Here is a 72089-nt window from a genome sequence, read left to right on the forward strand (position 1 = left end):
CTGAAATTTCAGTGGAATTAAAAACTTCAGAAGCCATTTTAAACCTCAAATGCACTAAAAGTTGTAAATGTCCTGCATTGTAGGGTGATCAAATTAAGATCCTATACCTGTATGTGGGAATTTAATTTCCACTGTGTGATACGCCTCAGGATTTCACTAACAAACATAATAATTTTAATAATTCAAATAATGATAACAAAGACTAAAAAGGTCCTTCCAACAATATTGTTCAATGAAAAAATATTGTTTTATAGCTGCCTATACCAATTCCATACAGGTTAGCTACAGGTTTCTTTGAAACATTGTCTTTTCAATCAATCAATCGCTTTATTGTCTCAATTGGAAATGTGTAGTGCAGTCAGGGAAAAAACAACTTTAAAACAACCACAATCATAAAACAAAGTGTAGGCTACTGTTTGAACCATCCTGCACACCACAAACAGACAGATTCAGACTGTGGATGGTTGTATTATACCTCACTAATACTCAAATCAAATCTCTGATGCCTGCTATGTGGATATGAATGTGAATGGCTTCGCTGCATACCACAGCATACCAATAACCATAACCTCTGTGGCAGGCACTCCAGACATGGGTTCAAATACTATTCAAAATCATTTTTAAATACTTGATCTGGGCTTGATTGAGCTTGCCTGGTGCAATGGAAGTATGGAACCAATAGAATTGTCACAAAAGAGCAATACCTTACCCACCTACTACTCCAGGCAGAATAAACAAATGTATTTGAAAGATGTCAAATAGTATGTGAATCCAGTTCTGCTGGGCTGGCGTTCAGTCTTAGCTGAGACCCTCGAGAATGTTTGATTGGCCTCATAAGCAGATGCCTTACACAGTAAATTGACAATCGAATACAGACACATACAAGAATAGAGGGATGGGAGGATAAAGGTTTTTATAAACTGGGTGGTTCCAGCCCTGAATGCTGATTGGCTGAAAGCTGTGGTATATCAGACCGTATACCATGTGTATGACAAAACATTTGTTTTAACTGCTCTAATTACGTTGGTAACCAGTTTATAATAGCAATAAGGCACCTCGGGGGTTTGTGGTATATGGCCAATATACCACGGCTAAGGGCTGTGTCCAGGCACTCCACGTTGCGTCGCGCCTAGGAACAGCTCTTATAATGGTCATGTACCACACCCCCTCGTGCCTTAATGCTTAAATGACTGGTAATGGATCCTGAATCAACCTCTTCTCCTATAATTACACCAGTCTTCATTAAAATACACTTTTTCCCCCTTCTCACACCACACAGTCATACGCACACACATACACGCACGCACACCACACAGTAGCAGGCACGCACGCACACACGCAAATCACACTTGCTCAGCTATCTTTATGGCCTCATTCTGTTCAGTAGAGTAGCAATGAAGTTTAGAAGTTTAGTTGAGATGGTACTCCATCTCTTCCTTGTGACAGACGGACAGTGAGGGGGAGGAAAATGATTGAACATTAAATTGTGTTTTAGAAAGAAAATAACAAGGATTAGCAGTAAATCCTGACTGAGCCTCATGCCATCATCCTGGTACTGTCCCAAGTGGCACCCGAGTCCCTATATAGTGCACTACGTTTGACCAGGGCCCATAGGGATTAGTGTGCCATATGGGGACCCCTGAAATGCAGAACGAAGTCACAAAGTCATCTGCACTGTTTTTCCTTTTTCTTTCCTGGCAGCTAGACACTTAATCCAACAAAGACTAGTGCAGATAATCCTTCTAAATGCATCGGATTAACAATCAGTGAAATTACCCAATAGATTTATTGAATCTCAGTGAGATTAAGACACACAGCAACTCCACCTGTTTTTTAAAGCACGCCTGGGCCATTCCTGGTCCTTACTCGCTAATAACAGAATTATGTACACTGGTCTATGAGAAACACAGACACACACACACACACACACAGAGACACAGAGGAACAGAAACACACACACAAACACATTCAGTCACACCCTGCGGATCAATAGCTGAGACAAATCAAGCCTCATCCCAACTCCCATCTCTCACTGCATTTAATGAACTACTTAGCAGTACATTGTGTGATGGTGTGATGAATGCAAAATGAATGGTAAGATAAACAAAAGGGCAGCATGGTCGAAAAACCAATCTCTGTACGGGAGGTCTGGCTGCTATAAGAGACTACCACCAGTCTCTGTACGGGAGGTCTGGCTGCTATAAGAGACTACCACCAGTCTCTGTACGGGAGGTCTGGCTGCTATAAGAGACTACCACCAGTCCCTGTATGGGGGGGGGGTCCTGCTGCTATAAGAGACTACCACCAGTCTCTGTACGGGAGGTCTGGCTGCTATAAGAGACTACCACCAGTCTCTGTACGGGAGGTCCTGCTGCTATAAGAGACTACCACCAGTCTCTGTACGGGAGGTCCTGCTGCTATAAGAGACTACCACCAGTCTCTGTACGGGAGGTCTGGCTGCTATAAGAGACTACCACCAGTCTCTGTACGGGAGGTCTGGCTGCTATAAGAGACTACCACCAGTCTCTGTACGGGAGGTCTGGCTGCTATAAGAGACTACCACCAGTCTCTGTACGGGAGGTCTGGCTGCTATAAGAGACTACCACCAGTCTCTGTACGGGAGGTCTGGCTGCTATAAGAGACTACCACCAGTCCCTGTATGGGGGGGGGGGTCCTGCTGCTATAAGAGACTACCACCAGTCCCTGTATGGGGGGGGGTCCTGCTGCTATAAGAGACTACCACCAGTCTCTGTACGGGGGGGTCCTGCTGCTATAAGTCCCTGTATGGGGGGGTCCTGCTGCTATAAGAGACTACCACCAGTCCCTGTATGGGGGGGGTCCTGCTGCTATAAGAGACTACCACCAGTCCCTGTATGGGGGGGTCCTGCTGCTATAAGAGACTACCACCAGTCCCTGTATGGGGGGGGGGGGGGTCCTGCTGCTATAAGAGACTACCACCAGTCTCTGTACGGGAGGTCTGGCTGCTATAAGAGACTACCACCAGTCTCTGTATGGGGGGGTCCTGCTGCTATAAGAGACTACCACCAGTCCCTGTATGGGGGGGGTCCTGCTGCTATAAGAGACTACCACCAGTCCCTGTATGGGGGGGGTCCTGCTGCTATAAGAGACTACCACCAGTCCCTGTATGGGGGGGGTCCTGCTGCTATAAGAGACTACCACCAGTTTCTGTATGGGAGGTCTGGCTGCTATAAGAGACTACCACCAGTCTCTGTACGGGAGGTCTGGCTGCTATAAGAGACTACCACCAGTCTCTGTACGGGAGGTCTGGCTGCTATAAGAGACTACCACCAGTCTCTGTACGGGAGGTCTGGCTGCTATAAGAGACTACCACCAGTCTCTGTACGGGAGGTCTGGCTGCTATAAGAGACTACCACCAGTCTCTGTACGGGAGGTCCTGCTGCTATAAGAGACTACCACCAGTCTCTGTACGGGAGGTCCTGCTGCTATAAGAGACTACCACCAGTCTCTGTACGGGAGGTCTGGCTGCTATAAGAGACTACCACCAGTCTCTGTACGGGAGGTCCTGCTGCTATAAGAGACTACCACCAGTCTCTGTACGGGAGGTCTGGCTGCTATAAGAGACTACCACCAGTCTCTGTACGGGAGGTCCTGCTGCTATAAGAGACTACCACCAGTCTCTGTACGGGAGGTCTGGCTGCTATAAGAGACTACCACCAGTCTCTGTACGGGAGGTCTGGCTGCTATAAGAGACTACCACCAGTCCCTGTATGGCGGGGTCCTGCTGCTATAAGAGACTACCACCAGTCCCTGTATGGGGGGGGTCCTGCTGCTATAAGAGACTACCACCAGTCCCTGTATGGGGGGGTCCTGCTGCTATAAGAGACTATCACCAGTCCCTGTATGGGGGGGGGGTCCTGCTGCTATAAGAGACTACCACCAGTCCCTGTATGGGGGGGTCCTGCTGCTATAAGAGACTACCACCAGTCCCTGTATGGGGGGTCCTGCTGCTATAAGAGACTACCACCAGTCCCTGTATGGGGGGGTCCTGCTGCTATAAGAGACTACCACCCGTCCCTGTATGGGGGGGTCCTGCTGCTATAAGAGACTACCACCAGTCCCTGTATGGGGGGGGTCCTGCTGCTATAAGAGACTACCACCAGTCCCTGTATGGGGGGGGGTCCTGCTGCTATAAGAGACTACCACCAGTCCCTGTATGGGGGGGTCCTGCTGCTATAAGAGACTACCACCAGTCCCTGTATGGGGGGGTCCTGCTGCTATAAGTCCCTGTATGGGGGGGAGGGTCCGGCTGCTATATAAGCTTACCACTCCTGGATCTCACTTTACTCAAGCAGCAAGCAGCAGATCTTATTTGACTCCACACACACAAACACTCTTTCTTTGCAACGCACACACACACACACACAATAAGAGCCTCTGATTCCTGGACTCTAGCATTAAAGCAGCAGCCAGTTTAATCTCAGTTTAATCAAGGCCTCAGTGTTTGTAGACAGCTTTAACAAGATCATGAGGCTTCAGTGTTTGTAGACAGCTTTAACAAGATGAGTCACTGACTGGGCTAGGAATGAAAGTCCAGGAACTTAGAGGAGGGAGGGATGAAACAGAAAAGTGAACTGATCCTGATTAATGACGACAAGAGGCAAAGCAAAAGAGGGGGAAAAAAGAAAAACAAGGACATACTGTAGCTGGCAGGGAGGTAGGATAGGATTGGGGGCTGTGCCCAGATATCCAGTATGGTGGTGGTAGACATTTGCCCCCCTCCATGTAGACACTACTCTTAACAGCAGGTTACATAGCGCCATCTGCCTGATCAGACAGGGAGCTAGCCCATTAATGTCCACCCTCCAACTCCACAGACAGATACCCCGTCCTTTTTTTTCTCTCTCTCCATCTCTCGACAGCTCACCACCCCAGGTGACATTTTGGGCACCTGCTGTCCGACCTCTGTCTAAACATAATCAAGGAAGAATTAGAAACTCAATGATCCTAATAATTTAACTTTAATAGGAGATTTAAATCACCCTGAAGTCCTGATAAAGCTGAGGAGGAGCTGTGGAAAGGAGCACTATGTTACACACACACACACACACACACACACACACACACACAAGGCCAGTGTTCATTTTTCTGTGTGGATTCAGGAGTTAAATTAATTCTGTAAGAGTGAAATGAACACTCAGTGGTGTAAAATAACCCCATTGCTGGTGTTAATAACCACAGGTATTGTTATTGAGAGTAAAACTGTCCCATCAAAACCACACCTGTCATTATCATATTTCCCAGCATGCTATGCAGGTAGATTACTTTTTAGGATTGTTTTTAATATCTGTGTTTTTGCATGTGCGTTGATTAATTGGTTAATCTTATGTTACACAAAGATACATAACATACTTTTTAATCCAACCAGTTAGATTATTGCCCCCATTATTGAAATGGATGTTCTGGTTTAAATGATTCAGGTAGTGTTTTTTATGATGTTTCCTAACCCTGACAGTCATTCTGAATGCAGGTTGCGCATGAATAAAAATGCAAACTGTTGGATATCCTAACGCTGGTTGGATTCAAATAGGAATTACACCACTTTGCAAGCCAGGATAATGTGACTTGCAGGCGTGATGTGGTATGTAAACCTGGAGTTTCCTAACACCACTGTGTTGGAGTAAAACTAGGCCAATAAGTAAGGTCTTAGGATACATGTAATGTATTGTCAGAGTTTCATTTGAATGATAGAATTAGTCCAGAAACTCACTTGGTGAAAGCCACAGGCTTAAAATGAAAGACTTCAATAACCATGTCTCTGTCACTAACAAATACAGGTCATGGGTGTTGACTCTAGAATTTACTCAAAAATAAAACGCACCCTGGGAAATATGCAAATTAGGATTTAGACCATAAAGTGTTAAAACAACTAGGGATGCACCGATATGACATTTTTGCCCGATACCGATATCCAATATTTTCCGTGCCAAAAAAAAACCTTACCGATATCCGATATTTCAAATTTTTGCGGCCTTTTAAGCATTCTAGTACAGTTAAATAGTTAACACACACACACATGGACTCAGCGGTCTAAGGCACTGCATCTCAGTGCAAGAGACGTCGCTTCAGTCCCTGGTTCGAATCCAGGCTGTATCACCGCCGTGATTGGGAGCCCCGTAGAGCGGCGCACAATTGGCCCAGCGTCGTCCGGGTTTGGCTGGGGTAGGGTGTCATTGTAAATAACAATTTGTTCTCAACTGACTTGCCTAGTTAAATAAAGGTTACACACATACCACACACCACACTGACCAAAAAGTTATTTTGTTGGCATTTACGTATGTCCCCATTACCAGTAAAACATGATCAGAACCTATTTCTTCCACATACTTGCAGTGCTGTTTCGTTGTTCCTTTGTTCAGTCGTTTCAGTCTGAACCAGGATTTCATCATACATGTCCAGCAGTGAAGTTTCAGCTCTGTCTGTCCGTGGCTTCTCTTCCTCGGTGCGCACTGTCACTGTGTCCATGTCCATCTTGTCCAGCTGTGTACGTAACATTTCACGTAAACCTTGTTTCTTATCTGCATCGAAGTAGTGGTCCGTGTACTTAGCACCGAGCATGGTGGCGACACAGTAAACAGGCTCAAAGAGAATACCACCGAATCGCTTGTTCACAGCCTCGGGTACTTTTGTAAGTTAACCCCACGGTCTGTGGGCAGTTTTGTTGAGCGGGCGTTTCAATGCCATGACAGAGTGTATCACGTCTGCTGCAGACGCAGTTGATGAGCTTATTTCTCCAGTCAGTTGTTTAAATGGAGCTAGGAGTGTGTTCATGTTTCCAAGTTTCAAACATGTTCTCAAATGCCATTGAAATGGCAGCAGCGGTATGAGAACCAGCACATTCTTGAGCATGCAATACGGCTTTCCTCCGTATGAAATCCTTGTCGACCCACTGTGCTGTCAGACTCAGCATGCTCATGGGACTGACGTCGCTGGTCCAAATGTCAGCCGTGACGCCCATAGCAAGCAGCATAATGTTAATGGATTTCGCTTTTGAGTTGTCTCGCTGAAATGTTCTTACTCTTTCAAACGACTGCTGGACTCGAACTTGTTTAGTTGTTGGAAGTGTGCGCTTAGTATTTTTCTACTTTTGTTCTGTGTAGCGCTGTATTTTTCGGAGCGTTTTTTACGTCATCTACTTACGTTATATAGGTATGCATGTCAGCTTTGACATCGGTTTTGCACATCGGCGTTAAACTAGACATCGGGCCGATACCGATGTTGACATTTTCAGCTAATGTCGTCTGATTCCGATATGCTCACCAATATATCGTTCATCCCTAAAATCAACACCGCAAAGATATTTACTGTAACACTACAGGTGTTAGTTTCTTACACTGAGAAAGTGTAATAGTGTCAGCATTAAGAAAAGTGAGTCCAGTTTACTCTAAGTCAAGTGTTATGTTTTACTCTGTAGGTGTTGCGTATTACTCTACAACAGAGCTATGCAAACACCACAATCAAGTTCATTTGAACACTATAAGAGTTGAATGGGGAAGACTGTAACATAGTTACATCTTTAACACTTTCAAAAGTGTCATTGTAACACCAGTTCAGTGGGACTCATATGTTCATTGAAAATAGTGTACATTTTACACTGTCAGAGTTAAATGTACACCATTGAGTTTGCTGTGCAGACAGCACATACACAGAGCACACACACAGAGCACACAGCACTATGTCACACAGACATGAAATGTTCTGCTGAAGTTTTTTAATTGTTAGTGAAATTAGAAAAGCCAAAAAGTCAGACAGGCTAAATGCATGTTTCTATTCCAAATAATGTTTCAGCCTTTGTTTATACAGGTTAGTCTCAAGAGAGACTTGTATGAGTTCAGAGTGAATAAAACATTTTACGGAGTGTTTCTTGGTAGTCTTAAACAAATCTACTTTGAAACAAAAGTATACATCTCACACACATGGTTATGGGCTTAAAAGAATATATAACATTTTGTGTTTGCATCCCAATATTACACTTTAAATACATCACACAAGACTGAAATATAACAAAAACCATTTGACATAAATTCACTGGATTTTCAGTGGATAATTTTGAAATAATGTTTATTAGTTATGAAATTCTGAAAATGATTTATAGCATTCAATAAGGCCACCAGAGGGCGATTTGGTCATTTGACTGCAGGAAAGGGGCTACATATTTAAGATGCAACACTTACAGCGTAAGCATTCTGTTTCTGCTTTCTAGGCTGATATGGAACAATAAACATTCCAGCTGGCCGTATGCATTCATACATAAAAGACACAGGCAAACCGACACATCCCCTATGCTAAATGTTCTGTGTTATTTGGGTCTTGTGAGTGTGAGTACAGATGCTGCTGGCTCAAATAGAGGTTATGTACCAAGATGCTAATGTGCATAAAAACAGCTGGTTACACAGGAGACAGTAATAACCATTGAGATCAAATCTATCGCTGTCTCTCTACAGTAATAACAGAATCTTTAAGCACTGTCACTTCCAGAGACATATTTTCTTCACATTTAAAATGACCACTAAACCTCTATGATGCCCCCAATGGTTATTCAAAAGTAATATCAATGACCGAACTGTTGAAACGAAGAACGGACTAGAAAGGACTCAAATATTCAGCCGAGGAAGACGGTAGAAGAGTGTGGTATTCAAACACAGCCGTTTCGTATTTTGGCCTTCGCTGGAAATTAGTAAAGGTAGCCAATAAAACAACACTGGGGAAAAACACGAGGAAAAGCGCTAGTCAAGGCTGCATTTCTTTATGAAACAAAGTTTGCTTGACATGATCGCAGTGTGAGGGTACGCGCTGCCGGTAACTGTGGGGTCACTATCAAATTGCTCCATTATAAGGGGTGGACCAACCATCCTCACAACGAACAATAATTGGAACACAATCCTATCATCAAAAAATGCATGGGTCCCTATTCTGCTATTTAGCACAATGTTTCATATTGTTCTGGCTCTCTGCCGTACAGTAAGGAGATGGTAAGTAACACAGGCGCTCTGCCATAGGTTGGTGTGAATAACAACAGACAAGGAAGTGAACTACTTACTACTCTGCTAATCTCTCAAACCACCTGTCAGAATAAAATACCAGTAAGAGAACACACACACACACACACACACACACACACACACACACTTAGTGAGCTTCTACAGATAACGGGCTGTTCATTAACCAGACTACTAGTAACCACATTACTCTTACTTCTACATTAAAAACATACGCTCACATCATTCACTGTATCCCACACAGGTCCACAAAAAGTGTGGCCCTCAAGGCAAGTCTTAGCAGCCAAATCCTGAAATAGGAATGATGTTTTCTCTCACCCCACAATGAACTACTGCAGAACTGCTCAAAGTCAATGATTCACCATATTTGTTTCAATGACCCACAATCCACCAATCAATCCAGCAAGAGTCAGCACTTTACACCCACCAACACTAGAGGGCAGCAAACTCATAAATCACACTGCCTGCATGTTGTAAGTTAGTAGCGTGAAAAAAACTTTCCATAGATGATGAAAAACCCCAGCTTTTGCTGATTTCACACCCTCTGAACTGTTGAAAGTTCATTTATAAAGCACCTTATCAGAAATAACATACACAGAAAAAACATGGTTTTGCTTGTTTCACAGGTTCCTACATTAAACCAGTGTAACTCAATTTTAAAAGCACCTTACCAGCATTAACAAGCACAGAAAAACTGTTTACATGTCATGAGGTTGTAGTGTGAAACAACTGTTCACCATAGGCATGGCTTGTTTCATAAACATCAGCATTAAAGCAGTGCAAACACAGCAAAATGCCGTGCTAATAGCCATAGTTTGACAAACTCCCGCATCAAACCAATGTAAGTTAATAACAAAGCACCGTACCTGCGTTAACTATGGCATCGACCTCGAGGATGGTGATGTCACCCTTGTAGAGAGATACTTTGTCTCTCAGAAGGTCCTTTCCCTCCTCTTCCTCTGTCACTAGAAACAACAAGAGCAGGGGATTGTTCATTAGCCACACCTTACAGGTACACAAGAGCAGGGGATTGTTCATTAGCTACACCGTACTGGTACTCTTAAAAATAGGACCAGAAATAAAGACAGATGACTTGTTTTTTTAGCTTAGTTCTTCTTGTCACTGTCCATCTGGAATGAGCCATATCGTTGTTGCCCTATAGGCTAGTGCATCATTGAGGGTTTAAAAGAGTAAACTTACAGACACAAACACATAGCCTGCCAGCAAGCCAGACAAACACAGCCAGACAGACAAACACACTAACAGACAAACAGTGCATTCGGAAAGTATTCAGACCCTTTCCCTTATTTTGTGATGTTACAGCCTTATTCTAAAATGGATTAAATACATTTACATTTTACATATTTAGCAGACGCTCTTATCCAGAGCGACTTACAGTAGTGAATGCATACATTTAATTTCATTTTTTTTTTCTTCTGTGCTGGCCCCCCGTGGGAATCGAACCCACAACCCTGGCGTTGCAAACACCATGCTCTACCAACTGAGCTAATGTTTCTTACAATCTACACACAACACCCCATAATGACAAAGCGAAAACAGGTTTTAAAAAATGTTTGCAAATGTATTAAAAAAACAGATACCTTATTTACATAAATATTCAGACCCTTTTCCATGACACTCGAAATTGAGCTCAGGTGCATCCTGTTTCCATTCATCATCCTTGAGATGTTTCTACAACTTGATTGGAGTCCACCTGTGGTAAATTCAATTGATTGGACATGATTTGGAAAGGCTCACACCTGTCTATGTAAGGTCCCACAGTTGACAGTGCATATCAGAGTAAAAACCAAGCCATGAGGTCAAAGGAATTGTCCGTAGAGCTCCAAGACAGGATTGTGTTGAGGTACAGATCTGGGGAAGGGTACCAAAACATTTCTGCAGCATTGAAGGTCCCCAAGAACACAGTGGCCTCCATCATTCTTAAATGGAAGAAGTTTGGAACCACCAAGACTCTTCCTAGAGCTGGCCTCCCGGCCAAACTGAGCTATCGGATGAGAAGAGTCTTGGTCCGGGAGGTGACCAAGAACCCGATGATCACTCTGACAGAGCTCCAGAGTTCCTCTGTGGAGATGGGAGAACCTTCCAGAAGGACAAGCATCTCTGCAGCACCCCACCAATCAGGCCCTTATGGTAGAGTGGCCAGATTGAAGCCACTCCTCAGTAAAAGGCACCTAAAGGACTCTCAGACCATGAGACACAAGATCCTCTGGTCTGATGAAACCAAGATTGAACTCTTTGGCCTGAATGCCAAGTGTCACATCTGGAGGTAACCTGGCACCATCCCTACGGTGAAGCATGGTGGTGGCAGCATCATGCTGTGGGGATGTTTTTCAGCGGCAGGGACTAGGAGATTAGTCAGGATCGAGCGAAAGATGAACGGAGCAAAGTAGAGAGAGATCCTTGATGAAAACCTGCTCCAGAGCGCTCAGGACCTCAGAATTCCAACAGGACAATGACCCTAAGCACACAGCCAAGACAAAGGAGGAGTGGCTTCGGGACAAGTCTCTGAATGTCCTTGAGTGGCCCAGCCAGACTTGAACCCGATCTAACATCTCTGGAGACCTGAAAATAGCTGTGCAGCGACACTCCCTATCCAACCTGACAGAACTTGACAGGATCTGCAGAGAGGAACGGGAGAAACTCCCCAAATACAGGTATGCCAAGCTTGTAGTGTCATACCCAAGAAGACTCAAGGCTGTAATCGCTGCCAAAGGTGCTTCAACAAAGTACTGAGTAAAGGGTCTGAATACTTATGTAAATGTGATATTTCAGTTTTTTTATTTTTAATACATTTGCTAAAATGTGGAGAAAAAAAACAGTTTTTGCTTCATCATTATGGGCTATTGTGTGTAGATTGATGAGGGAAAAAACAATTAAATCAATTTTAGAAAAAGACTGTAAAGTAACAAAATATGGAAATGTCAATTTGTCTGAATACTTTCCGAATGCACCGTACATAGACAGACAGATACACACAACTGGGGTAGGGGTATGTACTGAATATATGAAAAAGTCACCAACTTCAAACAGATTCATATGTGTACTGCAGTCACAAATTCACAAAAGTGTTCTGCTCACAGGAGGCTGGTGAGGGGAGGACGGCTCATAATAATGGCTGGAATAGAGTGAATGGAATGGCATCAAATACCATTCCATTCATTTAAGCCATTACTATGAGCCAACAGCCACCTGTGGTTCTTCTAAATATGCCCACCGACATTTCGGATCGAATCTACAAAACCCCCAAAAACAGCTTCAAAATAATACTTCCACATTTTTACCACTGTGGCACACACACACACACACAACTAAATCAATTCATCTGGCATCAGGGAATTCAGTGTCAGGCATCAGATCATGATAATCACATCAGGACTTTGTTCCAAATGGCACACTACTGCAAATAGAGTGCACTACGTTTGACCAGGATCTTATGCATCTAATGGAAATAAAGACTGGGCATTTAACATTGATTCCTACAATACAGTCAGTACCACATGCCTGCAGGTTGTGTGTGTGTGTGTGTGTGTGTGTGTATAACATGTATCTATACAGGTACTGGCTGGCCTACCCACCTAGACTTTGATTGTTTTTTGTTATATTATCCTATTTATTTATTCATTCATTTTACTACAGTACATTTTTTATTTTATGCCCTTTTGAGATTATTCTTGTAATGAAAAGCACCTTACAAATGTAATATATTATTATTAACATTATGTGGCCAAACTAGTCTGTGTCAAAGTGTAGTCTAGTCAAGAGTTAAATTGTACAATCTGATATAAAAAGCTTATTCATCACAGTCATTGACAACTCAACGATAACATTTTATTTTCCAAGACAATGCTAACTTTATAAGCGAGTTGGGCAAACTGAAAAGATTACAGGCTTGGATTGATTCCTCTGTCCTTGTCTCTTCCCTTGAAGGGCAGCTGTCTTTTACCATGAATTAAACATCACAGGGTTGATGGATGGGAGGGGTTGAGGGTAGCTGAAGGACGGGACTAAAAACAAATAAAAGATTACCATTGTAAAATATGCTGTGTACATAAAATGTATATAGTATATATATAAGGCAGAGTTGCAAAGAAAAAGCCGTATCTCAGACTGGCCAACAAAAAGAAAAGATTAAGATGGGCAAAAGAACACAGACACTGGACAGAGGAACTCTGCCTAGAAGGCCAGCATCCCGGAGTCGCCTCTTCACTGTTGACGTTGAGAATGGTGTTTTGTGGATACTATTTAATGAAGATGGCAGTTGAGGACATGTGAGGCGTCTGTTTCTCAAACTACACACCAATGTACTTGTCCTCTTGCTCAGTTGTGCACCGGGGCCTCCCACTCCTCTTTCTATTCTGGTTAGAGACACTTTGCGCTGTTCTGTGAAGGGAGTAGTACACAGCGATGTACGAGATCTTCAGTTTCTTGGCAATTTCTCGCATGAAATAGCCTTTCCTTTCTCAGAACAAAAATAGACTGACGAGTTTCAGAAGAAAGTGCTTTGTTTCTGGCCATTTTGAGCCTGTAATCGAACCCACAAATGCTGATGCTCCAGATATGCAACTAGTCTAAAGAAGGCCAGTTTTATTGCTTCTTTAATCAGGACAACAGTTTTCAGCTGTGCTAACATAATTGCAAAAGGGTTTTCTAATGATTAATTAGCCTTTTAAAATGATAAACTTGGATTAGCTAACACAATGTACATTGGAACACAGGAGTGATGGTTGCTGATAATGGGCCTCTGTACGCCTATGTAGATATTCCATTAAAAATCTGCTGTTTCCAGCTACAATAGTCATTTACAACATTAACAATGTTTACACTGTATTTCTGATAAATTTGATGTGATTTTAATGGACAAAAAATGTGCTTTTCTTTCAAAAACAAGGACATTTCTAAGTGACCCCAAACTTTTGAACGGTAGTGTATATATTTTTTTAGATATACAGTACCGGTCACAAGTTTGGACACACCTACTCATTCCAAGGTTTTTCTTTATTTTTACTATTATATACATAGTAGACTAATAGTGAAGACTTTAAAACTATGAAATAACCCATATGGAATCACGTAGTAACCAAAAAAAGTGTTAAACAAATCAAAATATATTTCAGATTTGAGATTCTTCAAAATAGCCACCCTTTGCATTGATGACATCTTTGCACACTCTTGGAATTGTCTCAACCAGCTTCATGAGGTAGTCTCCTGGAATGCATTTCAATTAGCAGGTGTGCCTTGTTAAAAGTTAATTTGTGGAATTTCTTTCTTAATGCGTTTGAGCCAATCAGTTGTGTTGGGACAAGGTAGGGGTGGTATACAGAAGACAGCCCTATTTAGTAAAAGACCAAGTCTATATTATGGCAAGAACAGCTCAAATAAGCAAAGAGAAATGACAGTCCATCATTACTTTAAGACATGAAGGTCAGTCAATAAAGAACATTTCAAGAACTTTGAAAGTTTCTTCAAGTGCACTCGCAAAAACCATCAAGCGCTATGATGAAACTGGCTCTCATGAGGACCGCCACAGGAAAGAAAGACCCAGAGTTACCTCTGCTGCAGAGGACAAGTTCATTAGAGTTACCAGCCTCAGAAATTGCAGCCCAAATAAATGCTTCACGGAGTTCAAGTAACAGACACATCTCAACATCAACTGTTCAGAGGAGACTGCATGAATCAGGCCTTCATGGTCGAATTGCTGCAACAAAACAAACACTACTAAAAGGACACCAATATGAAGAAGAGAGTTGCTTGGGCCAAGAAACATGAGCAATGGAGTTTAGACCGGTGGAAATCTGTCCTTTGGTCTGATGAGTCCAAATTTTAGATTTTTGGTTTGCCAAGAGTGTGCAAAGCTGTCATCAAGGCAAATAGTGGCTACTTAGAAGATATATTTTGATATGTTTAACACTTTTTTGGTTACTACATGATTACATATGTGTTATTTCATAGTTTTTATGTCTTCATTATTATTCTACAATGTAGAAAATAGTAAAATAAAGGAAAACCCTTGAATGAGTAGTTGTGTCCAAACTTTAGACTGGCACTGTATATCTTTTGTATACATTTACAAAAAAGATATATTTGAGGTTGGAAATGATGCAGACAACAACAACAAAAACTAACAGCAGTGTGACACAGAGGCTAAGAGATATTTACATGTTAGTCATTTAGCAGACCCTGTTACTATTAATGGGAGTGCATTACACAGAGCGGCAAAGTCGCTTTGCTGGTTGTCATAAGCGTAAGATGGTGGCCTTGAAGGGTTATGTCAATCTTATGACAGTGTTATTAAGCTGTTATGTCATGAGGTGGCAAGTAAAAGCAATACTATAAAGGCTAGAGTTGAAGATTGAAATTGGGAAGTTGTTCCCTTTGAATGTCTCTTCAGGTGAACTAGCTTATTCATTGTTCAGATTCATTGCTTAGCCTGATTATTAGTCAGCAGTCTCCACATCAATAGGCTCAGGCTCTGGTGGGGATCTCTGGACCTGTTCCAATACTTTAGAAATACATCCTTCCTTCCTTGTTTCCTTGAGGTAAGCACAGATTTTTTTAGTGATTGGATAGGTGTAAGGTCACTTTCACCAATACTCTACCAATTCAGACCTGTGATTACTTCAAGAAAGTAAGGAAGGAAGGAAGGAAGGAAGGGAGGAAGGATTTCTGAAGAATTCAAACAAGGCCTCTGAGTGTATCTCTCACCTTCTGTGCTCTGAGACTGTTTCCAGGTGTTGATTTGGTCCAGAGGTACATATTCAGACCGACGGTACTCCTTACGCCTCTCCTCCAATGACATACTCAACACTCTGTCTGAAGGGAAGAATAAATAGACCATTTTAGAACAAACTACTCCATTTTAGAACATAAGTCAATTTTAGAACAAACTACTCCATTTTAGAACATAAGTCAATATTAGAACAAACTACTCCATTTTAGAACATAAGTCAATATTAGAACAAACTACTCCATTTTAGAACATAAGTCAATATTAGAACAAACTACTCCATTTTAGAACATAAGTCAATATTAGAACAAACTACTCCATTTTAGAACATAAGTCAATATTAGAACAAACTACTCCATTTTAGAACATAAGTCAATATTAGAACAAACTACTCCATTTTAGAACATAAGTCAATATTAGAACAAACTACTCCATTTTAGAACATAAGTCAATATTAGAACAAACTACTCCATTTTAGAACATAAGTCAATATTAGAACAAACTACTCCATTTTAGAACATAAGTCAATATTAAAACAAACTACTCCATTTTAGAACATAAGTCAATATTAGAACAAACTACTCCATTTTAGAACATAAGTCAATATTAGAACAAACTACTCCATATTTGAACATAATAGTCCATAATAGTCCAAAATGTCAATTTAAGTAACAAAGTAACAAACAAACAAAAATTGTCACACAAACAAATGAGTGAGCGTGGAACAGACAAAATAGTACATTTTCAAGTTCAAAAACGTATGAAACAAGACATATGTAAATAGGTGACATGTTGTTCAGGTGAAGCTGAGCTAAGAATATCATAGTAGGACAGAGCCAGTCTGGACATCCAGGCTCAGAATATTGTTACAGCACCAGAGAGAAGAGTTTAGAGACTGAGGCAAGATGAGGTGAGGTGAGCTAGGTTCCCAGATTTCTGCTGGGCAAATAGTATTTTTGTCTGATAAGAGCATTGTTACATGTTGCCAGCACTTCATGTATTTTCCAGTATTTATGGCAGTATTCTACCTGCCAGTGATGTATACATAAAAAAAAAAGTGAATTCCTTAATTTAATGCAGGAAGTTGTGTTTGTAAAACAACGTTTTCAAGTAAGACTTGAAATAAGTGTCATGATTTTCAGGTGAGGCTGAGCTAAGAATATTACAGTCACTATATAAGCCACTCCATAAGTCACTCCACCCCCTCCCCCCGTATGGTTAAAACTGTTAAACATGTTCCTCCATTCCCCAGACTGATGTAGTTTTACTCTACATGAATGACTAAAGGAGGGGAAAAGTTTTAGCTGGTCATTAAACACAATAGTGTGCTTTGGTGTACAGCCCTACAAGGGTCTGTCGCTCTCACAAACAAACTTTCACCTGGCTACTTATAACTTATACATACAATGTGATGAGAACTGAGGAGAGAGGGGGAACACTGAAAAATCTGGTCTGCATTACTATTCATTACTATCAAAAAGGGAGTTATTTCAGCTCTTTGATTACGTCAGAGATTGTTCCTACCTGCCATCTCTGTTTATACTGTGTGTGGAGGTGAACAGCCAGTGAAGAGTGCATATGATAGGGCAAACTTACAAAACAGAGCAGGAGAGAACTTTGACTACAGTTGGTGGGTGGCGGGTAGCCTAGCGGTTAACAGCGCTTGAATAGTAACCAAAGGTCGCGGAGTCGAAATCCTCGAGCCGACAATGTGAAAAATCTGCAGAAGTGCCCTTTTATTTTTTAAATGGAACCTTTATTTAACTAGGCAAGTTAGTTAAGAACACATTCTTATTTTCAATGACTTGGACGACGATGGGCCAATTGTGCGCTGCCCTATGGGACTCCCAATCACGGCAGGATGTGATACAGCCTAGATTCAAACCAGGGACTGTAGTGACGCCTCTTGCACTGAGATGCAGTGCTTTAGACCACTGCACCACTCGGGAGCCCCCCCTTGAGCAAGGCACTAAACCCTACTTGCTCCTGCCAGTCGCTTTGAATAAGAGCGCTTGCTAATTGACTAAAATGTAAACGGAAAATGCCTTATAGTAGCATATTGTAAGCTAGAATGAGAGCATCTGTGACTAGGCCTAACACTTTATAATGCTGCGACTAGGCCTAACACTTTATAATGCTGCGACTAGGCCTAACACTTTATAATGGTGTGACTAGGCCTAACACTTTATAATGCTGCGACTAGGCCTAACACTTTATAATGGTGTGACTAGGCCTAACACTTTATAATGCTGCGACTAGGCCTAACACTTTCTAATGGTGTTACTAGGCCTAACACTTTATAATGGTGGGACTGGGCCTAACACTTTATAATGCTGTGACTAGGCCTAACACTTTATAATGCTGTGACTAGGCCTACCACTTTATAATGCTGTGACTAGGCCTACCACTTTATAATGCTGTGACTAGGCCTAACACTTTATAATGCTGTGACTAGGCCTACCACTTTATAATGCTGTGACTAGGCCTAACACTTTATAATGCTGTGACTAGGCCTACCACTTTATAATGCTGTGACTAGGCCTAACACTTTCTAATGGTACAGAATTCTTAGAGATGCCGATTGTTTTGTAATAGCCTACTGGGCAGTGGGTTGTGTGTGGGCTACATCTTGCCTGGTTCACATTAGAGTAATACATATATACACTGCAGTGTGTTAATACCTGAGGAAAGTGTTTAAGAATGGTTAGAAGAAAATAGACAAATAAAACACACTTAAGCCCATGATAAAATCCTGACAACATCGTAACTAGAACAGTTATTATTACCTCTCTATATCCATGTAGCATAATATGTGTTATTCATAATAAGAAAATAGTATCATAGGCAAAACATTGGGCTCATATTACACATAAGCTAACTGTTAACAATCGCCCCTTCATGCCATGATAGACTTAGCTACCTACCTATTTATCTATCAGTCGGCTCTGTCTTGAGAGCCATTGTCATTCATTCTAACAGGTGAACTTGCAGAAATACACGGCCTACTGGACAAGCCTCGAGTAGCTGCTGTATTGCCTTGCTAAAGTCCGCAAACGCACCGTGTGTATATATGTGTGTAAACTAAACGTGGGTTACTGTTATGACAGCAGCGGTGTGGTAATTGTGCGTTTGTCTTATATGGTTCGGTACCAGGCACAGGCGCATCCTGCTTAGCGCAACATCTGTAGGCTTCGCGGGCTCGCATATGTCGGGATGCTGGTGTATGTAGCCAGCCCTATAATAAGTGCCTTATAATCAACAGCCGGTGCTCACCGATATCCTGGACTGTCAGATAGATAGTCTATGGCAGACGGTCAAGCTGTAACGGCATGGGAGATATGGAGAGAGATGATTGTACAGATTCATTGTAATGGTCCCCAACCCCAAAATAAGTCTTCTTACCTTTCTCTGTCTTCCAGTCCTTTTTCTTTCTGCTCATGGTGCCGTGGTGATAGGACTTGGAGTTCGTGTTTTTTGACTGTGGCAACCCCAGACTCGAAGCGTATGGTAGGACCGGTGAACTGAAAGAGAAAGTAAAACAACCCCGGAGCTAGCAGCTTAACCCACGACGTCTCTCTCACCTGTGAAACTGTCAAGATTTCTATGGACCCCAGTAATGCAGGCTCGATGCAACCTAGCGTGATGAGCCCCGTAAATTACGTTGTTGGAATCACGGCCAAGCGATTGGCTGTCGGAGACAAGGAAGTAGATGTGCGATAGGAGCGACTGATGTGGCAGTCAGAGTGATTGGCCACAATAGTGGAATTTGCTGTTCGCCTTCAAAATAAAGTCCCCCATTGAAACTGATCCAAACGGATACAAATAGTGGAATAATGCCATATTTGGAATAGATAATACTAAACAAGTTTGGACTGTTGTTATATAACTTACAAATAAATACAATAATTCATTAATTTGACAATGAACTGTCAATGAAAAAAACAGTTCTATGTATTAGACTGCACAATTGCAATGGGGACATACATATATGCACCGTACAACCTTACCAACTCTTTCCTTACTTAATTTTGATTTGTAAGCTTTGGGTGACACTGAGTAGTAGGCCGATGCCCCATTTCATGAGTGCAAACTTCATAGGTAAGGCTGTACAGTGCATATATGTAGGCCCCAAATGCAATTATCTAATACATCCACAGCAGTGGAGGCTGCTGAGGGGAGGACAGCTCATAATAATGGCTGGAACGGAGCAAATGGAATGACATCAAACACGTGTTTGATGTATTTGATACTATTGCATTGATTCTGCTCCAGCCATTGCCATGAGCCCATCCTCCCCAATTGAAGTGTTTTTTTACTGTTTTTTTGTCAAATTAATTAATTATTGTAATTATTTATACAACATTCCAACCTTGTTTAGCATTATCTAGTCCAAATATAACATTATTCCACAATTTGTATCCGTTCCAATCAGTTTCAATGAGGAACTATTATTTTGAATGCAAACCGCAAATCCCATTATTGTGTCTAATGCTTATTGTGGCTAGCTTCACACAGGTAAGCGCCATGAGGCAGGTTAGATTGATTCGTCCTACTCCACCACTTGATGTGGGAGGTCGTCGGGTAGCAACGCCAGGCTGTACCTCTGTCAATCTGGACAGCAGGCTTGATGGTGATGGTGAGGATGGGGCAGGGTCATAGCATAGATATGGAAAGAGGCCTCATCATTGTATCTGTGCCATCTGTACATTAAAAACTGTAATATCTTATGTTGCACTGAGTTGTGGCTGAACGATGACATGAATAACATACAGCTGGCAGGGTTTACGCTGCATCGGCAAGATAGAACAGCCGCCTCTGGTAAGTCAAGTGGTGGTGGTCTGTATATATTTGTAAACAACAGCTGGTGCATGAAATCTAATGGTAAGGAAGTCTCGAGGTTTTGCTCGTGGTAAACTGTAGACCACACTATCTACCAAGAGAGTTTTCATCTATATTCTTCGTAGCTGTCTATTTACCACCACAAACCAATGCTGGCACTAAGACCGCACTCAATGAGCTGTATACGGCCATAAGCAAACAGGAAAATGCTCATCCAGATGTAGCGCTCCTAGTGGCCGGGGACTTTAATGCAGGGAAACTTAAATCAGTTTCACCTAATTTCTATCAGCATGTTAAATGTGCAACCAGAGGAAGAAAAACCCTAGACCACCTTTACTCCACACACAGAGACGCATACAAAGCTCTCCCTCGCCCCCCATTTGGCAAATCTGACCATACTTCTACCCTCCTGATTCCTGCTTACAAGCAAAAACTAAAGCAGGAAGCACCAGTGTCAATAAAGAAGTGGTCAGATGAAGCAGATGCTAAGCTACAGGACTGATTTGCTAGCACAGACTGGAATATGTTCCAGGATTCCTCCGATAGCATTGAAGAGTACACCACATCAGTCACTGGCTTCATCAATAAGTGCATCGATGACGTCGTCCCAACAGTGACTGTACGTACATACCCCAACCAGAAGCCATGGATTACAGGCAAGATCCACACTGAGCTAAAGGGTAGAGCTTCCGCATTCAAGGAGCTGGACTCTAACCCAGAAGCTTATAATAAATCTCTCTATGCCCCCCAACGAACCATCAAACAGGCATAGCGTCAATACAGGACTAAGATTGAATCGTACTACAGCGGCTCCGACGCTCGTTGGATGTGGCAGGGCTTGCAAACTACTACAGACTACAAAGGGAAGCACAGCCCAGAGCTGCCCATTGACACGTGCCTACCAGATTAGCTAAATTACTAACTTGCGCGCTTCGAGGCAAGCAACACTAAAGCATGCATGAGAGCATCAGCTGTTCCGGATGACTGTGTGATCACGCTCTCCATAGCCGATGTGAGTAAGATCTTTAAACAGGTCAACATTTACAAGGCCGCAGGGCCACATGGATTACCAGGACGTGTACTCCGAGCATGCGCTGACAAACTGGCAAGTGTCTTCAATGACATTTTCAACCTGTCCCTGGCTGAGTCTGTAATACAAACGTGTTTCAAGCAGATCCCCATAGTCCCTGTGCCCAAGAACACTAAGGTAATCTGCCTAAATGACTACCGACCCATGGCACTCACGTCTATAGCCATGAAGTGCTTTGAAAGGCTGGTCATGGCTCACATCAACACCATTATCCCAGAAACCCTAGACCCACTTCAATTTGCATACTGCCTCAACAGATCCACAGATGATGCAATCTCTATTGTACTCCACACTGCCCTTTCCCACCTGGACAAAAGGAACACCTATGTGAGAATGCTATTCATTGACTACAGCTCAGCGTTCAACACCACTAAGCTAAGGACCCTGGGACTAAACACCTCCCTCCTCAACTGGATCCTGGTGGGCCGCCCCCAGGTGGTAACAACACATCTGCCACGCTGATCCTGAACACGGTTGCCCTTCGGGTGCATGCTCAGTCCCCTCCTGTACTCCCTGTTCACTCATGACTGCATGGTCAGGCACGACTCCAACACCATCATTAAGTTTGCAGACGACACAACAGTGGAAGGCTTGATCACCGACAACGATGAGACAGCCTATAGGGAGGAGGTCAGAGACCTGGAAGTGTGGTCTCTCAACGTGATCAAGACAGAGGAGATGATTGTGGACTACAGGAAAAGGAGGACCGAGCACCCCACCATTCTCGTCGACGGGGCTGTAGTGGAGCAGGTTGAGAGCTTCAAGTTCCTTGGCGTCCACATCACCAACAAACTATCATGATCCAATCACACCAAGACAGTCGTGAAGAGGGCACGACAAAGCCTATTCCCCCTCAGGAGACTAAAACGATTTGGCATGGGTCCTCAGATCCTCAAAAAGTTCTACAGCTGCACCATCGAGAGCATTCTGACTGGTTGCATCACCTCCTGGTATGGCAGCTGCTCGGCCTCCTCGGCCACACTACAGAGGGTATTGTGTATGGCCCAGTACATCACTGGGGCCAAGCTTCCTGCCATCCAGGACCTCTATACCAGGCGGTGTCAGAGGAAGGCCCTAAAAATTGTCAATGACTCCAGCCACCCTAGTCATAGACTGTTCTCTTTGCTACCGCACGGCAAGCAGTACTGGAGCGCCAAGTCTAGGTCCAAGAAGCTTCTTAATAGCTTCTACCCCCAAGCCATAAGACTCCTGAACAGCTAATCAAATGGATTCCCAGACTATTTGCATTGTGTGTGACGCCCCCCCCTTTCATGCTGCTGCTACTAATCTCTCTGTTTATTATCTATGCATTGTCACTTTAACTCTACCTATATGCACATATTACCTCAATTACTTCGACTAACCTGTGCCCCCGCACACATTTTTTACTTATCTATTTTTTACTTAACACTTATTTTTCTTAAAACTGCATTGTTGGTTAAGGGCTTGTAAGTAAGCATTTCACTGTAAGGTCTATACCTGTTGTATTCGGCACATGTAACAATGGCGGTGTTCTATTCTGGTTAGAGCCTGTTTGCGCTGTTCTGTGAAGGGAGTAGTACACAGCGTTGTACGAGATCTTCAGTTTCTTAGCATTTATCACATGGAATAGCCTTCATTTCTCAGAACAAGAATAGACAGACTAGTTTCAGAAGAAAGTGCTTTGTTTCTGCCCATTTTGAACCTGTAATCGAACCCACAAATGCTGATGCTTCAGATACTCAACTAGTCTAAAGAAGGCCAGTTTTATTGCTTTTTTAATCAGGACAACAGTTTTCAGCTGTGCTAACATAATTGCAAAAAGGTTTTCTAATGATCAGCCTTTTAAAATGATAAACTTGGATTAGTTAACACAACGTGCCGTTGGAACACAGGAGTGATGGTTGCTGATAATGGGCCTCTGTACGCCTATGTAGATATTCCATTAAAAAATCTGCCATTTTCAGCTACAATAGTCATTTACAACATTAACAATGTCAACACTGTATTTCGGATCAATTTGATGTTATTTTAATGGATGAAAAATATGTTTTTCTTTCACAAACAAGGACATTTCTAAGTGACCCCAAACTTTTGAACGGTAGTGTATATTGTGGAAGGACCACCAGAGGGCAGGCTGGGATCACGGATAGTAGCCCAACAAGGCATGTGAGACCAGGTAACCAGAGTCAATTAAGCACAGCTGACGGTACTAATGAGATATTCTCTTTCCCCTACAAGAGAGAGGATGGAACCAGCAAGAAGGGGGGAAGATAAACTATCTCTGGAGAATGGCTACGGAGAGAGAGGTGCTATCCAAGAAGATCCATTAAGACAGTGACGAATATGTGATTGTTGTTATAGTTTGAAGATAATCGTAATGTGATCCTGTGTCATCTAAAGAAGATGTATGTTGTTCCTTTGGAGATTCTCGTTGACTGTGTTGGAGTGTTTGTATTGTCAGAAATCCCTCAATAGAGAACTGTGTTGAATCAAGAAAACCTACTCTGGACTCGTTTATTCCACCTTTCCACTTTAGAGTGACACCAAATGACTTGGTCCGCTCACAATATATATGTATACCAATCGTATTATAGAATAATAGTGAAGACATCAAAACTAAGAAATAAAACATATGGAATCATGTAGTTACCAATATTTTTTTCAACAAATCAAAATGTAGTTTTGATTTCAGATTCTTCAATATAGCCACCCTTTGCCTTGATGACTGCTTTGCACACTCTTGGCATTCTCTCAACCAGCTTCATGATCTCGTCCCGTTATCTCTGTGCATTCAAATGGCCATTGATAAAATACCATAACCCCACCGCCACCATGGGGCACTCTGCTCACAATGTTGACATCAGCAAAACTCTCACCCACACAACACCATACACGTGGTCTGCGGTTGTGAGAATGGTTGGACGTACTACCAAATTCTCTAAGATGACGCTGGAGGCGGCTTATGGAAGAGAAATTAACGTTAAAATATCTGGCAACAGCTCTGGTGGACATTCCTGCAGTCAGCATGCCAATTGCATGCTCCATCATCACTTTAGACATCTGTGGCAGTGTTGTGACAAAACTCACATTTTAGATTGCCCTTTTATTTTCCCCAGCGCAAGGTGCATCTGTGTAATGATCATGCTGTTGAATCAGCTTCTTGATATGCCACACCTGTCAGGTGGATGGATTATCTTTGGCAAAGGAGAAATGCTCACTAACAAGGATGTAAACAAATTTGTGCACAAAGTTTCAGAGGAATAAGCTTTTTGTGCCTATGGAACATTTCTGGGATCTTTTATTTCAGCTCATGAAACATGGGACCAACACTTTACATGTTGAGTTTATATTTTTGTTCTGTGTAGTTAATTCACATAAAGATGTATCCCAGTAAGCAAAATTACGTTGAGATTTGGATCTGGTACGCTCTGGCCAAAACTTGTTTGGGGGCGAAGCTCATTAAAATAATACCCAGCATGCTTTGCAAGTGTTTGTTTTTACATTAAAATGTTGGTCACTTACCAGACGCTCTTATCCACGCCGACTGACAGTCAGTGCATTGAACTAAGGTAGATAAACAACAACATCATATACTGATAAGATACTTATCTCTCCTCCCTAACAACGGGAGTCATTGTCCACAAAGCGGCATAGCGGGCTGTCTAGCTCCCACCTATCCTTTCTTTGGATTGGTGGATACATCTCATTACTTTAATACTATTTGAACATTTGATGAGGGTTGTTGACGTCAACCGCCTGTTTTCAAGAAAGAGATGCTATGCTACTAGCCTCGTACTATGAATATACATAGCCATCTTGAGACAAGTCAAATCAAATCAAATCAAATTGTATTTGTCACATGCCCCGAATACAACAGGTGTAGACCTTACAGTGAAATGCTTACTTACAAGACCTTAACCAACAATGCAGTTTTAAGAAAATAACAACAACAAAAAAGTAAGAGATAAGAATAACAAATGATTAACTAAAGAGCAGCAGTAAAAAACTATATACAGGGGGAACCGATACAGAGTCAATGTGCGGGTGCACCGGTGTCGAGGTAATTGAGGTAATATGTACATGTGGGTAGAGTTATTAAAGTGACTATGCGTAGATAATAACAGAGAGTAGCAGCAGCGTAGAAGAGGTGGTGGGTGGGGGGGGTAGAAGCTATTTAGGAGCCTCATGGGAATACACTTGGCCCTCGGGAACCGCTTGCCGTGCGGTGTCAGAGAGAACAGTCTATTACTAGGGTGGCTGGAGTCTTTGACCATTTTTAGGGCCTTTCTCTGACACCGCCAGGTATAGAGATCCTGGATGGCAGGAAGCTTGGTCCCGGTGATGTACTGGGCCGTACACACTACCCTCTGTAGTGCCTGCGGTTGGAGGCCGAGCAGCTGCAATACCAGGCAGTAATGCAACCCGTCAGGATGCTCTCGATGGTGCAGCTGTAAAACCTTTTGAGTTTCTGAGGACCAATGCCAAATCTTCTCCTGAGGGGTAATAGGTTTTGTAGTGCCCTCTTCACGACTGTCTTGGTGTGTTTGGACCATGTTAGTTTGTTGGTGATGTGGACGCCAAGGAACTTGAAGCTCTCAACCTGCTCCACTACAGCCCCGTCGATGAGAATGGGGGCGTGCTCGGTCCTCCTTTTCCTGTAGTCCACAATCATCTCCTTTGTCTTGATCACATTGAGGGAGAGGTTGTTGTCCTTGCACCACACGGTCAGGTCTCTGATCTCCTCCCTATAGGCTGTCTCATCATTGTCGGTGATCAGGCCTACCACTGTTGTGTCATCGGCAAACTTAATGATGGTGTTGGAGCCATGCCAGGCCGTGCAGTCATGAGTGAACAGGGAGTACAGGAGGGGACTGAGTACGCACCCCTGAGGGGCCCCCGTGTTGAGGATCAGCATGGCGGATGTGTTGCTACCTACCCTTACCACCTGGGGGCGGCCCGTCAGGAAGTCTAGGATCCAGTTACAGAGGGAGGTGTTTAGTCCCAGAGTCCTTAGCTTACTGATGAGCTTTGAGGGCACTATGGTGATGTACGCTGAGCTGTAGTCAATGAATAGCATTCTCAGATAGGTGTTCCTTTTGTCCAGGTGTGAAAGGGCAGTGTGGCTTGCAATAAAGATTGCTTCATCTGTGGATCTGTTTGGGCGGTATGCAAATTGGAGTGGGTCTAGGGTTTCTGGGATAATGGTGTTGATGTGAGCCATGACCAGCCTTTCAAAGCATTTCATTGCTACAGACGTGAGTGCTACAGGTCGGTAGTCATTTAGGCATGTTACCTTAGTGTTCTTGGGCACAGGGACTATGATGGTCTGCTTGAAACATGTTGGTATTACAGCCTCAGACAGGGAGAGGTTGAAAATGTTAGTGAAGACACTTGCCAGATGGTACACGTCCTGATAATCCATCTGGCCCTGTTTAAAGGTCTTACTCACATCAGCTGCGGAGAGCGTGATCACACAGTCGTCCGGCTCAGCTGATGCTCTCATGCATGTTTCAGTGTTACTTGCCTCGATGCGAGCATAAAAGTTATTTAGCTAGTCTGGTAGGCTCGTGTCACTGGGCAGCTCTCGACTGTGCTTCCCTTTGTAGTCTGTAATAGTTTGCAGGCCCTGCCACATCCGATGAGTGTCAGAGCCGGTGTAGTACGATTCAATCTTAGCCCTGTATTGACACTTTGCCTGTTTGATGGTTCGTCGGAGGGCATAGCGGGATTTCTTAGAAGCTTCCGGGGTAGAGTCCAGCTCCTTGAAAGCATCAGCTCTATCCTTTTGCTGAGTGTGAATGTTGCCTGTAATCCATGGCTTCTGGTTAGGGTATGTGCGTACAGTCACTGTGGGGACGAAGTCCTCGATGCACTTGTAAATGCACTCATAAAGCCAGTGACTGATGTGGTGTACTCCTCAATGCCATTGGAAGAATCCCGGAACATATTCCAGTCTGTGCAAGCAAAACTGTCCTGTAGTTTAGCATCTGCTTCATCTGACCACTTTTTTATAGACCGAGTCACTGGTGCTTCCTGCTTTAATTTTTGCTTGTTAGCAGGAATCAGGAGGATAGAATTATGGTCAGATTTGCCAAATGGGGGGCAAGGGAGAGCTTTGTACGCGTCTCTGTGTGTGGAGTAAACGTGGTCTAGAATTGTTTTCCCTCTGGTGCATATTTAACATGCTGATAGAAATGAGGTAAAACTGATTTAAGTTTCCCTGCATTAAAGTCCCCGGCCACTAGGAACGCCGCCTCTGGATGACGTTTTCCTGTTTGCTTATAGCTGTATACAGCTCATTGAGTGTGGTTTTAGTGCCAGCATCGGTCTGTGGTGGTATGTAGACAGCTACTAAAAATATAGATGAAAACTCTCTAGGTAGATAGTGTGGTCTACAGCTTATGATGAGATAGATATCGTGCACCAGCTGTTGTATACAGAAATGCATAGGCCCCCGCCCCGTGTCTTACCAGAGGCGGCCGTTCTGTCGTGCCAATAGAGTGTATAACCCACCAGCTGTATGTTCTTAATGTCGTCGTTCAGCCACGACTCGGTGAAACATAAGATATTACAGTTTTTAATGTCCCATTGGTAGGATAAACCTGCTTTAATTTCGTCCCATTTATTTTCCAGCGATTGAACGTTAGCTAGCAGGATGGAAGGCATGGGAGATAAGCCACTCGTCACCTGATCCTCACAAGGCACCTTGATCTCTTTCCGCGAAATCTGCGTTTCCTTCTCCAGCGAATAACGGGGATCTAGGCTTGGTCGGGTGTCTGTATTATATCCCTCCTGTCCGACTCATTAAAGAAGAACTTTTCATCCAGTTAGAGGTGAGAAAATGCAGTTCTGATGTCCAGAAGCTCTTTTCGGTCATAAGAGACGGTAGCAGCAACATTATGTACAAAACAAGTTATTGTTGGTTAAGAGCCGATAAGACGGCAGCCTTCCTCTCCGGCGCCATCATTCAAAGAATTACTCCGATATAAAGTGTTTTTTTCTCAAAGTTGCAGGGATGTCATGTGTCCTAGTTATATCAGTACACCCGTAACAACTTAAGCATCGTAAAACTTCTATTCAATTAAATAAACCTCACGAAGCAAATAAGCCATACATTTTAGTTTTTGCTTAAATTAGACACTCATTGACCGCCATACAAAAAGTCCTTACTTGGTGGGCGAAAAAAATGAAAAACGTCACCTGCTGGAGGGAGCTATATTTTGGGCTTCTCTCTTAACCTGTTCCTCTCTGGCTAAATCTGCCAGGTTATCTGATGGAAGCAGCTAACATATAGCGTGTGATCATGTGTGTCACGTCCTGACCAGCAGAGGGAGCAATTGTATTAGTTTTGGTCAGGACGTGGCAGGGTTTTTGTGTGTTAAGTGTTGTGTTGGTGATTGGACTCCCAATTGAAGGCAGGTGTGTTGAGTTGCCTTTGATTGGGAGTCCTATATAGTAGTGTGTGTTTTTCTTTGGGGTTGTGGGTAGTTGTTCTTGCATTGCGTTTTGTGTGCCTGCAAGACTGTTCCTGTCGTGTGTATTGTTTTTTGTCCGGTGGATGCTTTACTCTTTTTTGAATTAAAATACGAGTATCCAAATTCCCGCTGCGCCTTGGTCTTCTCTCCACTACGACACTTGTGACAATGTGCAACTATTTCAACGATTTTAATTGGCTGATGCACATTTTGAGAAGGAGACAAAGTTTAAACGTAAACTTTTTCTAATGTTCGGAAACATGTCCCCGTTCAGTTTTAGTCTTTGTCTCCATTACACAGACCCTTCAGTGACGACAAAGGAAATTACTGAAACAAAACCCACAAATAAAACAACTGCAGATACATTTACACACCATGATTTTATTAGAGGTAGTGAGGTATTGGAAGTCAGGAAATAAATACAGGGGTGTTGATAAAGAATCTGCTTACAGTCATTCAGTGATAATTTAAAATATATATATTTTATATAACTTTCCAAGTTACAATATGTGCAATACATTAAAGTGCATTACAAAAAAAGAATTGGAAACGGAAACTTTTCAGAAAGCCACTTCTAAGTTTTGTTCTGATTGTATGGTTGTCCTTGAGTAAACGTTGTGTTCTGGTCGTTCTTAAGGAGGGCTCGGCTCAGCTGTTATAGGGTAAAGTTGCTCCTAGACACTGATCTTGGGTCAGTTTTACATTTCCCCCACTAATGGTTAAGGTCATGATCGGGGGAGGGGAAGTTGATCCTAGACCTGTAACTAGGGGTAACTTCGCCACAGAGCCAACTCAGCTAGTTAGCGCTTGGAAAGCTGGTCAGCCAACCAGTCCAGTCCCTCCAACAGACCTGAACCCTGGGTCGCACAGGTAGCCTGGACAAACCACTGAGGAGAGAGAACAAACAGTCAGTCATTAAAACAGTCAGTCATTAACAGGTAGCCTGGACAAACCACTGAGGAGAGATGACAAACAATCAGGGTGTATTATTTACCAAATCTGGGCAGGGATTCAGATCAGATGAACTCATGGACACCATTTTTACATTTGAAGTCGGAAGTTCACATTCACCTCAGCCAAATACATTTAAACTCAGTTTTCACAATTCCTGACATTTAATCCTAGTAAAAATTCCCTGTCTAAGGTCAGTTAGGATCACCACTTTATTTTAAGAATGTGAAATGTCAGAATAATATTAGAGAGAATGATTTATTTCAGCTTTTATTTCTTTCATCACATTCCCAGTGGGTCAGAAGTTCAAATAGTATTTGGTAGCATTGCCTTTAAATTGTTTAACTTAGGTCAAACGTTTTGGGTAGCCTTCCACAAGCTTCCCAGAATAAGTTGGGTGAATTTTGGCCCATTCCTCCTGACAGAGCTGGTGTAACTGAGTCAGGTTTGTAGGCCTCCTTGCTCACACATGCTTTTTCAGGTCTGCCCACAAATTTTCTATAAGATTGAGGTCAGGGCTTTGTGATAGGTACTCCAATACCTTGACTTTGTTGTCCTTAAGCCATTTTGCCACAACTTTGGAAGTATGCTTGGGGTCATTTTCCATTTGGAAGACCCATTTGTGACCAAGCTTTAACTTCCTGACTGATGTCTTGAGTTCCTTCCTGACTGATGTCCGGGTTGGCACCCCCATCTTGGGTTCGTGCCGCAGGGGAAATCTTTGTGGGCTATACTCAGCCTTGTCTCAGGATGGTTGGTGTTTGAAGATATCCCTCTAGTGGTGTGGGGGCTGTGCTTTGGCAAAGTGGGTAGAGTTATATCCTGCCTGTTTGTCCCTGTCCGGGGGTATCGTCGGACGGGGCCACAGTGTCTCCCGACCCCTCCTGTCTCAGCCTCCAGTATTTATGCTGCAGTAGTTTATGTGTCGGGGGGCCAGGGTCAGTCTGTTATATCTGGAGTATTTCTCCTGTCTTATCCGGTGTCCTGTGTGAATGTAAGTATGCTCTCTCTAATTCTCTCTCTTTCTCTCTCTTTTTTCTCTCTCTTTCTTCCTTTCTCTCTCTCGGAGAGCCTGAGCCCTTGGACCATGCCTCAGGACTACCTGGCCTGATGACTCCTTGCTGTCCCCAGTCCACCTGGTCATACTGCTGCTCCAGTTTCAACTGTTCTGCCCTCAGCTATGGAACCCTGACCTGTTCACCGGACGTGCTACCTGTCCCAGACCTGATGTTTTCAACTCTCTAGAGATAGCAGGAGCGGTAGAGATACTCTGAATGATTGGCTATGAAAAGCCTACTGACATTTACTCCTGAGGTGCTGACCTGTTGCACCCTCGACAACCACTGTGATTATTATTATTTGACCCTGCTGGTCATCTATGAACATTTGAACATCTTGGCTATGTTCTGTTATAATCTCCACCAGGCACAGCCAGAAGAGGACTGGCCACCCCTCATAGCCTTGTTCCTCTCTAGGTTTCTTCCTAGGTTCTGGTCTTTCTAGGGAGTTCTTCTACATCTGCACCGTGCTTCTACATCTGCATTGCTTGCTGTTTGGGGTTTTGGGCTGGGTTTCAGTACAGCACTTTGTGACATCAGCTGATGTAAGAAGGGCTTTACAAATAAATTTGATTGATTGAGATGTTGCTTCAATATATCCACATAATTTTCCTGCCTCATGATGCCATGTATTTTGTGAGGTGCACCAGTCCCTCCTGCAGCAAAGCACCCCACAACATGATGCTGCCACCCCGTGCTTCACAGTTGGGATGGTGTTCTTTGGCTTGCAAGCCTTCCCCTTTTTCCTCCAAACATAACGATGGTCATTATGACCAAAAAGTTATATTTTTGTTTCATCAGACCAGAGGACATTTCTCCAAAATGCATGATCTTTTTCCTCATGTGCAGTTGCAAACCGTAGTCTGGCTTTTTTATGGTGGATTTGGAGCAGTGGCTTCTTCCTTGCTGAGCGGCCTTCAGGTTATGTCGATATAGGACTCATTTTACTGTGGATATAGATACTTTTGTACCTGTTTCTTCCAGCATCTTCACAAGGTCCTTTGCTGTTGTTCTGGGATTGATTTGCACTTTTCACACCAAAGTACGTTCATCTCTAGGAGACAGAACGCGTCTCCTTCCTGAGCGTTATGACGCTGCGTGGTCCCATGGTGTTTATACTTGCGTACTATTGTTTGTACAGATGAACATGGTACATCAGGCGTTTGGGAATTGCACCCAATGACGAACCAGACTTGTTGAGGTCTACAATTTTTTTGAGGTCTTAGCTGATTTCTTTTGATTTTCCCATGATGTCAAGAAAAGAGGCACTGAGTTTGAAGGTAGGCCTTGAAATACATCCACAGGTACACCTCAAATGAAGTCAATTAGCCTATCAGAAGCTTCTAAAGCCATGACATCATTTTCTGGAATTTTCCAAGCTGTTTAAAGGCACAGACAACTTAGTGTATGTAACTTCTGACCCACTGGAATTGTGATACAGTGAATTATAAGTGAAATAATCTGTCTGTAAACAATTGTTGGAAAAATTACTTGAGTCATGCACAAAGTAGATGTCTAACCGACTTGCCAAAACTATAGTTTGTCAACAAGAAATTTGTGGAGTGGTTGAAAAATGAGTTTTACTGACTCCAACCTAAGTGTATGTAAACTTCCGACTTCAACTGTATGTCTCTGCATGCAGTTTGAAGAAAGTTGCTCATTAGCATTAGCGCAATTGCTAACTAGTGTTAGCGCAATGACTGAAAGTCTAAGGTAACTGCTAGCATGGTAACAGATAGCATGCTAGTAGATACCATAGACGTCCAGTCATTGCGCTAACGCTGGTTAGAATTGGCTCGCGAAACCTTAGAGATTATAGATGGTCATTCTTACAGGAGTAGTCAGTTGAAGTTTCCTCAGTCCCAGTTTATTTGTGATGTCACTGACAGACATGGCGTTGGGAAGGTCCTGTTTGTTGGCGAACACCAGCAGAACTACATCTCTCAACTGGTCCTCTTCAAGCTGTGGGTCAACAACAAAGAACACAGGGAATCAGAACAGCCACAGTACTGACTGAGTTATTACACTTTTCTCTGTAATGTTGCATCGTGTGTGGAGGATCAATAACACAGAACACAGGGAATCAGAACAGTCACATTAAACAGGTAAACACTCTCTCCTATCTCTATTAGAACAGTCATATTACTGTATTATTACATTCCTCGTAGGGAATCAGAAAGATACAATTATACCGTTACTACGCTCCTCTCCGGTGGCCAAGAGCAAACTTAAGAGTTGCTATAGGATAGTGTGGACAGATTAATTGAAGGACAGGTGACTTACCATGTTCTGTAGTTCCTCTGAAGCATCATTTATCCTCTCAGGATCGTTGCTGTCTACCACAAATATAAGACCCTGGATGAAGACATTGGAACACAGACACATGCTTTTAAGGAATGAGGAAAATTGGAATTGGAATTTGAGTTCATTTTCTGAATTGACTAGATTTAAAATGGATCCCATAGTTAAGGCTATTAGGGTAAGAATAGCTGAGTGTTTAATTGAGGCTGTTAGGTTTAGTTGAGGTTTATTTGGGTTCGGGCTTAGTTGAGACTGTTAGGGTTAGTTGAGGCTGTTAAGGTTAGTTGAGGCTGTTGGGGTTAGGCTTAGCTGAGGCTGTTGGGGTTAGGTGAGGCTGTTAGGGTTAGGCTTAGTTAAAACCTGTTTGGGCTAGGGGGCAGTATTGAGAATTTTGGAAAAAATATGTGCCCATTTTTAACTGCCTCCTACACCAACTCAGAAGCTAGAATATGCATATTATTGTTCAGGTTTGGATAGAAAACACCCTAAAGATTCTAAAACTGTTTGAATGGTGTCTGTGAGTATAACAGAACTCCTATGGCAGGCAAAAACCTGACAAGGTTTCATGCAGGAAGTACCCTGTCTGACAAGGAGTCGTGCGTCTTGCATCTGTTTATTGAAAAGTAAGGATCTTAGCTGTAACGTGACAATTCCCAGGGCTCCGATAGACTCTCAGAACCCGGGAAATACCTGAAGGTTGACGAGGCAGCCTCAGGCTGAAACACATTATCGCCTTTGGTAAGTGGCGGATCAGAGGACCTTTGAATGAGGTGCGTGCACGATTCGCTCCTGAGGAGAAATTTAATTCGGCTGTTTAGGCTCATAGCATATTCCCGGTCGGAATATTATCGCTTTTCTACGAGATAAATGGCATAAAAATTGGTTTTAAACAGCGGTTGACATGCTTCGAAGTACGGTAATGGAATATTTAGACATTTTTTGTCACGCCAATGCGCCATGCGCGAGACCGTGATGTAGCATTCTGATAGTGTCTAGAACTCACGAACAAAACGTCGCTGTTTGGATATAACGATGGATTATTTGGGACCAAACCTACATTTGTTATTGAAGTAGAAGTCCTGGCAGTGTATTCTGACGAAGAACAAGCAAGGTAAGAACATTTTTCTTATAGGAAATGTGATTTTGGTGGAGGCTGACCTGGGTGGGTGTCTAAATAGCTAGCCCTGTGATGCCGGGCTATGTACTTAGATTATTGCAAAATGTGCTTCATCCGAAAAGCTATTTTAAAATCGGACATATCGAGTGCATAGAGGAGTAATGTATCTATAATTCTTAAAATAATTGTTATGCTTTTTGTGAACGTTTATCGTGAGTAATTTAGCAAACTGTTAGTAAATTCCCCGGAAGTTTGCGGGGGTTATGCTTTTTCTGAACGTCACATGCTAATGTAAAAAGCTGTTTTTTGATATAAATATGAACTTGATTGAACAGACATGCATGTATTGTATAACACAATGTCCTAGGTGTGTCATCTGATGAAGATCATAAAAGGTTAGTGCTGCATTTAGCTGTGGTTTGGGTTTATGTGACATGATATGCTAGCTTGAAAAATGGGTGTCTGATTATTTCTGGCTGGGCACTCTGCTGACATAATCTAATGTTTTGCTTTCGTTGTAAAGCCTTTTTGAAATCGGACAGTGTGGTTAGATTAACGAGATTCTTGTCTTTAAATAGCTGTAAAATAGTCATATGTTTGAGAAATTGAAGTAATAGTATTTCAAACGATTCAAAAATCGCGCCACTGGATTTCAGTGGCTGTTACGTAGGTGGGACGAATTCGTCCCACATGCGCCAGAGAGGTTAAGGCTGTTAGGGTTAGTTGAGCCTGTTGGGGTTAATTGAGCCTGTTAAGGTTAGTTGAGGCTGTTGGGGTTAGTTGAGGCTGTTAGGGTTAGTTGAGGCTGTTAGGGTTAGTTGAGACTGTTAGGGTTAGTTGAGAGGGTTAGGGTTAGTTGACGGTGTTGGGGTTAGTTGAGAGGGTTAGGGTTAGTTGAGGATGTTGGGGTTAGGGTTAGTTGAGAGGGTTAGGGTTAGTTGAGGGTGTTGGGGTTAGTTGAGAGGGTTAGGGTTAGTTGAGGATGTTGGGGTTAGTTGAGAGGGTTAGGGTTAGTTGAGGCTGTTAGTGTTAGTTGAGGTTGTTATGGTTAGGCTTAGCTTAGGCTGTTGGGGTTAGGTGAGGCTGTTTGGGTTAGGGTTAGTTGAGGCTGTTTGGGTTAGTTCAGTCGGTTAGAGTTAGTTGAGGCTGTCAGAGTTAGTTGAGACTGTTATGGTTAGTTGAAGCTTTTTAGGTTAGTTGAGGTTGTTAGGGTTAGGCTTAGCTGAGACTGTTGGGGTGAGGTGAGGCTGTTTGGGTTAGGTGAGGCTGTTGGGGTTAGGTGAGGCTGTTGGGGTTAGGGTTAGTTGAGCCTGTTAGGGTTAGTTGAGGCTGGTAGATGAGGTTGTCAGAGTTAGTTGAGACTGTTGGGGTTATAGTTAGTTGAGGATGTTGGGGTTAGTTGAGAGGGTTAGGGTAAGTTGAGGCTGGTAGATGAGGTTGTCAGAGTTAGTTGAGGCTGTTGGGGTTAGGGTTAGTTGAGGCTGTTGGGGTTAGTTGAGGCTGTTGGGGTTAGTTGAGAGGGTTAGGGTTAGTTGAGGATGTTGGGGTTAGTTGAGAGTGTTAGGGTTAGTTGAGGCTGGTAGATGACGTTGTCAGAGTTAGTTAAGGTTGTTGGGGTTAGGGTTAGTTGAGTATGTTGGGGTTAGTTGAGAGGGTTAGGGTTAGTTGAGGATGTTGGGGTTAGTTGAGAGGGTTAGGGTTAGTTGAGGCTGTTGGGGTTAGTTGAGAGGGTTAGGGTTAGTTGAGGATGTTGGGGTTAGTTGAGAGGGTTAGGGTTAGTTGAGGATGTTGGGGTTAGTTGAGAGGGTTGGGGTTAGTTGAGAATGTTGGGGTTAGTTGAGAGGGTTAGGGTTAGTTGAATATGTTGGGGTTAGTTGAGAGGGTTAGGGTTAGTTGAGGATGTTGGGGTTACTTGAGAGTGTTAGGGTTAGTTGAGGCTGGTAGATGAGGTTGTCAGAGTTAGTAAAGGCTGTTGGGGTTAGGGTTAGTTGAGGATGTTGGGGTTAGTTGAGAGGGTTAGGGTTAGTTGAGGGTGTTGGGATTAGTTGAGAGGGTTAGGGTTAGTTGAGGATGTTGGGGTTAGGGTTAGTTGAGAGGGTTAGGGTTAGTTGAGGGTGTTGGGGTTAGTTGAGAGGGTTAGGGTTAGTTGAGGATGTTGGGGTTAGTTGAGATGGTTAGGGTTAGTTGAGGGTGTTGGGGTTAGTTGAGAGTGTTAGGGTTAGTTGAGGCTGGTAGATGAGGTTGTCAGAGTTAGTTAAGGCTGTTGGGGTTAGGGTTAGTTGAGGATGTTGGGGTTAGCTGAGAGTGTTAGGGTTAGTTGAGGCTGGTAGATGAGGTTGTCAGAGTTAGTTAAGGCTGTTGGGGTTAGGGTTAGTTGAGGATGTTGGGGTTAGTTGAGGGTGTTGGGGTTAGTTGAGATGGTTAGGGTTAGTTGAGGGTGTTGGGGTTAGTTGAGAGGGTTAGGGTTAGTTGAGGGTGTTGGGGTTAGTTGAGAGTGTTAGGGTTAGTACTACCTGAGTGTTCTGGTAGTAATGCTTCCACAGATGTCTGATGACGTGCTGACCACCTACATCCCACACCGTGAAGCTGATGTTCTTGTACTCAACCGTCTCCACATTGAACCCTATGGTGATCAGCACAAAAGACATTCAGCTATGCTCTGTCTAGCAGTCCTGGGTCAAATACATATGAGAAGCAAAAGATGTCAATCATCGGATATAGCCTATATATCAATCAATGTTTACCAATAGTGGGGATAGTAGTGACAACTTCTCCAAGTTTTAGTTTGTACAGGACTGTGGTCTTCCCTGCAGCATCTAACCCAACTGTAGGAACAATATGGATCATTTTAAAACCTAAGTAATATTAATAATATGCAAATATGTAAAATCAATCAAACAAAGTAAATGTTATAACACATTGTAACAAATACATTGTAACATTGTACAAATATTGCAACATTGTAATAATAACACAATGACATTAACAAAATTGTAAATAAGTCTTACCCATCAGAATTCTCATCTGTTTTTTCTCGAAGAAACGAGAGAAGAGTTGCGAAACCATAACACCCATTATTGCTAAAAAATATGTTTTGCTTTTTCAAATAATCCGAAAGGAATGAAATCTGCAGCAGCCAATCTCGCTCTTCAAACACTTCTGCAGGGGTATACAGCAGCTCACAGTGATTTCTACGACTGGTTTGCATTGCGCTGCTTATATAGTCTACTCAACCACATGTGGAACGGGACACCAACATAGAGCCCTGTCATTTCAGTCTGGTCACACAGGTACAACAGTCAATTGACTGCGACGATTCCTCACTACACGTTTCATCCACGTCACTTTCACTTTGTTGGCCTCGGAATACAGGATGTTGTAATGTTTCTCATGTGTAGAGATATCATCTGATTGGTCTACAAGGCTGCTATTCATTCTCTGTTAACTAAATGTTGTCTGATGATAAAGCCGATGTCACACGAAGCAACCTGGACGCATATGTTGTTGCTGGCAACAGAGTTGCATCTGGGTTGCTTCTTGAGTCAATTTCAATCGCGTTTGAATTGCTTCGCGTATCTGCAAAATTGATTGAGATCATGGCACTTGCTACTTACATCTGCAACAGAAATTGCTTCCAGGTTGCTTCGTGTGAGTGACATCGGCTCTAGAGAGAAAGAGGTCTACTCCCGTGTGTGTGTGTGTTAGTGTGTGAATTTCACAATGCTCTCTATTCAAGCAAATCAACAGAGAAAAACTGTGATGAAATAAAGACAAACCATTTAGTATCTAGATCCTAGTGTTCTGTTTATTCACATAAAAATACTTTCTCGAAATCTAAAGGCACAGCCTAGATGGTGGCATATGTCATAAGTAGTAGAACATGTCATTACTCCAAACTCGTGAAAGTGAAAAGCTGACACCTTTTTATTTTCGTCAACAGCTATTTAATATCGAACAAGTTCCTTTGATTTGACGGCCTGCACATTCGCAGTTCTGCGCGAAACAACCGTTTCTACGCATGAGTTTAGTTACCAAAGTCGGTCTGGACATCGCCTTCAAGCGTGATAGGCTAAAACTGCTTCTCCAATAGAAGTCCCCAGTATGTTCATACTGTACAGTCTTTGATTATAGTCTGTCAACAGGGTTTAGCTACATACAGTATGAGGACACTGAGGTCTGGACCTTATTTTTTGGAATAACAAAAACAAGTCATCAGGGGCGCTGATCTCCAGAGTCCCTCATTTATTTATCTTAACAAAATGTCATGTCATGGCAAAATGTGTAGAATCGCAGGAAATTAGCTTTAAAACGGCCAACATTTCTCCTCACCCTATGGCAAAATGTATAGAATTGCAGGAAATAAGCTGTAAAACTGCCAAAAAAAAAGTTTTATAGCTAATAGGCTATGTGCTTGTAGATCGACTGAGGTGAATGAAACTACAGCAACCAATGTGGCTGGGGTAATTTTGTTTGTGTGACAAAGTGAAATTGTAGTTTCCATCAACCTCACTCATGCTGCTGTAACCGATGTGAAATGGCTAGTTAGTTAGCGGTGGTGCGCGCTAATAGCGTTTCAATCAGTGACGTCACTCGCTCTGAGACCTGAAGTGGTTGTTCGCCTTGCGATTTTGTGGCGCGATGGGTAACGATGCTTCGTGGATGTCAGTTGTTGATGTGTGCAAGGGTCCCTGGTTCGAGCTCGGGTTGGGGCGAAGAGAGGGACGGAACCTACACGGGTACACTGCATGCAATGTAAATATTGAAGAACAACGCTGTTCTCAGGCAGATAGTGTGTAAACCATTCACTTCAGAAAAAGGTGTGATATTAATAACGTTTCCTTTCATTATGAGTTGTCGAATTCTCAAAAATATTTACTGCCATTGTAGTAAGGTTAGCAATATGAGAGGTCTTCACGTACCTTTTGTGTATTATTTTCTTCGAAAGTAGAGGTCGACCGATTAATCGGCATGGCCGATTAATTAGGACCGATTTCAAGTCTTAATAACAATCGGTAATCTGCATTTTTGTCACGTCCTGACCAGTAAAAGAGGTTGTTTGTTATTGTAGTTTGGTTAGGGCGTGGCATGGGGTGTTTGTTTAGAGTGTTTCGGGGTTTGTTGGGCTCTATTCTTGTTAGTCTATTTCTATGTTAGTTCTAGTATGTCTATTTCTATGTGGTGTTTATTGGGTTGACCTTCAATTGGAAGCAGCTGCTCCTCGTTGCTTCTAATTGAAGGTCCTATTTATGAGGGGTGTTGTTTCTATGGGATTTGTGGGTAGTTATTTCCTGTTTTGTGTTCGTGCACCTGACGGGACTGTTTAGTGTCGTTTGTTGTTTTTGTATACGTGTTTCTTTTGTTTTCCTTCTTTAATAAAATAAGAAGATGAGTTTACACGTTCCCGCTGCGTTTTGGTCCAATCCCTACGATACCCGTGCCAATTTTTGGACATCGTTTATGGCTGATTACATTGCACCACCTGTTACGTGAGTGCAGCAAGGAGCCAAGCTAAGTTGCTAGCTAGAATTAAACTTATCTTACAAAAAACAATCTATCTTCACATAATGACTTGTTAACTACACATGGTTGATGATATTACTAGGTTAACTAGCTTGTCCTGCATTGCATATAATCAGTGCGGTGCCTATTAATTTATCATCGAATCACTACCTGCTTCGCCAAACGGGGGATGATTTAGCAAAAAAAAGCACAATGGTTGCACAAATGTACCTAACCATAAACATCCATGCCTTTCTTAAAATCAGTACACAGAAGTATATTTTTTTAAACCTGCATATTTAGTTAAAAGAAATTCATGTTAGCAGGAAATATTAACTGGGGAAATTGTGTCACTTCTCTTGCGTTCATTGCACGCAGAGTCAGGGTATATGCAACACTTTCGGCCGCTTGGCTTGTTGCAAACTAATTTGCCAGAATGTTACATAATTATGACATAACATTGAAGGTTGTGCAATGTAACAGCAATATTTAGAGTTAGGGTTGCCATCCGCTCAATAAAATATGGAACGGTTCCCTATTTCACAGAAAGAATAAACGTTTTGTTTTCTAAATTATAGTTTGCAGATTTGACCATATTAATGACCAAAGGCTCGTATTTCTGTGTTTATTATATTAGAATTAAGTCTATGATTTGATATTTGATAGAGCAGTCTGACTGACCGGTGGTAGGCAGCAGCAGGCTCGTAAGCATTCAATCAAACTTGACTTCGTTTGCCAGCAGCTCTCAGCAATGCTTGATTGACAGCGCTGTTTATGACTTCAAACCTATCAACTCCTGAAATTAGGCTAGCAATACTAAAGTGCCTATTAGAACATCCAATAGTCAACGGTATATGAAATACAAATGGTATAGAGAGAAATAGTCGATGCGTCATAATTCCTATAATAACTACAACCTAAAATTTCTTAACTGGGATTATTGAAAAACTGGGAATATTGAACCACCAGCTGTCATATGTTCTGAGCAAGGAACTTAAACGCTAGCTTTTTTACATGGCACATATTGCACTTTTACTTTCTTCTCCAACACTGTGTTTTTGCATTATTTAACCAAATTGAGCATGTTTCATTATTTGTTTGAGAGTAAATAGATTTTATTTAAGTTAAAACAAAAGTGTTCATCTTTCATTCAGTATTGTTGTAAATGTCAATATTACATATATATATCTATCTATCTATATATATTTATATACACTGCTCAAAAAAATAAAGGGAACACTAAAATAACACATCCTAGATCTGAATGAATGAAATAATCTTATTAAATACTTTTTTCTTTACATAGTTGAATGTGCTGACAACAAAATCACACAAAAATAATCAATGGAAATCCAATTTATCAACCCATGGAGGTCTGGATTTGGAGTCACACTGAAAATGAAAGTGGAAAACCACACTACAGGCTGATCCAACATTGATATAATGTCCTTAAAACAAGTCAAAATGAGGCTCAGTAGTGTGTGTGGCCTCCACGTGCCTGTATGACCTCCCTACAACGCCTGGGCATGCTCCTGATGAGGTGGCGGATGGTCTCCTGAGGGATCTCCTCCCAGACCTGGACTAAAGCATCCGCCAACTCCTGGACAGTCTGTGGTGCAACGTGGCGTTGGTGGATGGAGCGAGACATGATGTTCCAGATGTGCTCAATTGGATTCAGGTCTGGGGAACGGGTGGGCCAGTCCATAGCATCAATGCCTTCCTCTTGCAGGAACTGCTGACACACACCAGCCACATGAGGTCTAGCATTGTCTTGCATTAGGAGGAACCAAGGCCAACCGCACCAGCATATGGTCTCACAAGGGGTCTGAGGATCTCATCTCGGTACCTAATGGCAGTCAGGCTACCTCTGGCGAGCACATGGAGGGCTGTGCGGCCCCCCAAAGAAATTCCACGCCACACCATGACTGACCCACCGCCAAACCGGTCATGCTGGAGGATGTTGCAGGCAGCAGAACGTTCTCCACGGCGTCTCCAGACTCTGTCACATGTGATCAGTGTGAACCTGCGTTCATCTGTGAAGAGCACAGGGCGCCAGTGGCGAATTTGCCAATCTTGGTGTTCTCTGGCAAATGCCAAACGTCCTGCACGGTGTTGGGCTGTAAGCACAACCCCCACTGTGGACGTCGGGCCCTCATACCACCCTCATGGAGTCTGTTTCTGACCGTTTGAGCAGACACATGCACATTTGTGGCCTGCTGGAGGTCATTTTGCAGGGCTCTGGCAGTGCTCCTCCTGCTCCTCCTTGCACAACGGCAGAGGTAGCAGTCCTGATGCTGGGTTGTTGCCCTCTTACGGCCTCCTCCACGTCCCCTGATGTACTGGCCTGTCTCCTGGTAGCGCCTCCATGCTCTGGACACTACGCTGACAGACACAGCAAACCTTCTTGCCACAGCTCGTATTGATGTGCCATCCTGGATGAGCTGCACTACCTGAGCCACTTGTGTGGGTTGTAGACTCCGTCTCATGCTACCACTAGAGTGAAAGCACCGCCAGCATTCAAAAGTGACCAAAACATCAGCCAGGAAGCATAGGAACTGAGAAGTGGTCTGTGGTCACCACCTGCAGAACCACTCCTTTATTGGGGGTGTCTTGCTAATTGCCTATAATTTCCACCTGTTGTCTATTCCATTTGCACAACAGCATGTGACATTTATTGTCAATCAGTGTTGCTTCCTAAGTGGACAGTTTGATTTCACAGAAGTGTGATTGACTTGGAGTTATATTGTGTTGTTTAAGTGTTCCCTTTATTTTTTTGAGCAGTATATATATACACAAAAATCAGCTGCTTAATCTGTTTCGGCTTTTTTTGGTCCTCCAATAATCGGTATCGGCGATAACTTTCCCTATTTGGAAAGTTGGTCTGCCTGCTCTTCAGTCTGAGAGAGATATGCTGAAAGCAGGTTCATGTCTCATTCCTCTGTACATAAAAACTGTTTATAACTGTGTAACACAATAGTGTCTTTTGAAAACCGTTTCATATATCACAAAGTCAATAGCCAATGTGACGATGTATATATTTATGTTGTCGTTAATGTATTTTCAAGTCTATTTCGACACGTTAACCAAGGGTTTGCTGGCTTAGCTAGCCATGTTAACGACGAGGTAACTAGCACTGTCAGTGAACTGTAATGTCATGCTAGCTATTGCTGGTAGTTGATTTATTGGTAATTCAAGACATCTTTTTTAATTGTATTACATTTTTTGCCCCATTTTCTCCCCAATTACGTGGTATCCAATTGGTAGTTTCACACTTGTCTCATCGCTGCAACTCCCGTGCGGTCTCCGAAACACAAGTGCCGAGCCGCACTTCTTCTTGACACAATGCCCACTTAACCCGGAAGCCAGCTGCACCAATGTGTCGGAAGAAACACCGAACACCTGGCAACCGTGTCGGTGTGCATTGTGCCCGGCCCGCCACAGTAGTCGCTAGAGCTCGATGGGACAAGAACATCCATGCCTGCCAAACCCTCCCCTAACCCGGACGACGCTGGGCCAATTGTGCGCCGCCCCATGGGTCTCCCGGTCGCGGCCGGCTGCGACAGACCCTGGATCTCTAGTGACACGGCTAGTTCTGCGATGCAGTGCCTTAGACTACTCCACCACTCAGGAGGCCCATTCAAGACTTCTTTAATTAAATATTGAGTGAATGTTATTTCTTACTACTTACAAAAAGGTCTATATAAAAAGGGTTGTACTTGTGCTATGTATTTATGGATTGATGTCACTTCACATTGAAGGCATGTATCATTACTGTTGCTCCTATATAAAATATGTCCTTCCTAGCCAGTGAACTTGTGGATGTGACCGTCAGGTCAATGCCTGTCATCACTGTTTGATACCTTTCACTGCAGGTATGTCTTACTGTATTTTTGTTATTTTCTTAACATAGCTCATTTACACTATACAATCATTTTGTGCATTCAGTCTGAGAGATGTTCTGTGAGCAGCCAGTGAACGTGTGGCTGTGACCGTCCTGTCAATGCCTGTCATCACTGTTTGATCTATTTCACTGCAGATGAAAACCAAATTAACCTGTGTGGGTGTCCATGTACCTTTCTTCTGGGTGGCTATATGAAGTTGGTTACACTTGTTTTTGCTGTTCTCCAAATTGTATGTGAAAATAAAACATTGTAGAAACCCCCACAGTAGGAAATGTCTCTGCCTGTCACAACTTCCGCCGAAGTCGGTCCCTCTCCTTGTTCGGGCGGCGTTCGGCGGTCGACGTCACCGGCCTTCTAGCCATCGCCGATCCACTTTTCATTTTCCATTTGTTTTGTCTTTGTCTTACACACCTGGTTTCGATCCCCCAATTACCTGTTCATTATTTAACCCTCTGTTCCCCCATGTTTGTTTGTGAGTGATTGTTTGTACGTAGGAAGGTCCGTTATTGTGGGCTCTCTTTTTGTATTGCATTTATTATATGTTGAGTAAAATACGGTTATTTACTCATATTTGCTGTCCTGGTCCTGACTCCCATACACCAGCTACACACAGACTACCTTACAGAATCACTCACCCGAAAGAATGGAGTCAGCAGGAGCAGACGCCCTCCCTTCAGACATAGAGGAGCGCGTCCAGCAGCACGCGACCGTTTTGCAACATCTGGGCACCGCCATGGGTCGCGTGCTGCAAAAGATGGATCGTTGGGAGAGAGGAGGAGGGGCCATTCCCTGCACCATCTGTGGCCGCAGAGGGCACACTGCTGGTCGGTGCTGGGGGGGTTTCCTCAGGGAGTCGAGGCAGCAGGCAGGGCACTATCGTGCCACCCCAGGTGAGTCGGCACCAGACTCACCCAGAGCCCCTTGTTTTTCACATGTATGTGTTAATTTCATTTCCTGAGTTTTCCCCGCATTCCCAGCATAAGGCGCTCGTAGATTCAGGCGCAGCTGGGAATTCTATTGACCGTTCATTTGCCCATAGTTTAGGGATCCCCCTTGTTCCTGTGGATATGCCCTTCCCTGTGCATGCCCTAGATAGTCGACCATTAAGGTCAGGGCTGATTAGGGAGGCCACCGCTCCACTAGACGTGGTTACGCAGGAGGGTCATAAGGAGGGAATCAGTCTCTTCCTTATTGATTCTCCTGCGTTTCCCGTGATGCTGGGCCTACACTGGTTGGCCTGTCATGAACCCACCATTTCGTGGCAACAGAGGGCTCTCAAGGGGTGGTCACGAGAGTGCTCAGGGAGGTGTGTGGGGGTTTCCATCAGTGCGACTACGGTGGAAAGTCCAGACCAGGTCTCCACCGTGCGCATCCCCTCAGAATATGCCGATTTGGCTCTCGCCTTCTGTAAGAAGAGGGCGACTAAATTACTACCTCATCAACGGGGGGATTGTGTGATAAATCTCCTGGTAGACGCAGCACTCCCCAGGAGTCACGTGTATCCTCTGTCACAGGAGGAGACGGTGGCTACGGAAATATATGTCTCCGAATCCCTGGGGCAGGGATACATTCGGCCCTCCACTTCACATTCCTCCTCGAGTTTCTTTTTTGTAAAGAAGAAGGATGGGGGTCTGCGCCCATGTATTGACTATCGAGGTATCAATCAGATCACTGTGAGGTACAGCTACCCGCTGCCTCTCATCGCCAGTGCAATCAAGTCAATGCACGGGGCGCGCTTCTTCACAAAATTAGATCTCAGGGGCGCTTACAACCTGGTGCGTATCCGGGAGGGGGACGAGTGGAAGACAGCATTTAGTACCACCTCTGGGCACTATGAGTACCTCGTCATGCCGTACGGGTTGATGAATGCTCCATAAGTCTTCCAGGCCTTTGTTGACAAGATTTTCCGGGACCTGCACGGGCAGGGTGTAGTGGTGTATATCGACAACATTCTGATATACTCCGCTACACGCGCCGAGCATGTGTTCCTGGTGCGCAGGGTGCTTGGTCGACTGTTGGAGCATGACCTGTACGTCAAGGCTGAGAAATGTCTGTTCTTCCAATAGTCCGTCTCCTTTCTAGGGTACCGCATTTCCACTTCAGGGGTAGAGATGGAGAGTGACCGCATTTCAGCCATGCGTAATTGGCCGACTCCCACCCCGGTAAAGGAAGTGCAGCCAACTACTACCGGAGGTTTATCCAGGGTTTTGGTCAGGTAGCCGCTCCCGTTACCTCACTGCTGAAGGGGAGACCGGTGCGGTTGCAGTGGTCGGCTGAGGCGGACAGGGCTTTTGGTCACCTGAAGGCTCTGTTTACCTCGGCTCCCGTGCTGGCTCATCCGGATCCCTGTTTGGCGTTCATAGTGGAGGTGGACGCATCCGAGGCTGGGATAGGAGCAGTGCTCTCTCAGCGCTCGGGCACGCCACCAAAGCTCTGCCCCTGTGCTTTCTTTTCGAAGAAGGTCAGGCCGGCGGAGCGAAACTATGATGTGGGGGACCGGGAGCTGTTGGCTGTTGTCAAGGCTCTGAAGGTGTGGAGACATTGGCTTGAGGGGGCTAAACAACCTTTTCTCATCTGGACGGACCACCGCAATCTGGAGTACATCCGGGCGGCGAGGAGACTGAACCCTCGCCAGGCAAGGTTAGCCATGTGTAACGCGGGTCGTATAAAGGGGACCAAGGCGCAGCGTGTATAGTGCTCATATTTACTTTTAATGAATATACTTTAACAAAACAACAAACCGACCGAAAACAGTTCCGTCAGGTGGCATACACTAAACAGAAAACAACTACCCACAAAACCCAGGAAGAAAAACCCCTACTTAAATATGATCTCCAATCAGAGGCAACGAGGATCAGCTGCCTCTAATTAGAGATCAACCAAAACAATCCCAACATAGAAATAGACAAACTAGAACTTAAACATAGAAATAGAAAACATAGAACAACCCAAAACACCCCCTGTCACGCCCTGACCTACTCTACTATAGAAAATGACATCTTACTAGGATCAGGACGTGACACTACCCCCCCCAATGGTGCCGACCCCGAATGCAACATAATCAATAAAGAAACCACCAAACAAAAGGGAGGGTAGGGTGGGTGATACTTGACTATGGCGGTTCAAATGCAGTCCACATAACCTTAACCTCCAGCATAGGAGGCGGCTCTGGTTCGGGGCGTACTCCCCGCTCCACCTGCTGATCCTTCTGCTTTATTACCACCTGACTGTGGATCATCGTCGAAGGAACCGGACTGTAGATCATTGCTGGAGGTTCTGTGCTGCAGGCCGCCGCTGGAGGTTCTGGGCTGCAGACCGCCGCTGGAGGTTCTGGGCTGCTTACCGCAGCTGGAGGTTCTGGGCTGCAGACTGCCGTTGAAGACTCTGGGCTGCAGACCATAGCTGGAGGCTCCGGGCTGGGGAGCGTAGCTGGAGGCTCCGGGCTGGGGAGCATAGCTGGAGGCTCCGGGCTGGGGAGCGTAGCTGGAGGCTCCGGACTGGGGAGCGTAGCTGGAGGCTCCGGACTGGGGTGCGTAGCTGGAGGCTCCGGATTGGGGAGCGTAGCTGGAGGCTCCGGACTGGGGAGCGTCGCTGGACGCTCTGAACTGAGGAGTGTCACTGGAAGCTCCGGACGGAAAAGCGTCGCCGGATGCTCCGGACTGGGAGACGTCATTATAGGTTCTGTACTAGTGACCGTTGCTGCTGGCTCCATGCCATGGATCATCTCCACAGGTTCCGCGCCAAGGATCATCAATGGAGGCTTCTTACCATGGATTATTTCTACAGGTGCCGGGCCATGGTTGATCCCTACAGGCTCCGGACCATTTATAATCCCTCCAGGCTTTTTGCCAAGGATTACTTCTTCAGGTTCCGGGCCATGGATTACCTCTTCAGGCTTCGTGCCATGGAATATCCCTACAGGCTCCGGGCCATGGATCATCACTAGAGGCTTAGTGCACACCCCCTGTCCCCCCAAACACCCCCTGTCACGCCCTGACCTTCTCTACTATAGAAAATGACATCTTACTAGGATCAGGACGTGACACCATGTTCTTTACCCGTTTTGTTTTCACTCTGTCCTACAGACCAGGTTCCCAGAACGCTATGGCAGATGCACTGTCCCAGATGTATGAGACAAAGGAGCGGTCCATGGATCACACTCCCATACTTCCAGCCTCTTGCCTGGTGGCACCGGGTGTGTGGGAGTTGGACACGGACATAGAGCGGGCGTTACGCACAGAGCCCACTCCCCCCCCAGTGTCCAGCTGGGCGTCTGTATGTTCCGTCTGCTGTCCGCGACCGTTTGATCTGTTGGACCCACACGTCACCCTCCTCTGGTCACCCTGGCATCAGTCGGACGGTGTGTTGCCTTAGTGGGAAGTACTGGTGGTCCACCTTGGCCAAGGACGTGAGGGTTTATGTTACCTCCTGCTCAGTGTGCGCCCAGTGCAAGGCTCCCAGGCACCTGCCCAGAGGGAAATTGCAACCCCTACCCGTTCCACAACGGCCGTGGTCGCACCTGTCTGTAGACTTCCTGACAGATCTTCCTCCATCACAGGGCAACACCACGATCCTGGTTGTTGTGGATCGGTTTTCTAAGTCCTGCTGTCTCCTCCCTTTGCCCGGTCTCCCTACGGCTCTACAGACTGTGGAGGTCCTGTTCACTCACGTCTTCCGGCACTACGGGGTGCCTGAGGACATAGTCTCTGATCGGGGTCCCCAGTTCACGTCCAGGGTCTGGAGAGCGTTCATGGAACGTCTGGGGGTCTCCCATACACCAGCTACACACAGACTACCTTACACTGCCAAGGAATCGAAAAGGAAAAACACAGTCTCAAAAGCGACAAGAATACCATGTAATCTTTCAAGTTTCAAAGTAAGTTTGTTGAATAATTTCGAATTTATACAGAAAAACAAAACATACACAAACTCACCTTTTATAAACATTTGTGTCACTTCTAGTCTATTCTCTGAGCAGATAAGGGAGTTGACCTTGGCCTAGGTCTATATAAACGGACAGACTTTAAAACATGGATAAAACAAACTTCCAATAAATTATCAAAATCGATCTAAGAAGCTTGAGATAATATGATATAATGTAATTCTTTATATTACAATGACAAAGAAAAAACGTTTTTTTTTCATTTTTAGCAAATGTATATTAAAAAAAATTGTTATGACATTTACACAAGTATTCAAGTCCTTTACTCAGTACTTTGTTGAAGCACCTTTGGCAGTGATTACAGCATCGAGTCTTCTTGGGTATGACGCTACAAGCTTGGCACACCTGTATTTGGGGAGTTTCTTCCATTCTTCTATGCAGATCCTCTCAAGCTCTGTCAGGTTGGATGGGGAGCGTCGCTGCACAGCTATTTTCAGGTCTCTCCTGAGATGTTCGATCGGGTTCAAGTCTGGAATCTGGCTGGGCTACTCAAGGACATTCAGAGACTTGTCCCGAAGCCACTCTTGCATTGTCTTGGCTGTGTGCTTAGGGTCGTTGTCCTTTTGGAATGTGAACCTTCGCCCCAGTCTGAGGTTGTGAGTGCTATGGAGCTGGTTTTCATCAAGGATCTCTCTTCTTTGCCCCGTTCATCTTTCCCTCAATCCTGATATGTCTTCCAGTTCATGCAGATGAAAAACATCCCCACAGCATGATGCTGCCCCTACCATGCTTCACAGTAGAGATGGTGCCAGGTTTCCTCCAGACGTGATGCTTGGCATTCAAGCCAAATAGTTCAAGCTTGGTTTCTTCAGACCAGAGAACCTTGTTTTTCATGGTCTGAGAGTCATTTAGGTGCCTTTTGGCAAACTCCAAGCAGGTTGTGATGTGCCTTTTACTGAGGAGTGGCTTCTGTCTGGCCATTCTACCACAAAGGCCTGGTTGGTGGAGTGCTGCAGAAATGGTTGTACTTCTGGAAGGTTCACCCATCTCCACAGAGGAACTGTGGAGCTCTGTCAGAGTGACCATCAGGTTTTTGGTCACCTCCCTGACCAAGGCCCTTCCCCCCCTGATTGCTCAGTTTGGCCGTGCGGCCAGCTCTAGCAAGAGTTTTGGTGGTTCCAAAATTATTCAATTTAAGAATGATGGAGGCCACTGTGTTCTTGGGGTCCTTCAATGCAGCAGACATATTTTGATACCCTTCCCCAGATCTGTGCCTCGACACAATCCTGTCTCGGAGCTCTGCGGACAATTCCTTCGAACTCATGGCTTGGTTTTTGCTCTGACATGCACTGTCAACTGTGGAACCTTATATAGACAGGTGTGTGCCTTTCCAAGTCATGTCCAATCAATTGAATTTACCACAGGTGGACTCCAATCAAGTTGTAGAAACATCTCAAAAATGATCAATGTAAACAGGATGCACCTGAGCTCAAATTTGAGTCTCATAGCAAAGGGTCTGAATGCTTATGTCAATAAGGTATTCATTTTTATTTTGTAAAAATTTATAAAATGTTAAACCTCTTTTCAATTCATCATTATAAGGTATTGTGTGTAGATTGATAAGGATAAAATTACATTTAAGAAAAAGGCTGTAACATAACAAAATGTGGAAAAAGTCAAGGGGTCTGAATACTTAGGCCTTCTAATAATTACCAAAACAACACCGTGGTGAGGCCATGTCTGTTTCAGTTCAGGAAAACGGTACTAAACACTGTAGATTAAAAGCATGATTTCCTTTATTCCATTATTGGCCCCAAAATGATAAATGAGACTGAGAGATTGTTCTCCCACACTGTGAAGGTTAATCCTCGGATAGTCCTCATTTGAAATCTCCCTCAGTGAAATTGAAGCCCAATATGTAGAGACGTCAATTCAACGTCTTTTCCACGTTGGTTCAGCGTAATTTAATTGAAATGATGTTGAAACAATGTTGATTCAACCAGTGTGTGCCTAGTGGGAGATATCTATCTCAGCACAATGCTGTTTCCTGGAAAATAAGCCAGCAAGCACTGGGATCGTGTAGTGCTGTTGAAATTGTATCTGAACTTCCAAGAGCTCACAACCTTATACTCTACAATCAATACTATCATGTTAAGGCTATATACTGTAGTTTAAATGTTTTTATATAACATACTGTTTATTTAATCAAGGGACGCTATCATACATTCTCCATGCAATTGTGAGGTCCAACCTTTAGATGTCGATATTGCATTGTTAATATGTTCGCAAATATGTCCCCGACGAGTTTTAGTCTTGGTCTCTATTACACAGACCCTGCAGTGATGATGAGGGAAATTACTGAAAAAATTGTCTTGTATTTGTTGTTTCTGAATTGTTACTCTTCCATCTGCAGTGACCACACCCACAAAGAAAACGACTGCAGATACATTTAAACACATAATTTTATTAAAGGTAGTGAGGTATTGAAGTCAGGAAATAAATACAGGGGGTTTGATAAAGAATCTGCTTACATTCATTCAGTGATACAATTATTTTAACATAAAACATTTCTAACTTTACATGTTACAATATGTGCAATACATTAGAAAAAAACATTTTTCAAATGGAAACTTTTCAGAAAGGCACTTCTAAGTTTTGTTCTGATTGTATGGTTGTCCTTGAGTAAATGTTGTGTCCTGGTCGTTCTTAAGAAGGGCTGAGCGCAGCTGTTGTAAGGTGAAGTTGCTCCTAGACACTGATCTTGCGTCAGTTTTACATTTCCCCCACTAATGGTTAAGGTTAGAATTGGGGAGGGGAAGCTGATCCTAGACCTGTACCTAGGGGTAACTTCACCCCAGAGCCAACTCAGCTAGTTAGCGCTTGGAAAGCTGGTCAGCCAACCAGTCCAGTCCCTCCAACAGACCTGAACCCTGGGTCGCACAGGTAGCCTGGACAAACCACTGAGGAGAGAGGACAAACAGTCAGTCATTAAAACAGTCATTCATTAACAGGTAGCCTGGACAAACCACTGAGGAAAGATGACAAACAATCAGGGTGTATTATTTACCAAATCTGGGCAGGGATTCAATCCGAGGCGCGTTGTAGAGTTTTACATTTAAAGGGATACATCAGGATTTTGGGAATGACGCCCTTTATCTACTTCCCCAGAGTCAGATGAACTCATGGACACCATTTTTATGTCTCTGCATGCAGTTTGAAGAAAGTTGCTCATTAGCATTAGCGCAATTGCTATCTAGCGTTAGCTCAATGACTGGAAGTCTATGGTAACTGCTAGCATGGTAACAGCTAGCATTCTAGTAGATACCATAGACTACCAGTTATTGCGCTAATGCTAGCTAGAATTGGCTCGCGAAACCTTAGAGATTCTAGATGGTCATTCTTACAGGAGTATTCTGTTGTAGTTTTCTCAGTCCCAGTTTATTTGTGATGTCACTGACAGACATGGCGTTGGGAAGGTCCTGTTTGTTGGCGAACACCAGCAGAACTACATCTCTCAACTGGTCCTCTTCAAGCTGTGGGTCAACAGCAAAGAACACAGGGAATCAGAACAGCCACAGTACTGACTGAGTTATTACACTTTTCTCTGTAATGTTGCATCGTGTGTGGAGGATCAATAACACAGAACACAGGGAATCAGAACAGTCACATTAAACAGGTAAACACTCTCTCTGTCACGCCCTGACCTTAGAGAGCCTTTTTTATTCTCTATTTTGTTAGGTCAGGGTGTGACTTGGGTGGGCATATCTATGTTTCTATTTCTTTGTTGGCCTAGTATGGTTCCCAATCAGAGGCAGCTGTTTATCGTTGTCTCTGATTGGGGATCATACTTAGGCAGCCCTTTTTCCCACCTGTGATTGTGGGATCTTGTTTGTGTGTAGTTGCTTTCTGCACTGCATATAGCTTTAGGTTCGTTTTCGTATTTTGTTGTTTTTCCCGGTGTCATTTAAAATAAAATGTACTCCTACCACGCTGCACCTTGGTCTCATTCCAACAACGGACGTAACACTCTCCTATCTCTATTAGAACAGTCATATTACTTTATTATTACATTCCTCGTAGGGAATCAGAAAGATACCATTATACCGTTACTACGCTCCTCTCCGGTGGCCAAGAGCAAACTTAAGAGTTGCTATAGGAAAGTGTGGAAAGATTAATGGAAGGACAGGTGACTCACCATGTTCTGCAGTTCTTCTGAAGCATCATTTATCCTCTCAGGATCGTTGCTGTCTACCACAAATATAAGACCCTGGATGAAGACATTGGAACACAGACACATGCTTTTAAGGAATGAGGAAAATTGGAATTGGAATTTGAGTTCATTTTCTGAATTGACTGGATTTGAAATGGATCCCATAGTTAAGGCTATTAGGGTAAGAATACCTGAGTGTTTAAGTGAGGCTGTTAGGGTTAGTTGAGAAGGTGTTAGTTGAGGTTTATTAGGGTTAGGCTTAGTTGAGACTGTTAGGGTTAGTTGAGGTTTTTAGGGTTAGGCTTAGCTGAGGCTGTTGGGGTTAGGTGAGGCTGTTAGTGTTAGTTGAGGCTGTTAGGGTTCGTTGAGGCTGTTGGGGTTAGTTGAGGCTGTTAGGGTTAGGGTTAGTTGAGTCTGTTGGTGTTAGCTGAGGCTGTTGGGGTTAGGTGAGGCTGTTGGGGTTAGGTGAGGCTGTTAGGGTTAGTTGAGGCTGTTGGGGTTAGCTGAGGCTGTTGGGGTTAGGTGTGGCTGTTAGGGTTAGGGTTAGTTGAGGCTGTTGGGGTTAGCTGAGGCTGTTGGGGTTAGTTGAGGCTGGTAGATGAAGTTGTTGGAGTTAGATGAGGCTGTTGGGGTTAGGGTTAGTTGAGGATGTTGGGGTTAGTTGAGAGTGTTAGGGTTAGTTGAGGCTGGTAGATGACGTTGTCAGAGTTAGTTAAGGCTGTTGGGGTTAGGGTTAGTTGAGGATGTTGGGGTTAGTTGAGAGTGTTAGGGTTAGTTGAGGCTGGTAGATGAGGTTGTCAGAGTTAGTTAAGGCTGTTGGGGTTAGGGTTAGTTGAGGATGTTGGGGTTAGTTGAGAGTGTTAGGGTTAGTTGAGGATGGTAGATGAGGTTGTCAGAGTTAGTTGAGTCTGTTGGGGTTAGGGTTAGTTGAAGATGTTGGGGTTAGTTGAGAGGGTTAGGGTTAGTTGAAGATGTTGGGGTTAGTTGAGAGGGTTAGGGTTAGTTGAGGATGTTGGGGTTAGTTGAGAGGGTTAGGGTTAGTTGAAGATCTTGGGGTTAGTTGAGAGGGTTAGGGTTAGTTGAGGATGTTGGGGTTAGTTGAGAGTGTTATGGTTAGTTGAGGCTGGTAGATGAGGTTGTCAGAGTTAGTAAAGGCTGTTGGGGTTAGGGTTAGTTGAGGATGTTGGGGTTAGTTGAGAGGGTTAGGGTTAGTTGAGGCTGGTAGATGAGGTTGTCAGAGTTAGTAAAGGCTGTTGGGGTTAGGGTTAGTTGAGGGTGTTGGGGTTACTTGAGAGGGTTAGGGTTAGTTGAGGATGTTGGGGTTAGTTGAGAGTGTTAGGGTTAGTTGAGGCTGGTAGATGAGGTTGTCAGAGTTAGTTAAGGCTGTTGGGGTTAGGGTTAGTTGAGGATGTTGGGGTTAGTTGAGAGTGTTAGGGTTAGTTGAGGATGTTGGGGTTAGTTGAGAGGGTTAGGGTTAGTTGAGGATGTTGGGGTTAGTTGAGAGTGTTAGGGTTAGTACTACCTGAGTGTTCTGGTAGTAATGCTTCCACAGAGGTCTGATGACGTGCTGACCACCTACATCCCACACCGTGAAGCTGATGTTCTTGTACTCAACCTTCTCCACATTGAACCCTATGGTGATCAGCACAAAAGACATTCAGCTATGCTCTGTCTAGCAGTCCTGGGTCAAATACATATGAGAAGCAAAAGATGTCAATCATCGGATATAGCCTATATATCAATCAATGTTTACCAATAGTGGGGATAGTAGTGACAACTTCTCCAAGTTTTAGTTTGTACAGGACTGTGGTCTTCCCTGCAGCATCTAACCCAACTGTAGGAACAATATGGATCATTTTAAAACTTAAGTAATATTAATAATATGCATATAATATAGGCCTATGTAAAATCAATCAAACAAAGTAAATGTTATAACACATTGTAACAAATACATTGTAACATTGTACAAATATTGCAACATTGTAATAATAACACAATGACATTAACAAAATTGTAAATAAGTCTTACCCATCAGAATTCTCATCTGTTTTTTCTCGAAGAAACGAGAGAAGAGTTGCGAAACCATAACACCCATTATTGCTAAAAAATATGTTTTGCTTTTTCAAATAATCCGAAAGGAATGAAATCTGCAGCAGCCAATCTCGCTCTTCAAACACTTCTGCAGGGGTATACAGCAGCTCACAGTGATTTCTACGACTGGTTTGCATTGCGCTGCTTATATAGTCTACTCAACCACATGTGGAACGGGACACCAACATAGAGCCCTGTCATTTCAGTCTGGTCACACAGGTACAACAGTCAATTGACTGCGACGATTCCTCACTACACGTTTCATCCACGTCACTTTCACTTTGTTGGCCTCGGAATACAGGATGTTGTAATGTTTCTCATGTGTAGAGATATCATCTGATTGGTCTACAAGGCTGCTATTCATTCTCTGTTAACTAAATGTTGTCTGATGATAAAGCCGATGTCACACGAAGCAACCTGGACGCATATGTTGTTGCTGGCAACAGAGTTGCATCTGGGTTGCTTCTTGAGTCAATTTCAATCGCGTTTGAATTGCTTCGCGTATCTGCAAAATTGATTGAGATCATGGCACTTGCTACTTACATCTGCAACAGAAATTGCTTCCAGGTTGCTTCGTGTGAGTGACATCGGCTCTAGAGAGAAAGAGGTCTACTCCCGTGTGTGTGTGTGTTAGTGTGTGAATTTCACAATGCTCTCTATTCAAGCAAATCAACAGAGAAAAACTGTGATGAAATAAAGACAAACCATTTAGTATCTAGATCCTAGTGTTCTGTTTATTCACATAAAAATACTTTCTCGAAATCTAAAGGTACAGCCTAGATGGTGGCATATGTCATAAGTAGTAGAACATGTCATTACTCCAAACTCGTGAAAGTGAAAAGCTGACACCTTTTTATTTTCGTCAACAGCTATTTAATATCGAACAAGTTCCTTTGATTTGACGGCCTGCACATTCGCAATTCTGCGCGAAACAACCGTTTCTACGCATGAGTTTAGTTACCAAAGTCGGTCTGGACATCGCCTTCAAGCGTGATAGGCTAAAACTGCTTCTCCAATAGAAGTCCCCAGTATGTTCATACTGTAAAGTCTTTGATTATAGTCTGTCAACAGGGTTTAGCTACATACAGTATGAGGACACTGAGGTCTGGACCTTATTTTTTGGAATAACAAAAACAAGTCATCAGTGGGGCTGATCTCCAGAGTCCCTCATTTTATTTATCTTAACAAAATGTCATTTCATGGCAAAATGTGTAGAATCGCAGGAAATTAGCTTTAAAACGGCCAACATTTCTCCTCACCCTATGGCAAAATGTATAGAATTGCAGGAAATAAGCTGTAAAACTGCCAAAAAAAATGTTTTCTAGCTAATAGGCTATATGCTTGTAGATCGACTGAGGTGAATGAAACTACAGCAACCAATGTGGCTGGGGTAATTTTGTTTGTGTGACAAAGTGAAATTGTAGTTTCCATCAACCTCACTCATGCTGCTGTAACCGATGTGAAATGGCTAGTTAGTTAGCGGTGGTGCGCGCTAATAGCGTTTCAATCAGTGACGTCACTCGCTCTGAGACCTGAAGTGGTTGTTCCCCTTGCGATTTTGTGGCGCGACGGGTAACGATGCTTCGTGGGTGTCAGTTGTTGATGTGTGCAAGGGTCCCTGGTTCGAGCCCGGGTTGGGGTGAAGAGAGGGACGGAACCTACACTGGTACACTGCATGCAATGTAAATATTGAAGAACAACGCTGTTCTCAGGCAGATAGTGTGTGAAACCATTCACTTCAGAAAAAGGTGTGATATTAATGTTTCCTTTCATTATGAGTTGTCGAATTCTCACAAATATTTACTGCCATTGTAGTAAGGTTAGCAAAATGAGAGGTCTTCACGTACCTTTTGTGTATTATTTTCTTTGAAAGTAGAGGTCGACCGATTAATCGGCATGGCCGATTTATTAGTGCCGATTTCAAGTTTTCATAACAATCGGTAATCTGCATTTTTGTCACGTCCTGACCAGTAAAAGAGGTTGTTTGTTATTGTATACGTGTTTCTTTTGCTTTCCTTCTTTAATAAAATAAGAAGATGAGTTTACACGTTCCCGCTGCGTTTTGGTCCAATCCCTACGATACCCGTGTCAATTTTTGGACATCGATTATGGCCGATTACATTGCACCACCTGTTACGTGTGTGCAGCAAGGAGCCAAGGTAAGTTGCTAGCTAGAATTAAACTTATCTTACAAAAAACAATCTATCTTCACATAATGACTAGTTAACTACACATGGTTGATGATATTACTAGGTTAACTAGCTTGTCCTGCATTGCATATAATCAGTGCGGTGCCTGTTAATTTATCATCGAATCACTACCTGCTTCGCCAAAAGGGGGATGATTTAACAAAAGCGCATTCGCAAAAAAAAGCACAATGGTTGCACAAATGTACCTAACCATAAACATCAATGCCTTTCTTAAAATCAGTACACAGAAGTATATTTTTTTAAACCTGCATATTTAGTTAAAAGAAATTCATGTTTGCAGGAAATATTAACTGGGGAAATTGTGTCACTTCTCTTGCGTTCATTGCACGCAGAGTCAGGGTATATGCAACACTTTGGGCCGCTTGGCTTGTTGCAAACTAATTTGCCAGAATGTTACATAATTATGACATAACATTGAAGGTTGTGCAATGTAACAGCAATATTTAGAGTTAGGGTTGCCATCCGCTCGATAAAATATGGAACGGTTCCCTATTTCACAGAAAGAATAAACGTTTTGTTTTCAAAATTATAGTTTGCTGATTTGACCATATTAATGACCAAAGGCTCGTTTTCTGTGTTTATTATATTAGAATTAAGTCTATGATTTGATAGAGCAGTCTGACTGACTGGTGGTAGGCAGTAGCAGGCTCGTAAGCATTCATTCAAACTTGACTGCGTTTGCCAGCAGCTCTCAGCAATGATTGATTGACAGCGCTGTTTATGACTTCAAGCCTATCAACTCCTGAAATTAGGCTAGCAATACTAAAGTGACTATTAGAACATCCAATAGTCAACGGTATATGAAATACAAATGGTATAGAGAGAAATAGTCGATGCGTCATAATTCCTATAATAACTACAACCTAAAACTTCTTAACTGGGAATATTGAACCACCAGCTGTCATATGTTCTCATGTTCTGAGCAAGGAACTTAAACGCTAGCTTTTTTACATATTGGCACATATTGCACTTTTACTTTCTTCTCCAACACTTTGTTTTTGCATTATTTAACCAAATTGAGCATGTTTCATTATTTATTTGAGACTAAATAGATTTTATTTATCTATTATATTAAGTTAAAACAAAAGTGTTCATTGTTCATTCAGTGTTGTTGTAAATGTCAATATTACATATCTATCGATCTATCGATCTAAAAATCAGTCGCTTAATCTGTTTCGGCTTTTTTTGGTCCTCCAATAATCGGTATCGGCGTTAAATCATAATCGGTCGACCTCTACTTCAAAGAACACCTAGTGGGTTTTGAGTGCTTCTCCCCTATTTGGAAAGTTGGTCTGCCTGCTCTTCAGTCTGAGAGAGATATGCTGAAAGCAGGTTCATGTCTCATTCCTCTGTACATAAAAACTGTTTATAACTGTGTAACACAATAGTGTCTTTTGAAAACCGTTTCATATATCACAAAGTCAATAGGCAATGTGACTATGTATATATTTATGTTGACGTTAATGTATCAAGTCTATTTCGACACGTTAACCAAGGGTTTGCTGGCTTAGCTAGCCATGTTAACGACGAGGTAACTAGCACCGTCAGTGAACTGTAATGTCACGCTAGCTATTGCTGGTAGTTGATTTATTGGTAATTCAAGACATCTTTTATATTTGTATGACATTTTTTTACCCCATTTTTCTCCCCAATTATGTGGTATCCAATTGGTAGTTTCACACTTGTCTCATCGCTGCAACTCCCGTGCGGTCTCCGAATCACAAGTGCCGAGCCGTACTTCTTCTTGACACAATGCCCACTTAACCCGGAAGCCAGCTGCACCAACGTGTCGGAGGAAACACTGTACAGCTGGTGACCGTGTCGGTGTGCATTGCGCCCGGCCCGCCACATGAGTCGCTAGAGCGCGATGGGACAAGAACATCCCTCCCGGTCAAACCCTCCCCTAACCCGGACGACGCTGGGCCAATTGTGCGCCGCCCCATGGGTCTTCCGGTCGCGGCCGGCTGTGACAGACCCTGGATCTCTAGTGACACAGCTAGTTCTGCGATGCAGTGCCTTATACTACTGCACCACTCAGGAGGCCCATTCAAGACTTCTTTAATTAAATATTGAGTGAATGTTATTTTCTTACTACTTAGTCAAAGGGTTATATAAAAAGGGTTGTACTTGTGCTATGTATTTATGGATTGATGTCACTTCACATTGAAGGCATGTATCATTACTGTTGCTCCTATATAAAATATGTCCTTCCTAGCCAGTGAACTTGTGGATGTGACCGTCAGGTCAATGCCTGTCATCACTGTTTGATACCTTTCACTGCAGGTATGTCTTACTGTATTTTTGTTATTTTCTTAACATAGCTCATTTACACTATACGATCATTTTGTGCATTCAGTCTGAGAGATGTTCTGTGAGCAGCCAGTGAACATGTGGCTGTGACCATCCTGTCAATGCCTGTCATCACTGTTTGATCTATTTCACTGCAGATAAAAAACAAGTTAACCTGTGTGGGTGTCCATGTGCCTTTCTTCTGGGTGGCTATATGAAGTTGATTACATTTGTTTTTGCTGTTCTCCAAATTGTATGTGAAAATAAAACATTGTGGAAATCATCGAAAAAGAAAAACACAGTGTTAAAAGTAACAGGAATGGCATGTAATCTTGCTCTTTCAAGTTTCAAAGTAGTTTTATGAATAATTTTTAATGCATACAAACAAAACATACAAACTCCCCTTTTTATAAACATTTGTCTCTTCTAGTCTATTCTCTGAGAAGATAAGGGAGTTGACCTTGGCCTAGGTCTATATAAACTGACAGACTCTAAAACATGGATAAAACAATCTTCCAATAAATAGTCAATCAAAATCACTCTGTAACACTAAGAAGGTTGAGAAAATATGATATAATGTAATTCCTTATATTACAACATCACATACAGTGCATTCGGAAAGTATTCAGACCACTTTACTTTTTCCACATTTTATTACGTTACAGGCTTGTTCTAAAATTGATGAAATTGTTTTCCCCTCAATCTACACACAATAACCCATGATGACAAAGAATAAAACAGTTTTTTCAATTTTTTTGCAAATGTATTAAAAGTAAAAAACGAATATTACATTTACATAAGTATTCAGAACCTTTACTCAGTACTTTGTTGAAGCATCTTTGGCAGTGATTACAGCCTCGAGTCTTCTTGAGTATGACGCTACAAACTTGGCACACCTGTGTTTGGGGAGTTTCTCCAATTCTTCGCTGCAGATCCTCTCAAGCTCTGTCAGGTTGGATGGGGAGCGTCGCTGCACAGCTATTTTCAGGTCTCTCCAGAGATGTTTGATCAGGTTCAAGTCAGGGATCTGGCTCGGCCACTCAAGGACATTCAGAGACTTGTCCCGAAGCCACTCCTGCATTGTCTTGGCTGTGTGCTTAGGGTCGTTGTCCTTTTGGAACGTGAACCTTCGCCCCAGTTTGAGGTCCTGAGTGCTATGGAGCAGGTTTTCATCAAGGATCTCTTGTGCCACTGAAACTTCCCCACAGCATGATGCTGCCACCACCATTTTTCACAGTAGGGATGGTGCCAGGTTTCCTCCAGACGTGATGCTTGGCATTCAGGCCAAAGATGTCAATCTTGGTTTCATCAGACCAGAGAATCTTGTTTCTCATGGTCAGAGTCCTTTAGGTGCCTTTTGGCAAACACCAAGCAGGTTGTCATGTGTCTTTTACTGAGGAGTGGCTTCTGTCTGCTCACTCTACCATAAAGGCCTGGTTGGTCTAGTGCTGCATAAATGGCTGTCCTTCTGGAAGGTTCTCCCATCTCCACAGAGGAACTGTGGAGCTCTGTCAGATTGACAATCAGGTTTTTTGTCACCTCCCTGACCAAGGCCCTTCTCCCCTGATTTCTCAGTTTGGCCCAGGAGGCCAGCCCCAGGAAGAGTTTTGGTGGTTCCAAATTTAATCTATTTAAGAATGATGGTGGCCACTGTGTTCTTGGGGACCTTCAATGCTGCAGACATTTTTTGGTACCCTTCCCCCCTGTGCCTCAACACAATCCTGTTTTGGAGCTCGACAGACAATTCCTACGACCTTATGGCTTGGTTTTTGCTCTGATATGCATTATGGGGTATTGTGTGTAGATTGAGGATAACATTAAATGAAATGCATTTTAGAATAAGGCTTTAACGTTACAAAATGTGGGAAAAAATCAAGGGGTCTGAATACTTTCTGAAACACTGTGCGTAGGCCTTTTAGTTAATAATTACCAAAACAACACGGGTGAGGCCATGTCTGTTTCAGTTCAGGAAAAACGGTACTAAACACTAGATTAGAAGCATGATTTCCTTTATTCCTTTATTGGTCCCAAAATGACAAATGAGACTGAGAGATTATACTCCCACACTCTAAAGGTTAATCCTTGGTTAGTTCTCACACACTGGTTAATCCTCGGATCCTTGGATAGTCATCATCATCATACATCTCCCTCAGTGAAATTGAAGCCCACTGTGCACAAACGTCAATTCAACGTCTTTTCCACATTGGTTCAGCTTAATTTAATTGAAATGATGTGGAAACAATGTTGATTCAACCAGTGTGTGTCTAGTGGGAGAGCTCTATCTCAGCACAATGCTGTTTCTTGGAAAACAATCCAGCAAGCACTGGGATCATGTAGTGGTGTTGAAATTGAAGTTGCTGAACTTCCAAGAGCTCTCCCACATTCTTATACTCAACAATAAATACTATCATGTTAAGGCTATATACTATAATTTAAATGTTTTTTTTGTGGTTAGTGTGTTGGGCCAGTAACCGAAAGGTTGCTAGTTAGAATCCCCGAGCTGACAAGGTAATAATCTGTCGTTCTGCCCCTGAACAAGGCAGTTAACCCACTGTTCCTAGGCCGTCATTGTCAATAAGAATGTGTTCTTAAAACTGACTTGCCTAGTTAAATAAAGGTTACATACAACGTACTGATTATTTAATCAGGGTTCGCTGTCAGACATTCTCCATGAAATAATGAAATCCTACCACTAGATGTCAACATTGCATTGTTAATATACCCCGACAAAATGTCCAGTCCCTGATTTTTATTTTTATTTTTAAATCCTTTCTTCTTGATCAGAATTGGCATAACATGCTTCTTTCTTTTTCTCTGAAAAAAACCCCTCTTTTTACTTGCAGCAGTCCGAGCCAGCACATTACAAAATAACATAAAGGGGTTCCAGTGAGAGTTGGTGCCGTACAAGTGCTGCAATTCTATTTCAAATACTTGTTTCGATGTCTCACCATGGAATTCGCTCAACGGCTCACTGACGGCTCGAAGAACAAATCATACAACGTCTGTCGGAGACTGACAGGTCGAGTGGTGCTAGCTGTTTGAATCTGTGCAGGCGCCCATCAGTTGTCTAAGAGGAAGGAAACCGCTCAGGGATTTCACCATGAGGCCAAGGGTTATTTTAAAACAGTTACAGAGTTTAATGGCTGTAATAGGAGATAATAACTGAAGATGGATCAACAACATTGTAGTTACTCCACAATACTAACATAAATTACGTAGTGAAAAGAAGGAAGCCTGTAACAAAACATTTTCATAAGACATCAGAGTGAGAGTGATCAACAAAATCAATGGGGGCCTGCTGGAGGTCAGCGCCCCTGGACACCCCCACTGATGATGTGATTTTGTTATTCTAAAAAAATTACTGAAGTCCAGACCTCTGTGTCCGCATACTGTATGTAGCTAAGCCCTGTTTACAGACTATAATCAATCTACTGTGTAACTGTCGAGGTCTGTACGACAGGCAGTGGAGATCCAAATGGAGCTCTCCCCGTCCATAGTAGCGAGTTACACATTTGCTTGGATAAAGGCAAAGTATTGCGTAAGAGCGAAAAATTTGGGTGCCTCCCTGCAAGGTGAGACCTCTATCTTGTTATCGGCTATCCCTTTGGATAGTTGAGGCTATTGTATTGGAAAATATAATAGCAAGGGTTAGAGCCCGGAAGCCCATACGGAAAATAATCATAAAAATCAAATAAGAATCTGGTGTGGCAGAAGATTATTTGTACAAAAATCTAATGTAATCTATTAAGGATCTGGTATGATTTTGTATGTTTTTCCTTATACAGTATGTCAGTGGTGTACTTGTATACAGTAACAGTCAAAAGTTTGGACACACCTACTCATTCAAGGGTTTTTCTTTATTTGTACTTTTTTCAACATTGTAGAATAATAGTGAATACATCAAAACTATGAAATAACACATATGGAATCATGTAGTAACCAAAAAAGTATCAGTCAAAAAAGAGCAGCACTTTATTATGGCCAGACTTTCCCCCATCTTAGCTACTGTTGTGTCAATATGTTTTGACCATGACAATTTACAATCCAGGGTTACTCCAAGCAGTTTAGTCACCTCAACTGGCTCAATTTTCACATTATCCATTACAAGATTTAGTTGAGGTTTAGGGTTTAGTGAACTATTTGTCCCAAATACAATGCTTTTAATTTTTGAACTATTTAGTGAATTATTTGTCCCAAATACAGTGCTTTTAATTTTTTAACTATTTATGACTAACTTATTTCTTGCCACCCATTCTGAGAACTTACTGCAGCTCTTTGTTAAGTGTTGCAGTAATTTCAGTCGCTGTAGTAGCTGACATGTACTGTGTTGAGTCATCCACTTTACTGAAAGCCAGTGGCATGTCGTTAGTAAAGATTTAAAAAAGTAAGGGGCCTAGACAGCTGCCCTGGGGAATTCCTGATTCTACCTGGATTATGTTGGATAGGTTTCCATTAAAGAACACCCTCTGTGTTCTGTTAGACAGGTAACTCTTTATCCACAATAAGGCACGGGTGTAAAGCCATAACACATCAGTTTTTCCAGCAGCAGACTATGATCGATAATAACAAAACATATTTTTATCATCAATTTCTCTCAGCCAATCATCAGTCATTTGTGTTAGTGCTGTGCTTGTTGAATGTCCTTCCCTATAAGCGTGCTAAAGTTCTGTTGTCAGTTTGTTTACTGTAAAATAGCATTGTATCTGGTCAAACACAATTTTTCCAAAAGTTTACTAAAGGTTGGTAACAAACTGATTGTTTGGCTATTTGAGCCATAAAGGGGGATTAATTATTCTTAGGTAGGGGAATGACTTTTGCTTCCCTCCAGGCCTGAGGTCACACACTTTCTTGTAGGCTTAAATTGAAAATTAGACAAATAGGAGTGGCAATATCGTCTGCTATTATCCTCAGTAAATTTCCATAGAAGTTGTCAGACCCAGGTGGCTTGTCATTTTTGATAGACAACAATAATTGATTCACCTCTTCCACACTCACTTTACAGAATTCAAAAGTACAATTCTTGTCTTTCATAATTTGGCCAGATATACTTGGATGTGTAGTGTCAGCGTTTGTTGCTGGCATGTCATCCCTCAGTTTGTTTATCTTGCCAATGAAAAGGTCTTTAAAGTAATTGGCAATATTAGTGTGTTTTGTGATAAATGAGCCATCTGATTCAATGAATGATGGAACCGAGTTGGCTTTTTTTCTCCAAAATTTAATTTAAGGTGCTCCAAAGTTTTAACAACCATTCTTTATATAATTTAACTAGTTAACTTTTTAATTTTTATTTAGCTTAGTCACATGATTTCTTAATATGCAGTACGTTTGCCAATCAGTTGGGCTGCCAGACTTATTTGCCATGCCTTTTGCCTCATCCCTCTCAACCATACAATTGTTCAATTCCTCATCAATCCAAGGGGATTTAACAGTTTTTACAGTAATTTTCTTAATGGGTGCGTGCTTATTAGTAACTGGAATAAGCAATTTTATAAATATGTCAAGTGCAGCATCTGGTTGCTCCTCGTTACTCACCACAGACCAGCAAATAGTCTTTATATCATCAACATATGAGGAGCAACCAACATATGAATCACTACAAAACTTCTTGTATGACCTCTTATACACTATATTAGGCCCAGCCTTTGGAACTTTGGTTTTCCTAGATATGGCTATTATATTGTGATCACTACATCCTGTGAATTTTGATACTGCTTTAAAGCAAAATTCTGCAGCATTAGTAAAGGTGTGATCAATACATGTTGATGATTTTATTCCTGTGCTATTTGGAAATACCCTGGTAGGTTCACTGATAACTTGAACCAGGTTGCAGGCACTGGTTACAGTTTGACGTTTTTTCTTGAGTGGGCAACTTAATGAGAGCCAGTCAATATTTAAATCACCCCAGAAAATATACTTCTCTGTTGATATCACATACATTATCAAGCATTTCACACATATTATCCAGATACTGACTGTTAGCAATTGGTGGTCTATAGCAGCTTCCCACAAGAATGGGCTTTCGGTAAGGCAGATGAACCTGTAGCCATATTACTTCAACAGTATTTAACATTAGATCATCTCTAAGCTTTACAGGAATGCGGTTCTTTATATAGACCGCAACACCGCCCCCGTTGGCATTTGTCTTTTCGGTAAATGTTATAACCATGTATTGCTACCACTGTATCATCAAAGTTATTATCTAAGTGAGTTTCAGAGATAGTCAGAATAAGAATGTCATCTGTTACAAGCAAGTTATTGACTTCATGGACCTTGTTTCTCAGGCTGCATTTGTTAATATGGGCAATTTTTAGCAATTTTCTGGGTTGCTTGATTGTTTTTAATGCTTTACTGGGAAGCTTATCAGAAGTAGACTTGATAGTGCAGGGTGAGCTGCACAAAGTGGTCTTCCTACTAAGGCACACGGCCTCAGTGCTAACAGTATAACTCTGGTTTATAGGCTCATGATTACTGCATCCAATAGCTGTAGGATTAACAAAGGTATTCAGGGGAATTAGGGGGACATAAATTAAGTTACTTACATTGTGTCTGCCAACGCCCCTAGGATAATGTACATTTGATGCAGCATTATGACGACCAATTGTCACAATGGTAGGGATTACAGTGAGGCAAAAAAGTATTTGATTCCCTGCTGATTTTGTACATTTGCCCACTGACAAAGAAATGATCAGTCTATAATTTTAATGGCAGGTTTATTTGAACAGTGAGAGACAGAATAACAACAAAAAAATCCAGAAAAACGCATGTCAAAAATGTTATACATTTATTTGCATATTAATGAGGGAAATAAGTATTTGACCCCCTCTCAATCAGAAAGATTTCTGGCTCCCAGGTGTCTTTTATACAGCTAACGAGCTGAGATTAGGAGCACACTCTTAAAGGGAGTGCTCCTAATCTCAGTGTGTTACCTGTATAAAAGACACCTGTCCACAGAAGCAATCAATCAATTAGATTCCAAACTCTCCACCATGGCCAAGACCAAAGAGCTATCCAAGGATGTCAGGGACAAGATTGTAGACCTACACAAGGCTGGAATGGGCTACAAGACCATCGCCAAGCAGCTTGGTGAGAAGGTGACAACAGTTGGTGCGATTATTCGCAAATAGAAGAAACACAAAAGAACTGTCAATCTCCCTCGGCCTGGGGCTCCATGCAAGCTCTCACCTCATGGAGTTGCAATGATCATGAGAAAGGTGAGGAATCAGCCTAGAACTACACGGGAGGATCTTGTCAATGATCTCAAGGCAGCTGGGACCATAGTCACCAAGAAAACAATTGGTAACACACTACGCCGTGAAGGACTGAAATCCTGCAGCGCCCGCAAGGTCCCCCTGCTCAAGAAAGCACATATACATGCCCGTCTGAAGTTTGCCAATGAACATCTGAATGATTCAGAGGACAACTGGGTGAAAGTGTTGTGGTCAGATGAGACCAAAATGGAGCTCTTTGGCATCAACTCAACTCGCCATGTTTGGAGGAGGAGGAATGCTGCCTATGACCCCAAGAACACCATCCCCACTGTCAAACATGAAGGTGGAAACATTATGCTTTGGGGTTGTTTTTCTGCTAAGGGGACAGGACAACTTCACCGCATCAAAGGGACGATGGACGGGGCCATGTACCGTCAAATCTTGGGTGAGAACCTCCTTCCCTCAGCCAGGGCATTGAAAATGGGTTGTGGATGGGTATTCCAGCATGACAATGACTCAAAACACACGGCCAAGGCAACAAAGGAGTGGCTCAAGAAGAAGCACATTAAGGTCCTGGAGTGGCCTAGCCAGTCTCCAGACCTTAATCCCATCGAAAATCTGTGGAGGGAGCTGAAGGTTCGAGTTGCCAAACGTCAGCCTCGAAACCTTAATGACTTGGAGAAGATCTGCAAAGAGGAGTGGGACAAAATCCCTCCTGAGATGTGTGGAAACCTGGTGGCCAACTAGAAGAAATGTCTGACCTCTGTGATTGCTGTCATGTTTTGCAGAGGGGTCAAATACTTATTTCCCTCATTAAAATGCAAATCATTTTATAACATTTTTGACATGCGTTTTTCTGGATTTCTTTTGTTGATATTCTGTCTCTCACTTTTCAAATAAACCTACCATTAAAATTATAGACTGATCATTTCTTTGTCAGTGGGAAAACGTACAAAATCAGCAGGGGATCAAATACTTTTTTCCCTCACTGTAACTGAGCTGGTCTTGGGTCATTGATAAGTCATTTTTTCAACACAGCCTTGAAATGCGTGGACAGGGTCCAGGAGCCAAGATGATTTGAATGGACTCCGTCATTCCTATAGAGTATCTTCTGTTTCCCGAAGGTGTCAAAGTTATCTACAAAAGTGACTCCAGCAAAGCTACAATAATCTTTTAGCCAGATGTGTAATGCCAGTAGCCTGCTGAATCTTTCACACTCTCGGCCCAACGATGGTACTGGACCTGAAATTATTGGCCGTTTTCTGGAGTCTTTTAATGCTGAAATCAGTTCTTTAAAATCAATTTTTGTATGTTCCGAGCTAGCCCTCCTGATGTCGTTAGACCCCATATGGACTACGAAAGTGTCAGCTCCCGGCATCTGTCATAGAACAGTTGGAAGCAGCCTTGTGATGCCCTGTTCTCGAGCTCCTGGGTAGCACAGGGTTTTTGCCTTGGGAACCGATATGTATCTCACCACAGAGCTGCCTATGATGACTTCTGGCAATGTTAAATGGGCTGGTCTCTCAGGCAGCCTCACGGTCTGATGAGGGTGGGCGCTCCGAGGATTTGAACCCGAGGTAGAAGCCACCGGAGAGGGAGACAGAACAGAGGAGGTAGATACAGGTACCTCCGGATCAGATCTTGAATTGGTAACGGCCAAGGAAGAAGGCAGCGGAACCTCTGGATTTAGGGCGGCAAAGCTGTTTCTAGTCTGTGTTTGGTCCGGGCTCAACATCTCCAAGGAGACCCCTGTTGCCAGAGGACGCTTTCTTCGACTTCCACGGCGAGTGACGTATCTCCGTGGCTGGTTGGTTGGATCGAGAACAGCTCTGTTCTCCAGGGAAGGGTAAGGCCCCTTCGAGATGGAACCCTACTGAGCACTGACCAGTCGGCTGTGGAGAGCCGACACGGCAGCGACACTTCCACCAGACCAGAGCAGCGTCTGGCTACTGGGGTGGAAGAAAAATAAAAAGAATAGCCACTTCGCTCTTGTAGTCCTCCGCAAGCATGCAGTTGCTACATTGAAAGTCAGCGCAGTCCACATTGTCCCGGAACAAAGCAAAGTAGACAGAGCTCCAGCAGCGCTGCAAATGTTCAGTAGTGACCTCCATTTGAGACCACCGAGCCAGCTAGGCTAGCTGGGCTTCTGTGTCTCTCCCCCTCTGGGGGGATCCCGGGAAAGACAGCAGCGCTCACAGCAACTAAGCCCAACAGCCGCAGGATCCAAAATAAAATAAAAGTATATAAAAACACTGTCAGTTTTCCAAAAACAAAAAACCGAGGTCTCTCGTTCAGCTTTCGGCGTTCAACAGCATTCAACAAAAACGTTGCGCTCAGATGTGTGGTTCTGATTATAAACGGCCATACCTCCACCTTTGGCATTTCTGTCTTGTCTGTAGATCTTATGACCATATATTGCTACCACTGTATTATCAAAGGTATTATATAAGTGAGTTTCAGAGATAGTCAGAATATGAATGACATCTGTTACTAGCAAATTATTGATTTCATGAGCCCTGTTTCTTAAGCTACATATGTTAACGTGGGCTATTTTTAGCACTTTTCGGGGATGCTTCACTGTTTTTATTTCTTTACTGGGAAGGTTAGCAGAGGTAGACATGCTCAGGTAATTTATGTTAGTGCAGGGTAAGCTGCACACAGTGGACGTCCTGCTAGGGCACACCGCCTCAGGGCTAACAGTATAACTCTGGTTCATAGTCACATAATTACTGCATACAATAGCTGTAGGATCAGCAGAGGCATTCAGGGCAGTAAGAGGGACATAAATTAGGTTACTTACATTGTGTCTTCCAGCACCCCTGGGATAATGTACATTTTCTGAAGCATTATGACAACTCAGCGACACAATGGTAGAGATTAAATGAGCTGGGCTTGGGTCATTGATAAGTCATTGTTTCAACACAGCCTTATAATGCTGTGAAAGGATCCTCCTTATAATACAAGCTTTGTTTCCAGAAGGTATCAAAATTGTCAATAAATGTTATACCGACAGAGTTGCAATAGTCTCAGAGCCAGTGATGGAGGACTAAAAGTCTGCTGAACCGATCAATGCCACGATTTAGGGAGGGCAGAGGGCCAGATATTATAGGGTGTTTGTTGGTGACAAGTAGTGACCCACTCAGTTCTTTAAAATCCATCTTCAGCTGTTCTGAGCTGCCCTTTATAATGTCATTGAATCCCACATGAACTATGATAGATTCAATTTCCTGATGCTGGTTTAAAATGTTTGGGAGCAGCTTAATGATGTCCTGTACTAGTGCTCCTGGATAGCACAAAGTTTTTGCTCCAGGGACTGAGACATTTCTCACAATTGAATTGCCCAAAACAATGGCTGGAGAAGGGAAATGAGAAATCGGCACAATCCCACCCCTAACACAATTCGTTGAGCCTTTCACGGGCCCATAAGAAGCAGAATAGCATATGCCCGCTGCTCCCGGCAATAGGTCCAGACCTCCCACAGCAGGCAGTGCCCCGTCAGATCCAGAGAGAGGGAAAGGTGCCGAACTAAACAACGAAGCCGCTGCTGGAGTCAGCGTAGTTGGAGTTAGCCCTGCCGTCGCAGGCACAGGCAGTCCCAGAAATGAAGGCAAGGGTAGATCAGGCATCAGTGCAGCGAAGCTCTCGCATGCCGCTGCCTTCGGTTTCCACGACTTGTGACATGGGACCAGTGCTGATTGAAACACTCTTCTTGCTGTTCTCCATCTACTTCACTACAGGATGAAGGAGGAGAAACAGATGGATACAACTTCCTAGGCAGCCATGTTCCAGGTAGCACAGGCCATTCGGATAGAGATAGGGAAACATCCATTAGGCCCGAGGTGAGTCCTGCCATATGAGTATGAATTGGGAATGATAAAGTTCCAATTTGCATTTTCCCCATAGATTCGCGCAGAATTTAGATTTGTTTGCTAAGCATAGCCACCTCATTCCTGTAGTCCCACGCTAGCAAACAATTGCCGCATTGGAACTCCGGATTGTCATTATTGTCCCGGACAAGAACGTAATGAACACAGCTTCCACAGCGCTGGAAACGTTTGTTAGCTATTCCAGGTGAAGTGGGCTCCATTGCAACCTAACTAGCGAGCTGGCTAGTTCGTTGCAGATGTTGCCACAGGTATCCGAGTTCTTGAGTTCCGAAGTTTTCAGCATTGAGTCTGTGACTCCCGACAGCAACTGGCGGGGAAACACAAGAAGCACAATGAGGGGCTATACTGATAACAATTTAAAAACTCACTCACACATTCACACACTGGAAATAAGCACTTTCCTTTAGCTAGTGCTATTGCGAGCGTTGTACAAGTTCCCTTCGGTAGTCTGGCTCGGCTGTAGTCTGGCTCGCTGTGTTTGACTTAAATCATTGTGCAACATCATGGGTAAGCTCTCTGGCCATTGTCTTTAAGCTTGAAAACATGTTAACATGTGGGATTGGCTAACAAGGACTGTGTGTGTAGAGATAGTGAGTATGTGTGCACGGAAGTGTGAGTGCCCTGTTTGCATGCATAGTCTAGACCTTGGTTTATGGACACACGATCAATCGTTTTCCCTGTAATGCAATATTTGTAACTTATATTTTGTATTCTAGGGACTCTAGTGCAGGGGTCTTCATTTTATCAGATGAATGGAAAGGAGAAGTAATCAACAATAAGATTTTTAAATGAATAGATTTGGTAGATTGTTTTGACCTCCCCACATTATAATTGGAAGAGGAAGTGTTGTTGGATTACAAAGATGGTGGATACATGAAGATGACTTACTCAGGCCGTTTACCATTGGAAGAAATGTTTCCAGTCTGCATAACGGTGTGGATCTCCGATAGGCGCACCAATGCAATAGCAGCTGGGTCTGGTCTGCTTAGTTCATTGACTTTCATTGAAACAGAAAACATTTGTGAGTGGGATGTCTCACTTCTTTTTCTGTCTCTGGCTGATAACCTCTGAGATGCCAGCAAGAACAAGCGAGAACAAGCTAAATGTTTACTAGAAAATGTTAGCAGATTTTGTTTTTACAAAATAGCTAAAATTTAAGCAAGAACAAATTAGTCTTTCCACATAATATCTCTTTAGCTCTAAGAAAAAATAATAGCTGTTTGGTATTATTGACAGGAGTCAGGTTCTGAAGAAACTAGGTAAATTGGAGTGGCTGCAGATCTGACTTCTCTTGACCCCTCTTCCAGACAGCTAA

General features: G+C 43.1%; 3 protein-coding genes across 5 annotated transcripts; all 3 read right to left on the bottom strand.

Moving 5' to 3' along the window:
* Positions 1-9790: 9790 nt before the first annotated feature.
* Positions 9791-19430, bottom strand: LOC115153555 (ADP-ribose glycohydrolase MACROD2). The gene is made up of 3 exons (XM_029699131.1): positions 19186-19430; positions 15762-15869; positions 9791-10003 (listed from the first exon to the last, which is right to left on the bottom strand). The coding sequence occupies exons 1-3, from the start codon at positions 19220-19222 to the stop codon at positions 9885-9887; spliced, it is 264 nt and encodes an 87-aa protein (XP_029554991.1). The 5' UTR covers positions 19223-19430; the 3' UTR covers positions 9791-9884.
* A 10100-nt stretch (positions 19431-29530) lies between these two features.
* On the bottom strand, positions 29531-55076 carry LOC115153556 (ADP-ribosylation factor 4). 2 transcript variants are annotated; one of them, XM_029699134.1, is made up of 6 exons: positions 54954-55076; positions 37341-37451; positions 37110-37219; positions 33462-33533; positions 33012-33140; positions 29531-30056 (listed from the first exon to the last, which is right to left on the bottom strand). In XM_029699134.1, exons 2-6 carry the CDS (start codon positions 37441-37443, stop codon positions 29970-29972), a joined length of 501 nt encoding a protein of 166 aa, XP_029554994.1. In that variant the 5' UTR covers positions 37444-37451; positions 54954-55076; the 3' UTR covers positions 29531-29969. The 2 variants fall into 2 exon arrangements, with proteins under 2 accessions (XP_029554994.1, XP_029554993.1); XM_029699133.1 differs by lacking the exon at positions 54954-55076 and adding an exon at positions 37605-38911 and having other exon boundaries at positions 37341-37421.
* Positions 51324-56409, bottom strand: LOC115153557 (ADP-ribosylation factor 4). 2 transcript variants are annotated; one of them, XM_029699136.1, is made up of 6 exons: positions 55118-56409; positions 54843-54923; positions 54612-54721; positions 53075-53146; positions 52284-52412; positions 51324-51907 (listed from the first exon to the last, which is right to left on the bottom strand). In XM_029699136.1, exons 1-6 carry the CDS (start codon positions 55182-55184, stop codon positions 51884-51886), a joined length of 483 nt encoding a protein of 160 aa, XP_029554996.1. In that variant the 5' UTR covers positions 55185-56409; the 3' UTR covers positions 51324-51883. The 2 variants fall into 2 exon arrangements, with proteins under 2 accessions (XP_029554996.1, XP_029554995.1); XM_029699135.1 differs by having other exon boundaries at positions 51324-51839; positions 55118-56403.
* Positions 56410-72089: the final 15680 nt, after the last annotated feature.

This window comes from Salmo trutta, chromosome 18, assembly GCF_901001165.1.
Source record: "Salmo trutta chromosome 18, fSalTru1.1, whole genome shotgun sequence".
Lineage (NCBI taxonomy): Eukaryota > Metazoa > Chordata > Actinopteri > Salmoniformes > Salmonidae > Salmo > Salmo trutta.

Coding starts and splice junctions, on each gene's coding strand:
- LOC115153555 (XM_029699131.1), bottom strand. CDS start 19,222: ATGAGCAGAAAGAAAAAGGACTGGAAGACAGAGAAAG. Junction 15,870..19,185: donor GGACTGGAAGACAGAGAAAG/GTAAGAAGACTT, acceptor TCTTCCCTTCAG/ACAGAGTGTTGAGTATGTCA. Junction 10,004..15,761: donor ACAGTCTCAGAGCACAGAAG/GTGAGAGATACA, acceptor TGTTGTTTCTAG/TGACAGAGGAAGAGGAGGGA.
- LOC115153556 (XM_029699133.1), bottom strand. CDS start 37,671: ATGGGTGTTATGGTTTCGCAACTCTTCTCTCGTTTCTTCGAGAAAAAA. Junction 37,220..37,340: donor CACTACTATCCCCACTATTG/GTAAACATTGAT, acceptor TGATCACCATAG/GGTTCAATGTGGAGACGGTT. Junction 33,141..33,461: donor CAGAGGAACTACAGAACATG/GTAAGTCACCTG, acceptor GTTGACCCACAG/CTTGAAGAGGACCAGTTGAG.
- LOC115153557 (XM_029699135.1), bottom strand. CDS start 55,184: ATGGGTGTTATGGTTTCGCAACTCTTCTCTCGTTTCTTCGAGAAAAAA. Junction 53,147..54,611: donor ATTACTACCAGAACACTCAG/GTAGTACTAACC, acceptor GTCTTCATCCAG/GGTCTTATATTTGTGGTAGA. Junction 52,413..53,074: donor CAGAAGAACTGCAGAACATG/GTGAGTCACCTG, acceptor GTTGACCCACAG/CTTGAAGAGGACCAGTTGAG.